This window comes from Eucalyptus grandis, chromosome 2 (assembly GCF_016545825.1).
Source record: "Eucalyptus grandis isolate ANBG69807.140 chromosome 2, ASM1654582v1, whole genome shotgun sequence".
NCBI classification, from domain to species: Eukaryota; Viridiplantae; Streptophyta; class Magnoliopsida; order Myrtales; family Myrtaceae; genus Eucalyptus; species Eucalyptus grandis.
Window position 1 is genome coordinate 25,522,755 of NC_052613.1, and position 72,089 is coordinate 25,594,843.

At 38.8% G+C, this 72,089-nt stretch overlaps 4 protein-coding genes across 5 annotated transcripts; 1 reads left to right on the forward strand and 3 right to left on the reverse strand.

Moving 5' to 3' along the window:
- The first annotated feature begins 4,425 nt into the window (after positions 1–4,425).
- LOC104427013 (type II inositol polyphosphate 5-phosphatase 15) lies at positions 4,426–14,575 on the forward strand. The gene is made up of 11 exons (XM_010040171.3): positions 4,426–5,390; positions 7,673–7,925; positions 8,651–9,443; positions 9,895–10,019; positions 10,395–10,479; positions 11,304–11,469; positions 11,572–11,612; positions 11,713–11,965; positions 12,160–12,283; positions 12,749–13,109; positions 13,643–14,575. Exons 1-11 carry the CDS (start codon positions 4,580–4,582, stop codon positions 13,997–13,999), a joined length of 3,369 nt encoding a protein of 1,122 aa, XP_010038473.2. The 5' UTR covers positions 4,426–4,579; the 3' UTR covers positions 14,000–14,575.
- Positions 14,576–15,684: 1,109 nt separating this feature from the next.
- On the reverse strand, positions 15,685–17,977 carry LOC104427003 (pentatricopeptide repeat-containing protein At3g02650, mitochondrial). Its single transcript, XM_010040163.3, is given in 2 exon segments — positions 15,685–16,743; positions 16,746–17,977. Coding segments are annotated over 2 exon segments (1,707 nt in total). The 5' UTR covers positions 17,905–17,977; the 3' UTR covers positions 15,685–16,195.
- A 12,250-nt stretch (positions 17,978–30,227) lies between these two features.
- Positions 30,228–37,018, reverse strand: LOC104426986 (splicing factor U2AF-associated protein 2). Of its 2 annotated transcripts, XM_010040152.3 has the most exons (13): positions 36,697–37,017; positions 36,418–36,552; positions 36,116–36,318; positions 35,217–35,429; positions 34,365–34,457; positions 34,238–34,276; positions 33,814–33,903; positions 33,550–33,652; positions 33,320–33,400; positions 32,554–32,630; positions 31,606–31,686; positions 30,728–30,819; positions 30,228–30,386 (listed from the first exon to the last, which is right to left on the reverse strand). In XM_010040152.3, exons 1-13 carry the CDS (start codon positions 36,773–36,775, stop codon positions 30,263–30,265), a joined length of 1,410 nt encoding a protein of 469 aa, XP_010038454.2. In that variant the 5' UTR covers positions 36,776–37,017; the 3' UTR covers positions 30,228–30,262. The 2 variants fall into 2 exon arrangements, with proteins under 2 accessions (XP_010038454.2, XP_010038460.2); XM_010040158.3 differs by lacking the exon at positions 36,418–36,552 and having other exon boundaries at positions 36,697–37,018.
- Positions 37,019–63,047: 26,029 nt separating this feature from the next.
- LOC104426975 (fatty alcohol:caffeoyl-CoA acyltransferase) lies at positions 63,048–65,890 on the reverse strand. The gene is made up of 2 exons (XM_010040142.3): positions 65,367–65,890; positions 63,048–64,369 (listed from the first exon to the last, which is right to left on the reverse strand). The coding sequence occupies exons 1-2, from the start codon at positions 65,820–65,822 to the stop codon at positions 63,434–63,436; spliced, it is 1,392 nt and encodes a 463-aa protein (XP_010038444.1). The 5' UTR covers positions 65,823–65,890; the 3' UTR covers positions 63,048–63,433.
- Between the last annotated feature and the right edge of the window lie 6,199 nt (positions 65,891–72,089).

Here is a 72,089-nt window from a genome sequence, read left to right on the forward strand (position 1 = left end):
ATCGGCCCTCAATCAATTTCTACAAGATGATAAATTTCCTCTGCCACATCAAAACTTTTGATTCTCTAACCTTACTCAAGCCAGATTTTACTCCAAGTTTGATCTTAAAGCTGGATTTTGGCAACTGAAGACAAGTACAAAAGTGGATTTTGTATCCTAAATTAGCAGCATTTCCAATGGACGATGCTAGCTTTTGGTCCTAAGACAACTCCTTCGCTACTTCAAAAGGCTATGTGCAGAATTTTTCAACTTATCATGGCCAAAGCCCAAATTTACATCGATAATATCTTCCTCTATAGTCCAAATGAGGATTCTCATTATAAATTACTAGCCCGATTTGCAGAGCTCATATGAAAGTATGGGATTATGTTATCTCATAGAAAGATAATCATTGCACGAAGAGAAATTGAATTTCTTGGGATGCACTTCAAAGATGGGATGTATTATTCTAGCCCTCATATTGTTAAGAAATTGTAGAAGTTTCCTGATGATCATCTCACTCTCAAACAGGTTCAACAATTCTCTAGGATAGTTAATTGTCTTAGGGACTCTGTCCCAAAAATCACAAAGTTTGTAAGTCCAATACAATAATACTCAAGAAAAATGCTCCTCTAAGGAGGCCACAGCAAACCAAGTCTATAAGCAAATTTAAAGAAATTCCACAACATCTTCCCCCATTGTAAATTCCTTCCATGGGAAAAAGAATCTTGCAAACAAATGCCAATGAGGAATATTCTACAGCATCTTCCCCCATTACAAATTCCTTCCACGAGAAAAAGAATCTTACAAACAAATGCCAATGAGAAATATTGAGCTGTTATTCTCTTGGAAGAAATTGATGGAAAGAGAAGAGTCTGTGGACACAAAAGTGGGAGATTCACACAAGTAGAATTGCATTACCGCTCTACATTTACAGAATTCCTAGTAGTAAGATATGGCATCAAGAAGTTTGAGTTCTATCTTATCGAACATCATTTTCTCATGGAAATGGATATGTCATCTTTTTTTCTCATATGCTGAAATTCAAGCAGATGGGCAAAATAGTTTCAAAGTATTCATTTGAAACCAAACATATTCAGGAAAAAAGAATATACTTGTTGAATTTTTGTCCTAACCAAAATAATTTGTCACTATCACATCCATCAATATGTATGTGGTAAGAAATCCAAAAGGAGATTTCAAGATTTGAGAAATGAAGTCCAAATGGCCTTCGTACTCATACACACTAGAAGTCCCTAACACTGTCTTTGACAATCTTGAAAGTCTTATGTGGCAATACTATTTCCACATTTCCAGTGGTTATGGAGTCTAATTCTTTGCTCAAATGGACTACATCCAAACGACCCATTTATTCATCCTTTGTCTTTCTCCCTAGAGGGGGAACTCTTAGAAAAATTCAAATGATTTTATTGGGATTTGTTTAACGTCTATTTCATTGTTGCCAAGTTTCCAACTGTCATGATGCCCTTCATCATTAGCTTAATCATCCAAGGAGAAGGCAAACATAAATATTTTTGGGGAAATGCTCAATTGGTTTAAACCATTGGGAGAATGGAGATATAATTTCCAAGCACAACTCAGAACATGTAGGCCTGACATCGATCTCCTTATAGTTATTCACCATGGCTATTTGTCAAATCCAATTGAGATATGTGTAAAACCCTAGCAGATGTTGGAGTATCCACATATAAAGTCAACCTATTCCAAATGAGATTTCTACAACATTTCCTTGTAAAATCTCAGCCTACCCTCAACAGTGCCAAGAATTGCAAAGGATACTGTGCCAGCATAATTAAGTCATTCCACCAAAAACATGGCCAACATAATTTGATAATTTTCTTAGGATCGTTATGATGACTACCGCGCAACCCAGAAGACGATCAATATTTGCTTGGGAAGATACTATGGAATTGACATGTTGGTTAACATGGACAATTTTTTGTTATAAATGTCTTCACAATATCAAGCTTCATCATCACAAGACCCATGAGGAGGACCACTGTCACAATATTCTTTTGACTATAGTGAATTACGACTTGCACTTAGTTTAGGCCTCGATAAGGAATGTCCATCACTCCAGCTCGAGTATCTACCCCAGCCTTGCATTCCGTCAAGCTCCACTGATGTTCTGACAAGTCCTTATTAGCCTTCGAAAAGACAAAAGTCGTATAAATGAAAAGTGGAAGTTGCCTTAGAAATTGAGAAGGTGGAGAAGCTCTTGAAGAATGCAAGCAATAATATGAAGAAAAACCTAAGACTAGTACTTTTATTGAGTTTGCTAACATCCCATTAAATTCTCACCGGCCTATGGAGTTCATAGAATATGACTAACTCGAAACCCTAGAAGTTGAAAGGCTCATCAGGGAATATAAAAGGTAGAAGGATGGAAGTGGTTCAGACAACTCTAAATAACCAATTCATAAATACGATACATGAAAGAGTCAAACACTCCATGTGAAGATGTTGCAAAATGCAAAATATTTAGCTTGAGTTACTATTGCAAAACATTTTTCGTGTACTGTTCATAACACTGTTTATCACTCTAGCGTGCTATAGTAGTGTTGTAGCAAAAGGCAAAATTGCGTGGTAAGAGTTTGTCGAGCATAAAAGTCATGTAAAAATTAGTTTGTCAATGCAAAAAGTCAGTATGTACAAATACTTGGGCCATTGTCGGCCATAAAGAGTGTACAAATTATTGGTGATCTCCAAAATTATCACCAATAATAAGATATTTGATATTTGTCTTCTATATTTGTTTTATGCCGGTATAAGATAGTCTTTGTAAATGCTACCAAGCATAAGTACCTCCCAAAAAATAATATTATATGGTTTGCTATGAATCCTTAAAACTCTCTCATTTCTTTTTACTTGGTAAGACTCTTTAAAAATTATAGATGTTTTGATTAATTCTAGCTCTGCATTTGCCATAACGTGGAATCCATGCATTCTATCATAAATTTTTTTATGTTATGAGTCAAAAAAGGAAAATGAATTTGATGACTAACATGCAATCCCTACTATGAGGTCAGAAGGGCCAATGCGTGTACACTACCTAGAGGTGTTAAATGGGTTGTGCAACCCATTTATAGACCCATTTATGGTTAAATGGGTCATTAATAGGTCAAGTTTTCTTTCATAAAGCACCCATAATGAGTTTTAATGAGTTAAGACTAAGATATATGGGTTTTAAATGGGTTAAAGAGTTGACCCATTTATCAACCCATTAAAAATAAACCTATTTATTTTCATTCAAAACCCCACAATCTCTCTCCTCTCTTTGACTTTACAATTTTTTTTTATAAAAACCGAAATTATAATTATAATTATTTTTATTTTTTATTTTTTCTTTCTTCTTATTTTTTTCTTTCTTCTTCCTCCTGGTCGCCGGCACGGCGATGGCGTGACCGGCCGGGCGAGCCTCGAGCTCGGCGGCGAGCGGCGTCGGGCGGCTCGAGCTCGCCGGATCTCGCAAGGCGAGGCTCGAGCCTCGCCGATCTGGCGAGACTCGAACTCGCCGGCGTCGGGCGAGGGCGAGCTCGAGCTCGCCCGACGCCCCGAGCCTCGAGCTCGCCGAGATCTCGGCGAGCGCGGGCCTCGCCGACGTCCGGCGAGGCTCGAGCCTCGCCGGATCCGGCGAGGGGCGAGCTCGAGCTCGCCCGACGCCGGCGAGCCTCGAGCTCGCCGGATCTGGAGCCTCGCCGATCCGGCGAGACTCGAGCTCGCCGCGTCGGGCGAGCTCGAGCTCGCCGGATCTAGCGAGACTCGAGCTCGCCGGCGTCGGGCGAGCTCGAGCTCGCCGGATCTCGGCGAGACTCGAGCTCGCCGGCGTCGGCGAGCGGGCGAGCTCGAGGCTCGCCCGTGGCCGGCCGGCAGCGTCGTCGTGGCCGGGTGGCCAAGAAGAAGAAGAAAAAGAAAAAGAAATATTATATTATATTCTTAAAAATAAAAAAAGTAATTAAAAAATAATTTATAAAAAAAAAAAAAAATAATTTAAAAAAACAAAAAATAATTAAAATTCGATTTTTTTAAAATAAAAATTATAAAAATTATCTATTAAATTTATGTTGTATAAAACCATTTTAGCAATATCATTTTAAAAATATATATATAAACTTTTTAGATTTCGTTAAATGAGTTGGGTGCAGGTCGGGTACGGGTCGGGTCGGGTATGGATCAAAATTTTGCGTTGTAATAAATGGGTCGTAAACGGGTTAAATGGGTCGATTTGGGTCGGACCATTTATGGCCCCGACCCAAACCCGACCCGACCCACCCGTTTAACAGGTCTAACGCTACCACACCCATCACAAATTCTCTTTTCGTTTTCTCTACCTCGCATGGCGAATTGTATCATTGTGTGATTACCTCAACAATAATAAATAAATAAAAGGTCAACTATAGAAGTGGAAGCCCACTTTTTATTTTATCTTGGTCGGGTGGGAGAGATCACGCAAGGACGGCGACGGCATAAGCACGTTGTCTCCGCCCCCTGAATTCGCGCGCTGTCCTGTCCGATCCGATCCTCGCCGTCGTCCTTCCCCGCGATTCTCTCTCAACCTCCGCCTCGCGAGGGCGGAGGAATGGGCGACAATTACGATTTCGACCTCCTCACCGGCCCCAGCTCCGCCAGCCCTCCCCCGCCTCGGCCCCTCTTCACTACCCGCTTCGAGTCCTCTTCCTCGTCGGATGAGGAGGATGCCGGCGCCGGCGGCGAGGAGGAGGATGCCGGCGACGACATCGCCTCCACCACGCGGCGCCTCGATTACATGCTCCAGTTCTTGGATCGCAAGCTCTCCACCTCGTCCGCGTCCGACGCGGCGCCTCCCGCGGGCGGCGAGCGAGATTCGAGGAGCTCGGCGGCGGCGGCGGCGGCGGCGGCGGCGCTGCCGGAGTTCGTGGCCCGGGGAGGGGGCGCGGGCGTCTTCAAGCTGCCGGCCCGGGCGGCGGTCCATCCCGGGCGGCCGCCGTGCGTGGAGGTGAGGCCGCACCCCCTGAGGGAGACCCAGATCGGGTGTTCCCTGGGGGCTCTCGTGGCCACACGTTCTCAGCTGTGGGCCGGCGGCGAGAGGAGTATCAGGGTTTGGGACTTGGCCGCGGACCTCTATGCAGCGGCAGCGACCGGGAGGGGCGACGGGGTCGATGCTGAACCCGACACTGTGCCCTACCGGGAATCGGTGGATTTGATGTCGCCCACCTTGTGCTTGGTGGCCGACGAGGCAAGCCAGCTGGTGTGGAGCGGTCACCGGGACGGGAGGGTCAAGTGCTGGAGCATGTCGTTTGGTTCTTCTTCTTCTTCTGTTGCTGCGTCTAGTGGTAAAACTCGCTTCAGGGAAACACTTTCGTGGCTGGCTCATCGAGGGCCCGTCCTCTCCCTCGTGATCTCTTCTCATGGTTAGCTCTTCCTGCTCAACCCGTATTGATATGATTCTAGATTCTGGTTGTGCATTAGAGACCATGTTGTTAAGGCATAACCATGCGGTTTTATGTAATGGAGATCCAGTTGCAATGCATATCTAGTACTAACTGCAATGTAACAGTATGTTAGCCTTCCATTGCACTATCCTAGGTTTTGCACTTGTGCAATGATGAGTGTTTGATGATCTAAAAGAAAATTTGACTTTCTATGGAGATGGATGGTACAACAGATAAGGGAAGACCTCAGAACCCGATGTTTTGAACTTTCGTACCAGATAAAGCAGAACAGCTGAAAGGAGCTGATACATGTAACTTTGCTTGGTGAGCATTGACCGTCGTTGTTCATTATATATTTTACAAAGACCAAATCCACAAATCCAAGGGTAGCCAACTAATGGAGAAAACTTAGACAAGAAATCACGTACATTGTCTCCCTTCCAATCTTTTGTGTCTTAGAGGGGAGTGAATTATTTTGGCTGAGAGGAATTCTATAGTTGAAGAGCTTCTTTCCTCTTTGAAATGGAAATAACTTCATCTACAAGCATCCATAAGCTGCATGTCTCCAAATTGATATTGATACAGGGTCCATTTTTTCTGCCCTGGAGTCTGAAAATTTGTTTAGTTTCCTTCTTTCATAGCTTTGCAGCCAATGATCTGAAAGATCGTTGTCAAGTTGCAATAATTGATATGTCAATTCTATTCTTTTTACTAGTTATATTGCGTTCACGATTGATGTGGATGTGTATGTTGTGTCTAGAAGTCTATTGGTGCTTTTGCTACCAAGTACTCTCATGGGCTCTCAGAAAGGTTTGTAAGTTGCTGTATGCAAGTTACAGCTGCAGACACCAAATTGAACCTGCTGATATTGCTACAATTAATTGAACTGTTAAGTCTGTAAAGGGTTTATGGTGCATGTTTACTCTTTGCTCGATTTCAGGATTGTAGATTGTGAATGGGTTTACCTGATGGATATGGACTGAATTTGTGTTCAATAAGGTAGTGGGGCTGCATTTGGTTGTGTTTGTGATGAACTCGGGGCTGAGTTGTGTCCAGTGCACTATTCTTTGACAGCTGTGAGAATATTTTAACTGTTCATCGAAGAATGTCATGATGATTTGCTTAATATACCGATTTTTTTTTTTTTTTTTTGACTGACAATGGTGATAGAGTGTGGGACCAGATAGATGCTTTAGTGGATTGTCAGGCATGTTCTTTTTTATATAATTGTGTGGGATTCGGCAATCTCTCTGATATGTCAAAGTTTCATTGAGGGTTGCTTTTTTTGCTTGGGGAGCTGCTAGGGAACGTATCTGTACTTTGAATAGTTTTTAAAAGAGGAAAAATACTGGCTAATAAGGTGTTTTTTTTGTGCAAGACTGAAGAATGGAGTGTGAATTACTTACTTTTAAATTGTAGCCATGAACAATAAGAGTTTTTGCAATGTTAGAAGTAAATGGGTGACCTCAGGCACAGTGCGGAGAGGGACTTTCAGTTGGTGTGTTGGAAATAAACAGATTACTAATGATTCCTCTCTCTTTTTTTTTTTTTTTTTTTTGGGCTCATTTGGAGAGAGAGGACCGAAAGGGCATTTCAAGGAGTCAAATCCTCTTGGAACTTTTTTAGAGAATTGGTTGGTTGTACACTCTTCACTTTTGGTATAGTTGGAAAGTTCAATTTGATGCACCTGGTTTGTTGGAAATGTTAAAATTAGTCTTCTGTGCATAAATTTGTATATGGGTTGCTTCAACCTGAAGCCATTTTTGTAAGGGTGGTACCCCCTCTGCACCTTAATGCAATCTTATTTATCATTACAAGAAATAATTGCGTGAGAGCCAGCAGAATTTTCTAAGTGGATAGAGACTATATGATAGAAGTACTTGACAACACTAATGCATTGGAATGTTCAACCTTTTGAGGCAAATTTTTCTAGGCCTGGTTGTACAAACTTAACTTTTACTCCCAGCTCTGAATCTATGTTCTGTTTAAATACTTCTTGCACCACTGGGATTCTGCTCTTTTGTGTTATGGTATTTTTGCCCCACTAAACTTATTTGTCCAACTGTTTGCTGAGAAAAATATTGTCTGGTAGGAATTATTGTTACTAGGTTAACTTAGAAGTGGCTATAATTTTTTTCTCAGATATATTAACATGGTTCCTTATTTTGTGAGAAAAATGAACTGTAGATATGTGATTTCATTATCAAGAGCATTATTTTCTTAGCTTTCATTGAACCTAAGTCAGTTTCTCTTCAAATCAGGGGATCTGTGGTCAGGTTCAGAGGGTGGTGTTATGAAAATTTGGCCATGGGAAGCTATCGAGAAATCTCTTTCTTTAACAGTGGAAGAAAGACATAAGGCTGCTTTCATTGTGGACAGATCATATATTGAACCTCAGAACTATGTTAACACAAATAATTTCGGTAACAGTTTAGCAGCTGATGTTAAGCACTTATTTTCAGATAATTATGCAGGCACAGTGTGGAGTTTTGGATATCAGTCATTTGCCCTTTGGTATGTGCGTTCTTTTGATACTGCTATTGGAGTTATATATAGCTTGATATGCTCTTCCAACTTGTACCAAGATTATTTTTTGTCCAATCAATTCTTCACGATTAGTTAGATTTTTTCATGAATTCTCCCAAATGGATGTCTGATTTTCCACTTTTATTTGACAATGAGCAAACATCACTATTCAAATTCAAGCATGGATTCTTTAATTTGCATATTACCATGGATATATTTGCAGTGTCTCAGATGTTTTAATATGAAAGGTAATGTTGATGAACTGTTCTCAGTCCTTATCTGGGGATAGGCAGGACAATTTGGGAGGATGGAGGCTTGTATATCGGTCGTTGTCAAGTCATTTTTTAACATCCCTAAATTAAATTTTAATGAGCTTTTGCAAATGAAGCTATTGAATTCATGCACTTGAGACGTGTTACTTTTAGCACATGTAATTTTATATGCTTTATTTCAACAGACCTGTTTTCCTTATTAGGAGAATACCTGCTTAGGAGATCTTTTGCATCCTCTCATCAACCTAGCTATGGGTCTCTCCGTGGTCATCCTTTAAATTTTTGTTCTTCTTTTTCCCACTTTTCCCCCTTCCATCTGATTGACTATCTGCAAAATGTTTACCATAGCAGCTCTTGGTCTCCCCTTTCTTAATCATAAAGCTTGCAGATTTTCAAATTTGAAATCTAAGTTTTGTTTTTTGGAATAATTCCTTTGTGTAGGGATGCTCGTACGAGGGAGTTATTGAAAGTTTATAGTGTAGATGCACAGGTAGAGAACCGAGGTGACATCTCAACACCGCAGGATTATTCAGTGGAATATTTTTCTAGTCCAAGAAAGGAAAAACCACAGAACTCCTTTGGTTTTTTTCAGCGGTCTCGCAATGTTATATTAGGAGCTGCTGATGCTGTTCGTCGAGTGGCAACAAAAGGGGCATTTGGAGATGAATCTAGGAAAATGGAAGCACTTGTTACAACAATAGATGGGAAGGTTTGGACTGGGTGTGCGAGTGGCTTACTGATACAATGGGATGGAAAGGGAAATCGTCTGCAAGATTTCCAGCACCACTCTTTCCCTGTGCAATGTCTTTGTACATTTGGACTTCGCATATGGGTTGGTTATGCAAGTGGTTTTATAAATGTACTAGACCTTGAGGGTAATCTGCTTGGAGAATGGGTGGCCCACAGCAGTGCTGTTCTAAAATTAGCTGTAGGGGCTGGATATGTCTTCAGCTTGGCTAAACATGGAGGTATACGTGGTTGGAGCATTACATCTCCTGGACGTATTGACAGCATACTACGTTCAGAATTGGCTGGCAAAGAGTTTCTGTACACTAGGATAGCAAACATAAAAATATTGGCTGGAACATGGAATGTTGGACAAGAAAGAGCTTCTAGAGAGTCTCTCATATCATGGCTGGGCTCTGCGGCCTCTGGTGCAAGTATCGTTGTTGTTGGGCTGCAAGAAGTTGAAATGGGCGCTGGTTTTCTTGCTGTGTCTGCAGCCAAAGAAACAGTAAGTCACTTCTTTTGTTAATCATTCACATGGGACTGTTCGCTGCTTCTTAGTGTCTGTTACTGGAAACTGGAAAAGAAAATGACTTTTTTCCCCTATCATTCTGAATAAACATGTCGTTTATGATATCCAATGTTCCCTGCCCAAGCAATTAATCCTCAAGGAGAGTGCATCTTTCTCTTTTAAATCAACCGTCTGACTTTATGGGCATTCAAAATCTTCTCCTATTCCACTCTTCTCAAATGTGAGTCAGAGAAATCACTAGGTGTTTCTTCTATCCTGCTCTCCCACTGTAATTTGCAACTCTCACTAAATTCAATGAAAATCTGATAAGACTCTGTGCAGTATATTTGACACCCTATGCAGCGGTGATAATGTTTCCAGAATGAAATAGAATCAGGAGAATTACATCATATATCCTGCATCAACTAATTTGTTATTTCATTTATAGGTGGGGCTTGAGGGTAGTTCAGTTGGACAATGGTGGCTGGATATGATTGGCAAAACATTGGATGAGGGGTCAACCTTTGAACGTATGGGCTCTAGGCAATTAGCTGGCTTGCTCATTGCTGTGTGGTCAGTTCTTTTCTCTTTTCCTCTGATCCCACTTGATATGGAATGTTCCCTGTCCCTTCATATTGGCAAAGACCCTTTATGATATGAAGAAATCAAAATGTATGTTTAACTGAGTTGCTATTGTGTATTAAAAACTCCTGCATTTAAGCTCATTTCTATAAACCGCCTCAAAATTAATCAGCGATATGTAGGCCCATATTATTTTTACCAGGGGCAAGACACAATATTAAGTGGTAGGGATGTCTGCATTTTCATCAAAACTTAGTATTCAAGGAAGTTGTCTAAGTTAACCATATACTACATATGTAAGCAATTGCATTTTCCTTTTGTCATATAATGGCAAGTCTCTTCTCCGACGTGTAAAGTGTCTGTCAGGGTCAGAAATACTCTAAAACCTCATGCTGGAGATGTTGATGCTGCAGCAGTTCCTTGTGGCTTTGGGCGTGCAATTGGAAACAAGGTATACACTTTTGGCTGGTTCTTGTTGCTTATTGCTTTGAGAATGTTTCATTGTAGTAATCTCATTATACAATGAACTTTCATGGAGGAGCTTTGCCTTTAGTTCTCACTTTGTCTTTTTTGTGACTATTTCTTGTATGTTTAATCTCTGACTGACTGATGACTTCACTTCTCTGTTATTCTTAAGAAGGGTAAATCTTATTCTTTGGATGGTGATTTTTATTTAGGACACGATAGGACAATAGATGCCGTTCGTTACGTTTGGATGGGATATGGTAGGATTAAGGTGTTTATAGACTAGGATACAGAATTCAGTTTGAGGGGTGAGATAAGCCCAGTAAGTAGATGCTGCATTCCATGTGAATAATCTGTGCCTAACAGTAAAGAGTATATGCTATGCCGTTACTCACTGGTCAAGCTCTGTAAATGGTGAACTTCGTGCTTTTTCTCCTTTTCTTGCCTGTCTTGCTCTCTTCATGGTAGTGAACTGGTGCAGCATCTTCGTCAAAAAAGCTTCGACCATTTTTGTCAATGGTCGACTTGTTGAAAAGGTTGAATTATTTCTTTGGTCACTTTTTGGTTAATAGATTTTTAGCTTGCATTTGTGCTCTGAGAAGATACGCCTGTCAGTTGACATGTTCACTTTTAAATGCTCTCTACCTTGCCATCCCCAACCCCCTCCCCCCCAAAAAAAAAATTAAAAAGGAAAACCCACCCAACCCCAAAATAAAAATAATAAAAATAAAAAATAAGAAACGAAGAAAACCTCTCCTCTTCTTCCTTAATTTTGGATTATTGTTGTTAACATGGTTGAAATACAAACAGGGAGCTGTTGGTTTGAGGATTAGAGTGTATGATCGAATCATGTGCTTTGTGAATTGTCACTTCGCTGCACATGCTGAAGCGGTTGCTCGTCGGAATGGTGATTTCGATCATGTCTATAGGAGTATGACCTTCACCAGAGCATCTACGTTTTCCAATGTGGTAGCTGGTATACCATCAAACCTGTTATTGTGTTGTAAACTTGCCTTCACGGTGTGTGTATGTGGGCTTGCTTACAGAAATGGCTTGCCATTGATCCTTTCTGTTGCAGTCGGTGCATCTTCTGCTGTCCAAATGCTCCGTGGAACAAATGTAGGTATAAAATCTCAACACTGGTATCATTTTTATATGATCTAGTTACGTAATGACCTATGATGTTCTGGTTGGTACTGATAAGTATTTATTCTCCCAGTCAGCTGAAGTAATGCCGGAGTTGTCTGAGGCAGACCTGGTCATATTTTTGGGCGATTTCAATTACCGGCTTGATGATATAACATTTGATGAAGCGAGAGATTTTGTTTCTCAGAGATCTTTTGATTGGCTTAGGGAGAAGGATCAGCTCCGAATAGAGATGGCAGCTGGTAATGTTTTCCAAGGAATGCGTGAAGCAGTTGTTAAATTTCCTCCTACGTACAAGTTTGAACGGCACCAGGCTGGATTAGCAGGTAGTTTCTCAATGTGAATTTTGTATCAGCTGTTGATTTACCATGTGGTGTGTCATTGCTGGTATATGTAGCCAATGAAAGAAATATCTTACTGTCCCCTAGTAAACCAGGATCCTCTTTGTGGTTGCTCTTGTAAAGTTCCTCTGGCTAATGATGTTGAAGTTCTTGAGCATTAAACTTTCTGTTTGCTCCAGGGTATGATTCTGGTGAAAAGAAGCGCATTCCTGCATGGTGTGACAGAATTTTGTACCGTGATAGCCGCTCAGCTCCAGATTCCGAATGCAGTTTAAAGTGTCCTGTAGTCTCTTCAATAGTACGGTAAGTTTTAGTATTATGGTGTGCAATGCTATTCTGTTAAAAGGCCTCCCAACATGACAACCTGTTGGAGGCATGTTGCATTTGCTTATCATGACCTTTTAGTGTGCGTGAGCATTCGGTTTAACATGGTACATGCAAGCATTGGTCTTCCATGTAAACCTCGGCTAATCTTGACAGGTCCCAACTATATTTCAATAGAATTTGGTTTCTCATAAATACATGACAGGATTTCTATAAGTAGCATTAACTCAAGCACCTGTAGCCATTGATTCCATCTCCCCCCCCCCCCCTTCTCTTTTTCTTCTCTCTTTCTCCCTCTTTTCTTTTTTTTCCTAAGCATACATCAAAACTCTCTAATCTCTTGGATGCATGTTCTTTCAAGAAGTCAGCGGAAGTTGATTCAGGCTTATTTTCATAGATCTGACTATGCATAACTGCTGTGGTTTTGCAATGTTACAATTGCAGATATGAGTCTTGCATGGATGTGACAGACAGTGATCACAAACCAGTTCGTTGTATGTTTAATGTGGACATAGCTCGAGTCGATGAGTCAGTGCGAAGGCAAGAATTTGGTGAAGTTGTTGCCCAAAATGAGAGAGTTAAGTCTATGCTCAAAGGGTTACTTATGATTCCAGAAACCATTGTCAGCACCAACAACATAATCCTTCAAAATCAGGACACGTCTATTTTGCGAATTACAAATAAATCTGGGAAGCATGATGCTTTATTTCAAATAATTTGCCAAGGTGTCTCTATGATCAAAGACGATGGACAGGCATTAAACCATCACCCAAGAGGTTCCTTCGGCTTTCCGCAATGGCTTAGGGTAAGACTCTGGCTTTGTATTTGTTTGATCTTATGGTTTTAAATGTTCATTGAGGAATTTGACTTTTATTCATTAATATGAAGACATCAGTAAAAGAACAAATCGAGCCTGGGAGCTGATCTTGAAACTGTTAATGGTAGTTGATCTTCTGAAGATGTGGTAGATTATCTAGTATATTGTTGGGACTCATAAGGTGGGTGGGCCCTCTAATTGATTTGGCTTTGATTGACTTAACTTGTAGACTAGGTTGGAAGATTTAGCTCTTTAAAAAATCTTTTATAATTGCTGGTTAGGTTCAGTGGCACTTTGAGGAGAAGGATAAGAAAAATTATTATTTAGATGAATGCAATGCTCTGCAGTGGTCGACTGTGACATCTTACATTTAGAAGTTGTTGACTAATGGGATGTCATGCAGATATTTTTTCCAAGAGTTTTATCATCTCTGTTGGTTGTTGGCAGCCTTTTGTTAAATCATTTAAGTTAATGGGAGGCGGAGTTGGCTAATTTAATTTTTGGTATTTTCATTAAACCAGGTTTGCCCTGTTTCTGGCATTATTGAACCTGAGCATACCACTGAGGTATCAGTTCATCATGAAAAGTTCCAGACCTTGGAGGAGTTTGTTGATGGTGTCCCTCAGAACAGTTGGTGTGAGGACAACAGAGACAAGGAAGTTGTATTAGAGGTGAGAGTGAGTAGCAGCTACATGACTGAGACACGGAATCACCGTATTCGCGTTCGGCACTGCTTTTCATCCAAAGGGAAACAAGTTGACCTTATATCTTTGGATCCCAAGCAAGCACAAATTAATCTCCTTCACCGATCTGATCTCCAACGACTTAGTGATTCCTATGACATGGTTGACCACTTTCGGAATTTACATAGTCCATGAAATGACAGGTGGTAGAGGAGCATAAGCTCATGCATGGTTGACTGGGTGAATTGCTACAAGCTGACGTCTTACGTCTTATAGCACTCTGGTTCACAAGCATTGCCACCTTCCACCAAAACTTAGTTTGTTTTCTTTCTCAATCTGTACAAAACTTGTTTTGTATTTAGAGGCCAGCATAAGCTATTAATGGAGGCAGTTACTGGGTTGGACATTGGATCTTGAGGTGTAGTTGCCACCGGCTTCACCATGGCTTCATAGGGTGGTGTCAAGCACAAACAAAACCACCAGTGCTTCTGGAAGATAAGCCAGTTTCTTGAGGTAAATTAAATTTCATATCAAGTGGCTGGAAACGAAGGTTCATTGTGCTTCTGAAACTTATCCATGAATAAGTTTCTCCATTTTGTTACATACGTACATCTCCTCTTGAGTTATTTAAAGCTTTAAGCGAGTGTGAATTTTTCAGACATGGAAACGAAGGTTCATTGTGCTCTATTCCTGAAGGTTGTCGTTCAGTCTATTAAGCCAACATATTATTTGTGCTTCATTTTTTCCTTTAACCCGTAAGAATTTTAACTCTGGAAGTTGGATCCAGTAGTGTATGCCTACCAATCACACTTGGGCTAGTTGTTTGAGTTATTTGTTGAAAGTCATTTTCTCAATTTACTGGTTTCTGAGCCAGAAGAATGCGTGAGCCTTACATCTTCTGTACGTTGTGACTACGATGGATATGCATCGATGCATTAGACTCAAAGATGCAAAGTTTCCTTTGGGTAGGACATTTGTATAAATAGCAAGAATGACCAAAATGCAGTTATCATGGATCTCTGCATAGGTTGGCGATGATCATACACGAAAGTAGATATTTGCAAACTAAACGGCACAAACCGGCGCCTGTTTGAAAGTTTACTCTTTGGTGTGTTCAACAAAACTTATGATGTTTCCAGCATCGAAATAGCTAATGCAGCGAAAATGTTTTGATGAGTCGCCGCTTCTGCTGAGAAAAGTCCCAACTACTAGCTTATGGAAATTGGAGATATCCCAATAATGTCTTATCTACGAAAATTTAACAAGGATTTTGATATGCTGTGTAACTTTTTACCCGAACTCTCGCCCAACAGTCACGTCATGGCGAGGAGCAGGAATGCCTCGCGCCCTATTCCAATTCACCGTGATTCGCCTGAGGACAAAATCAACGACTGGTCGAATGTCCTTATGTTGTGTATGGTTGTCTATTAATCGCAGCTTATAGAATTAAGGTCTTTCAAAATAACCTAAGAGACAATACCCGAGTCAGCAGCAAACGCAACAGAGGATACGGACATATATGTAGCAAACGCGAACAAGCTGAAAAGCTCAAAATGGTTGTGCCAGTGTTCTCCCTTTGGCAGAGATGGGTATGGACCAAGAACCTCTCCTCCATTCCAAACTACCAGAAAATCATTTCCCTAACTAAGAAAAGGTTCCCTTGATGAATGAGAGAATTCAGAAAGTATGGGTATGGAAGAGAAAAAGTTACCTCCCCTCGTCTCCAAAAGACGTTAAACAAACATGCAGCATATATACAAAGAGTTCATTATATATGAAGATCTACTTTTGTACAGGAAGTATCTGTACCAACTACATTCAAAAGAATCATCAACTATAATCCAGCTCCTCATCTCTAAATAGCAAGTGAAACTTGATGCTGCAGTAAAACAAAATTCGTTTCTTTTTAGCAACTGGCACAAAATCAGTAAACTAGTTTTACTTTTTAAGTAAACAGAAAGTAACGTGTACAAATCACTACACCTCAAATTGTCCTTTGAATTGTTATTGGTTGTTTTGCCGGATGACGTTGTAGAAAGGAAAAATTGTGACTAAAAGCAGACGCAATACATGCTCTCTCAAAACTTCTCATTCTTCTGGGTGAAGCGGAGACACAAAAGCTCGATACATGTCTCTCTTAAGTAGAATTGATCTGAGTTAAACTTGTCACCATCTCCTGACCTGTAACATCATGTATCTAAGCCAAAGAAAGAAAAGCGCCGATACTATGTTGCACGATGGTTTCAGCCAAAAGTCCCATCGGTTGTTGATAGACTCAGAAAAAAAAGACTGTTGAACAAAGGGTTCAGCCAAACATCCCATTTGTTGTTGATAACCTCGGAAGGATGTCCAAGGCATGTCGGGCTTGACCGGCCAGCTAGTACCAGTAGTTTAAGGAACAGCTGTTAGTTCTGCGGTGTCCATCGCTTCGCTTTCCAATCCTTTGACGGCTTTTATGAGCCCCCGCGTGATTCCATTAAGATATAGTCCTCTCTCTTTCATTTCTCCCAACAATTTCTCTGCCTTCTCCCAATCCAACGCCTTCAAGCAAAGCGACTGAATCATTTTATTATATTCATCAACATTAGGCTGCACTCCATGATTCTTCATCTCACTAAGTAATTCGAGGGCCTTGTCGAATTCTTCAAGTTTGCAATAGCCACGGATGAGTGTATGGTAAGTCACTGGTGTCAGCTTAGAGTGCTTCTTTTGGGCTTCCAACAGGACTTCCCTGGCCTGATCCATCTCACCACTGTTTGCATAACCACTAATGATGACAGTATAAGTATACACATCCGGTTTCAATCCCCGAGCCTCCATCAATTTTACCAACTCCCTAGCTAATCCCATCTCCTTGGCCTTGGAATAACTACTAATCACATAGTTAAAAACCGCATTTCCTGGAGCTGGTCCTTCAGCAATCATCTTATTGAGCAATTCTTTGCCCCATTGAGATCTCCACTCCTACAAAGACCGTGAACGACAGCAGAAAATGGCTTGATAGCATATTTTCGCGCCTCCCCTTTTAAGTCACCCAGCAACTCCAAGCCTAATTTCACAGTCTGATCCTCTCGACACAACGAAGTAATCAAAAAGTTTATACTGGATTGAGGGGGGGAGTTGCCGTCCTTTGCGGCTAAATAAACTGAGTAGGCACCTTCGGCTTTCTTCCCCCTGCAAAGCCAAGATATGATCTTCCCGACTTTATTGCCGTCGGGCAAGCGTCCTGCATTAATCATCCTTTCGCACACGGACCAAGCTAGGTCATTCATCGAGCGCCTACAGAGCGCTTCTACAGCAAAATAATAAGACATCTCGTCGGGGACGCATCCGAATTCATCAAACCTGTCAAGCACCTCGAGCGCAGCCTTCCCTTTACCCAACCTCGAAAGAGAAGCTATCAAAGGGTTGAGAACAGCGGCGTCCAACGCGCCATTCCCCTTTTCCCCGACCTCCTTGATCAAATCCCACAACGAATACACATCTCTCCGCCTCAAATCCCCACCGCTGCAAACGCACCGGACGAGAGCTCGGAGAACAGGGGCGGTCGCCTCGAAATCGGAATGCTTGGAAGAAGCCCACCTGAAGAAGCGAAGGACATTGTCGCCCACGAGGAGCGGGGTCTCCAGCACTCTGATGACGAACTGCGGATGCAGAGTCATGCGCATCCCATCGAGGGTCGACTCCAAGGAACCGTCGGCGGTGCTCTGCAAGAGAGACAGCACGCCCTCCAGCTGCTCAGGGACGATCTCGTCAACCTCCTCCTCCTCCTCCACGCCTCCATTGCCGCCGTCGCCGCCGTCGCCGGCGGCGGCGGCTTCTTCTCCTTCAGCTGCCAAGCCACCCGTCACCTGGCCGTCGGCATTCGCGTCGAAGCGCGGCGCCTCGTCGTCGAACCCGCTCGCCTCGCCGGAATCGAAGGATTGGTGGGAGACGGATCTGGTACTCCAGTTCAAGTTCAAGGGAGCTCCGGGGAGGAAGACGGGGGGGCACAGGCGAGCGGGTGTCGATGCTTCGGGCGGAGCCGCCGGAGACATTCCGAGCGGATGCGAGCTCCGCCGCAGCCGGCGGAGAGACAACCTCAGCCCTGATCTCCACATTCTCTCTCTCTCTCTCTCTCAAACTCTCTTTCTAAAACCCTAAAGTCTCCAAGCAAGTCATGGCAGAAGAGACGCGGCGGCGAAGTTCATCAAAAAAACTGCATTTTTGTTGGGAAATATTTTCGGATATACCCCTGAAATAGTGAAAATTTCTCAAAGTCCCCAAAGTAGTAGGCCTTGCTACAAAATACCTTTCGATTGCTAGAAGTGAGCATGGTTGGGATAGACGGCTTCTCCCTTAAAATTGGAAACCACTCACTAAGAATTGATTTAGAAAATTTGGAACCTAGAATCATTTATTGATTCCATTGATCCACTTTGGAATTGGACCACCGATATTGTCCAACTCGTAGTGGGTCCATGGAACCAGTTCCATCGAGCTTCAAAGAATTACACAACGGAATCATGTCACCAAAAACACTTCCAATTAGAGTCAATGAACCAATAATATTAGTATGTTACATCCAACACAAAAACTAGTAATTAGTTAGGAATTTAGGATCTTTCTTCTTCCTTTTTTTTATACATTAAAAATCAACTTGAATGGGCAAAACATGCAATCAATTATCCAACACAAAAACTATTTGGTCCAGCCTTTAGGTGGTTAGGATCTTTCTTCTTCTTTGCCCACCCATGCGAACTACAGCAACTTTATTTCAAGGGTAAATAACATAGATGGTCCTTGAATTTTGGCCAAACGTGCATTATGATTTCTAAACTTTAGTTTAATGTGTAATGTTGTCCCTAAAATTTTAATTTATTTAATATGATTTTTAGATTTTTTTTTTATAGATGTTCAATTCAATAACTAAAAATTGCATGAAAATATTTAATATTATCCATAAAATTTTATTAATGAAATGAAAACATTGAATCTCGAGTTTATCATAGGTGAAATTAATGCCAGCAAACAAATACATGGTCATTACGTGTCCTTTTCGTGCTTTTGTTTTATTCTAGTTAAATGTTGTTTGTTTTCACGAAAATAAGCTATATTTTCAATTATATAAATTTCAGAAATATGAAATAAAGCTACGTAAATTAATAAAAGAAAGAAGTTCTTATTAAATAAGTTCATATACTATTCAGTGATTCAACCATTTTCAAGGGAATTTCTTTAGTTATATACTTTGATTGAATAAACACTATTTTAGTTTACAAATGAACTTTTCGGTAGTAAGATGTGTTTTCAATTTGCTTTACTTTTCTGTTTATATTTTAATTCTATAATTAATATCACCATTAAATTTGATCTTAATTAAGTGAAATGTGGTCATATAAACTGCATTTAATTAATGTCATGAAATAAGCTTTACTTTAGCATGCGAATGCTATAACTACAATAATTGTTTTCAAAATAAGCTAGATCATAAGATATCTATTTGTCCATTCATTCATATGTTTTTTTTTTTTTTTTTTTTAGTTTGAAAAGGCAAAAACCATATACAAAAATTAACATTGTCACCCGCCCAATTGGTAGTCGTGTGATTTACGCTCAATCCCTCTACCGAAAGGGAGCGGGTTCAAATCCCACGTTCGCTTGTGCAACTAAATTGCGGTCCGTGGGAGGTGGGTCGCCCCGGGTTTACGTCATCGGCTGCTGGTTGTACGACGATTCCTGAGTCATAAAAAAAAAAAAAATTAACATTGTCAATTTATTATCCTTTTTTTTTTTTTTTTTTGACCCGAGAACCGCCACCGCCGTAAAACGATGACCCACTTCCCACTGGCCGTAGGTGAGTCGCGCAATGGGGGTGAGAAGTTTCGAACCCCTTCCCTTCCGGTTGAGGGGTGAGGCGCGAACCATCTCGTCCACCGCGGGGTGGGTTTTTATTCTTATTTTATCATCAAATAAAAGATGAAATAAATTTCTAAAAGGTAATCAAAAGAATTTGTTTTCCAATAGCTTATCAATTCCAAGTTAGGAGCCAGTCAACAAAGCAATTTCATTCTTGAAAGTTATGTTATACTTTTAACTTGAAGTGAAAGTGTGGTAGTCTTATATTATCTTTAAGCAAAGCATGGCTAGCATTATCGATCATAAGCTATGGACTAACAATTCAATAATGGCTTTAGAGTCAATCTTAATGATGATCTTATAAGAACCAAGTTATTTTGCAAAATTGAGTTACAATCACAAAGTCCATGTTTCTGCTCATGTCAACGAATATATTCTTATGAATGCAGCGAAACAACCAAGCTACCCTTCGTTTCTAATAAAACCCCGACTCTAACAAGTCTTGAGTTGCCTATAAAGGCGCCATCAGTAATTAGTTAAATCCACTTAATGTCGGGTTATTCACAAATGAAGCTTTGATGATTTCCTTTGTGTATGAATCAATTATTTGTATCAAATTTGAAGGGAAAACAAAGTTACTATGGAAAAGTTATTTGTTTCTCCATTGTCAATCACCCTTTTACCGGCAAGATTTGGTTTCGACCATTATAACAAATTCATTAAGAATAATTCTCCCAAATATTGTTGTGGGACAAAGCCATATAGTTCGAATAATTGGAAAATCCCTTAGAACATGTAAAGTTGTTTCCACATATGAGACTCAAATCTCAAGTAATATGGATTTCCTCCCAAGTTGTGAGACATCTTAATTCATTACTCAACAAATGGTTATGAGCGATGAGCCAAAGGAAAGTTCTAATACATTGAAGTCACTATCATTTCCAAATATGTACATATTTGGCTAGCCAGACGATCAAAATATGTAAAGTTCTCATACGCTTATGAGTGGCTAGCCAAACAATCAAGATATTTGGAAGTTCTAATATGTTTAGGTCTCTTTCACTTGCAACAAACTTCTATGGTGAGATAAGCTTTCCATGCATAACACAAAGATGTATGGTAAAAGAGGGTCATCTTGAGATATTCCCTTACTTGTAAAGAATTTCTTTATAGTCTCGCCGTTCCATAAAACTTGCAAGGATGATGATGTGATACGATTCATAATAATAGAACCGGGGACACTTGACAGGTGAAGAGCTTCCCTAACGAAGGATCATTTAAGTCGTTCATACACCTTGTCAAGGTCAATTTTGAGGATCATATACCCCCCAGTTCTCTTAATGTTTGCTCATCGAGTGAGTTGCCTCTCGTACGATAATAAAATTGTCCTGAATATGTCTAAGAGGAACAATACTAGTTTAATTAGGCAAGGCGAGTTGCGTATGCCATTGCGTATGCACTTCCTAAGGTCTATTCACAATCACTTGGTTGAGAATTTTTCAGCAAATTTATGCTGACTAATTGGTTGGGGTAAGTACATTATCGCCAAAAGTTGTGTACAGCGCTCATTTTGGTGGCAAAAGTTTCTGTCTAATTACTTAAGTACCAAATTAGAAAAAAAAAAAAACGATCACTTTGGTGCCACCGACGAGAGATTCCAGCCAAAATGATTATGTGGCTTTTATATTTAAAAAAAAAATGACATAGCTTTTAAAAGACGTCGTTTTCCGTCCTCCTTAAGAAAACGACATTGTTTTGTTGTCCTAAGTGGATGGCCTCACAAAAACGACGCTGCACAACTCATTTTGAGATTTTTTTTTTTTTTTTTTTTTGAGATTGAAATTAGGGTTCCGATCCTCATTGGCCACCAACCTAGCTTGCTCGACCACCGTCACTCAATTGCTGACCTAGCTCGCTCGGCCGCAGCTTGAGGCGCGTGAGGTTCCTACACTTGAGCAAGATCAGCACGAGCATGTCGTTGCTGATGCCCAACAACTTGCGCCGAGTCAAACTCATGCTTTCTGCATGAGCTTCGTGACCAAGTCGAACTCGTGCGAACAGCATCGGACCGCGTCCAGCAGCTCCGAGTGGGCGTGAAGGGCAAGTTTCTGGCAGCTCTGGCCTTCGATTGCGAGCTAGCGACGGCACACAAGGGAGCACCAACCCCAGTCATCGGAGCCTAGGTATTGGAAGACGCAGGCCAGGCACTCATCGAGGAGATCAGAGATGGAGAGGGAGACATTGGGGGCGGCACACTCGTCGACAGCCTCCCTGAGCACCTGCCAGATCACGGCCTTCGACTTGGCCGCCTAATGGCCGTCGTCGGGGTCGGGGTTGGGGTCGGAGCCACGACTGCTGAGCGCAAGGGCCGTCGAGGACGGCGACTGGTTGGAGATTTAGGTTTTGAATTGGTGGAGAGACACCAAACGGCATCGTTTTGTTGTTTAAATGGTGACCGTACTCTCCGGCGAGCCACATCAGCTTCAAAAATTAAGAAAAATGTGTTACGTTGGATTTCTGGTCAACTAGATCGGAGTTGGCACTAAAATAATCGTTTTTAAAACTTTTTGACACTTAAATGATTCGACAAAAACTTTTGGCACCAAAGTGAGCGTTGTACATAACTTTTGGCATTGATAGTGTACTTACCCCTAATTGATCTGAAGTTGCAAATAGATCCTGGTTGTTTAATATTTGGGATCAGTACTAACAGAATTAATCTCAGCCTAGTTATAATTCCTGGACCATTCCTCAACAATAAAATTAACAATTGAATTACCAACTGAATTCCATCAATGTTAAAAGAAAACTGCTCGGAAACCACCTGGTCCATACACATTTTAAGGTCCCATATCCAACGGTTGCGGACCTCTTCTTTGTCAACTTGCTTAGCCATATTTGGAGCTTGCGAAAAACTCGAAACTTAAAAACCGTTAGACTGCGGAATCGCGATTCGGTTGGGTCATCTTCAATGAATGATTAATCTTTAGAGCATTAATTTTATTTTTCTGATGATGGATGATTGCTGTAGCATGAAAAGACTTCATATTTTTGTCGTCGAATTACAGCCATTGATGTCTAGATTTTTAATATCAGTGGATTTCTTCATCAACTAAGACATCAACCAACTCTTTTTGTAATTTTGTTTCAAATTTCAACAAAAAAGGATTTGTACCATTCTCGAGTGTCTTTTGGATGCCTCCTAATCTGGCCAGTAAATTCTCTTTATTTTTGAAATGTTTCCAAAAGACATTCTGATTTCACTCCTTGAAATTGTTTTGAAATGGGACGGAACGACATGAATCGGCAACTCATTATTCCCATTAGGTCGATCAAACTCAGAGTTGACCAAGCTGCTTCAAAACGAAAATGCTGATTTACCTTAAGTGTCATCTCGCGGTATAGAGCAATCAAGAGAGGATTATAGCCAGATTTTACTCTTGAAGTACTCAAACTATCGCATTAACAAATAACAAACGCCAAGAAAGATTACACAATGCTCTGTCAAGTCACACGAATACCCAGTTATATCTAATGCCACTTAGGCCCACACCATGTAAATTTCATTTCCACCCAACGAAGATCAATTAGACGTCGTCTGTTAATCCACTCTCTAAACCTGTTCCAGTTCATAGCATTGACTGGTGCAATCCTTTCTTTTCGTACAGAAACGCAATGCTGTTAATATCACTAGTGACCATCCAAGATTCTGTCATTGTAGCAGCTCTATTCAAGATAATCCCTCAATTGTGATATTCCTCTTGAAAAGCCTTGTGGCTTTGCTCGAGTATGATTAGGAAAGCGAAGTTTCTTGATTATTTCAAAAGCTTGATCTCCACTTAGTCTCGGTTCAACAATTATAATCACTTGAATTCTATGCAACCGAATCAAGTCCTAAGCCGTTACTAAAAACTTTTCACCCTCCGAACTGGCAATTCCACATTAACAGCCACATTAAATAAAAAGTTTGAATGAGAGTAGGGTAACTAAACAGAGCCATATAGCATCATAGGATATACCATATCAATATCCTCATTAGGCATCAGATGAGTTGTCTCCTCAAGAGAAATTTGGAACCTCCGACACAGTTGATGATCTCCCCCGACCTACCAATATCAGCAGGTGGTTCTGGTGGTGCTTGTAGGACATTCTCCGAAACCAAAGACGCATTTTGACTTGAAGAAAGCTCTTTACTAAAGAGATGCACAAGGGGAAGGATCATGTTGTCCAGGTATGATTTTAAAGAATTAAATGTCAATGTGGATAAGTCATCTTGAGTGGAAGGAATTTGTTCGAAGACCCCATTACTATCTTTAGGAGGAAGGCATAGCAAAACTTTGGTTATTTGCTCGCGAGGCTGAGATAGTCCCAAACTCTCGTTTTCTGTGAAAAAGCCCTCATAATCAAATCAACAATTTTACCTTCTTTTTATTTTTGATTATGACGACGTTTTCAACCGATGAAATATGTATTTCTTGTTGAGGTAGACCGTTCAAATCCTAATATAAATCTGATCGACGTAACACTGAAGAGCAAGACCTCGAAGCAATTATGGGCGCGCATATTTTTATTTCTGTTCTTTTTCTGTTCTCGGAACAGAAATAAAAACAATGTTTCTGTTCCGGAGAACAATTTTAAATAAAAATACGTTTGGTAAACTTGTTTCGGAAATAAAAAAAATGAACAGAAATACGTTTGGTAAATTTTATTCTTTTTTTTTGTTTCTTTTATTTTTTAATATTTTTATTTTATTTTTCATTTTTCCTTTCTTTTTATTTTTTATTTTTCGGCCGGCGAGGCTCCGGTGAGGTCGCCGACCCTCGACGGGCCGGTCGCCGCCATGGCTGAGGCCGGTGACTGGAGAAAGAAAAAGAAGAAAAAAAAGAAGAAGAAAAGAAGAAGAGAGAGAAGAAGAAACGTTTCTTCAAAATTGTTTATGGAACAAGAAGTAAGTTTTTTTGTTTCTTTTTTATTCTTTTTGTATTTTGAGAACAAAAGAACAGAAACGTAACCAAACGCGTTTCTGTTCTTTTTTTTGTTCCCGAGAACAAAAAAACAAAAAGTATTCCAAAAACACTTTTGAGGAATAAAACATGCAGGCTCTATATGTCCACCTTTTTTTCGACTATCAGCCGATGCTTCTTTTGCTTGTTGTCTTCAGCCCCTTCAGGTTTTTCGCACAACCATCCACAGGCCAAACTTATATATGGGCTACTTTTGAACTATCAATTGTTTTGTTATATTCACTGCAGGAGAATTAGGCAAAAGTTACTGTTCCCAAAATAAAATTAGGCTTCTGCCATTCTACCCCCTTTAGACCTAGAGTCATCTGATCCGTGGTCATAATGATCACATTTGAAACAAATTGCATGTATACTCTCATAGTTCATACGTCCAAGTTTTCTTTCAAGAAAAATGAAACGCGTTAAAGGATGTATTAAGTCAACCGCAACACAAAGACAAACATACTTCCCTTTAATAGCTAGAACTATAGTAAAATCTGCTCTTAATGGTCTTCCAATCAACAAACCGAGTTGCATTATAAAAGCCTCATGAAAATACTTAATGGAGATATTGGGAAACCTAACTCATGCCCTGACCCTATTGTTACCTCTGGATCGGAATTAGGATGCCATCCCTAATAGCCAAATAATAATCAAATATCACCCAAGGTCCTTCCCTATGTGTAAATTTGTAATAAGGACACTAGAAGTGCAAAAATTTTCGTACTGCACTCATTTTAGTACAACATATTTTTGCCGGCTCACTAAATTGCTAAATTAGAGAAAAAAAAACGATCATTTAAATACTCTGACAAGAAATTCCAGTTAAAAAATTACATGACTTTATTTATTAAAAGTTTGGGATAAGAACATCACAAGTACCATAACCTTTCGTACAATGCTCATTTAAGCATCACATAACTTTTCTTTGGACTACTTAGCTAACGCAGCTTCTAAAAATGTTCACTTATGTGCTATAATTTTCAATCAATTACTTTAGTATTGAAATTTTATGAAAATGTTCAACTAAATGCTGGAATCCTACATGACATAACACTTATGGTAAACATTTTTAAAAAGTCATGGTATTCAATTGATCGGTTGAAACCATTGGGATTCGTTCAGTGGCCACTCTTCTAATATGGAAGGGGGAGGTGATGGATTCAAATCCCCACATTCTCAGAGGGGGATGGGATGGGGACGTGTAAGTTTCAAGAGTGAGTTTCGACTCTCATACCCTGCACAAGACAGGGCAAAAGTCTTAGAGTGAGTGTAGAGTAGGAATAGAATAGGACTGACCAAAAAAAAAATTTTTTTGATCGGTTGAAAAGTTATATGACACTTAAGTAATGGGAAGAAAAAGTTTTGGGACTTAAGTGAGCATCATACATAAATTATAACATTCAAGTAATTGAAAAAAAGTTATAACATTCAAGTGAGTGCCGTATGAAAGTTATGATACTTGTACTATCATTTTCCCTAAAACGTTTTATAAGAGGTGGTCTTTTTTTCTTTTTTTAAAAAAAATTTCCACATGGATAGATAAAACCACATCCCACAATCCAACTTGGGATTGTGTAAAAGGATGCTATTTGCTCCAAAGTTCTTTCGTCGTTCTCTCTTTGTTACCTTCTTCCTCTTATTCTCCTCCTTCCCCATTCTCTCAACCATCGCCCATGAAGTCACTACCCACCATGCCAAGCACCACCACCTCCTCCACTACCTTGATGAGTTCAACAACCGTGGTGAGAGCGTCACGATCTACTCATCCATCTCCTTTGAGAACCCTTGCCTTTACCTAGGAAGCACCAACACTTTCGAGAGCTTTCGTGTTGTGTTGGACACTCTGATACGTGTTTGACACTCTCGCACAATTTCTGACACTTGGTTAGCACGTGTTTGACACTCTCGCACAATTTCTGATACTTGGTTAGCACGTGTTAAAAATCCGATACTTGATCAACTTTCACGATACTCTCATTTTGGCTTTCCTCAATTGCTTCATTCCGATATGAGAATTTCCGACACGTGCTTCTGACATGCGAGATCAATTTTAAAATTTTTTCATAAATGAGAGTCAAAATGTATACATGTGAAAAAATAAAAAATAAAAACAATAAAAATAAAAAAAAAATGGGGAAAGAAGAACAACAAAGTCTTCTCTTCTCTTCTGACTCTCACTTCCAGTCATACACAATTCACCCCCAATTTTTTTTTTCTCCTCTTTTGACATATTTGATACATGAGTTCAAAATGTGAATTGTTTGTTTTCTTCCTCCAAGTATTATGGACTACTAGAATGTAGTTGAGTTTGTCAAAACGATGAGTGATATTAATAAATGGTGAATTAATGTTTTTAGTGTAAAATTCATTCTAGTCTTTTTTTATTATTATTTATTTGTTTGTGAATTTGAATTAGATTAATTTGATTGAAATAATTATAAAATAATAATTTATTATGTATATATAAAAATATATAAATATACAACGTATCCCAATGTATTGAAATTCTCTATTTCTTAATAAACGACCGGTCGACGTATTGTGTGTCAGTGTCGGTGCAAGTTAGGCCTCCACAACGCCTGCATTGCCCTCTAATCCTGAAGCAGGCTATCGTCTCCAACCCAAACAACTTCACTGCCAACTAGGTTGGCCCCTTCATATGCGACTGCTCCTATGTCTTATGCTCCCCCAACAAACCTAGCGTCCGCACCATCGTCAGCATTGACCTTAAGCATGGTGACATTTTCGGGTATCTCCAAAGGAGCTCAACTTGTTTGCTGACCTCGCCCTCTTCCACCTCAACTCAAACCGCTTCAAGTTTGGAACTTGAAGCAGCTCATCAAGCTAGACCTGCGCAACAACTAGTTCGTCCGGAAGTTCCCAAGGATTGTGCTGGAGTTCCCATTACTTAAAGAACTTAGGAGTTGGAAATTTGCATATGTCCACCCAATTATTTATTTGCATTGGGGACAAATTGAATATGATTTCGATTTGGGTTTGTATTTTCAATTAGGGATTTCCTTGTAAGTTGCAATTTATGATTTGTATTTTGGGGCAAAACATGTAGACGATATCATTTTGGGCTATGTATGCTAACTAGACGTGCCGATGAGCCACGTCAGATTTCCGATGATCCAAATCAAAGTTTGCACTTAAGGGTGTGTTTAGTAACATTTCTATTTCGGGAAACAATCTTTTTTCAATTTTCGAGAATAATTTGTAAGTAAAAGAACGTATTCAGTAATTACAAAAAATTTATATCCTTAAATAATAATAATAATAATAATAATAATAATAATAATAATAATAAAAAAAATGAACAGGAATGCGTTTAGTATGATCCATAAATTTCTTTGTAACGTAGAATTTCTTTTTATTTTTTAACAATTTTTTGAATTTTTTTCCTCTCTTCTTTTTCTTCCTCCTACCAATGACAACAAAAGGTAGTAGCGACTGGTGAGTGGTGAGCAAAAACAACAATCGATGGCGATGACTAGTTAGAAGAGGAAGAAGAAGTAAATAAAAAAAATGACTTATTCCAAAATTGTTTTCGGGAGTAAGAAATAACTTTTTTCTACTTTTTTTTTTCCATTTCAAATCTATTCCTTAATTACTTTTCTATTCCAAGAAATAGATAACTTGATGTTACCAAATGATTTTTTTTTTTTTTTTTTTGTTCAGAGAAACAAAAGAACAAAAAATTTGGAAAAATAAAACGCTGAAAAAGATCTAAGAGCGTGTTTGGTAATTCTTTTGTTTCCAAGAACAATTTCGACCGTAAATGATTATTTTTTATTCTATTCTCAGGAATAATTTCTAAGCATTATTAGCCGTTTAGTAACTGTCCAAAATTTCTAATTCTAGAATAGAATTGCATTCAAGATCACCGTGCTCAAAATTTCTACTCAAATTCATTTTCCATTAATTTTTAAACAATTTTATTAATTTTTTTTTCCTTTTTTCTTCTTTTCTTTTTTTCCTTTCTCTCTCATATTCTTCTTCTTCAAGTGGCCGGTGGCCGATTTAGTAATTGGTCAAACGAGGGCCGGCAACCTCATTGGAGCGTCACCGAACCTCACCGATAACTGGGCAAGGCTCGTCGGTGGCCGGGCGCCTAGCCGAGGCTAGGTGAGGCCCACCCGGCCACCAATGGGGCCGGGCGAGGCTCACTTGGCCACTGGCGAGGCTCGCCCAACCCCACCAAGGCTCAGCCTCGTCGGACCTTAGCCTTGCTTGGCGAGCCTTCGGCAAGCTCGTTGGATCGGTTGCCGGCGACTGGCGGCAGTGGGTAACAGATGGCAGACAGCAACCGCGGCAGGGGATGAAAAAGAAAAAAAATGGAAGAAGAAGAGAAAATATGAGCTTGATTCTAGAATTGTTCCCGATAACAAGAATTAACTTCTTCTTCTTCTTCTTCTTTTTATTCTGTTCCAAATCTACTTTCGAGAACAAAAAAAATATAAATTTGTTTCTAGGAACAAAAATGTTACCAAATACGATTTTATTTTAAAATTACTCTCAGGAACAAAAGAATAAAATCTGGCATTGTTTGGCCGGTTACTAAAGAGGCCATAAATAATCATTTTCTTATTAAAAGTGACGTTTAGGTGATCTAAAAAATAATATTCGCATTAAAATTAATGTCATATGAAACTTTTGACATCTAGTGTCCTTATCCTTATAAACTGATAGTTCTTTGATGGGGACAATTAGCAATTTATTAACGGGTTTAATGGGTTGATACCACGAAACCTGTTGATAGATTACCCGTAGTTTCACGGTGTGAGACTTCGAAATCTGAACTCTCCAACACCGCTTCGGATCAAGGTTGGGAACCACTGCATCACAAAAGGATTCCTGATAAGAGGATTTTCTAGTCGAACCTACGACCGGAACTCGACCATCGATACCTTGAGGAAAATAATCCCTTCCATCGTGATTATAGTGCAGAGAGGAAGAGCAAGGAGGGTGACGCCCCAACTCAAAAGGGTTTCCTTTACATTTTCCTTTCGTTCATATTTCGACTAAAAAGAGACAAGAATACCAAGGCAATATATTCAACACTTAATCACCCAATATGTGCCATTACCAGATGCATGCCCTATAAATCAGACATGGGAAGTGAAGTGCTACTTATAAGTATAGCGGAAACAATCTGTCAAACTAGTCTTAATTAGTCATACCATATTGAAGTTTTACTCATTACTACATAAAGTAATGAAATTGATAAAAAGCAAATATAAACAACATTTGGAGGGTTGAGCAGCTAATGTTATTAAATGAACTCTTGGTCCACAAGTAACCCAAAATTAGTTCAGCTTCCATCTGCATAATTCCCAGATTCGGAAGAGCATGAAGAATGGAACCAGATGAACTTGAGAATCTGACGAAAGAACATTCTAGACACGAGATGCAGAAATGCAGAAGGGCTCAAAAAGATGAAATTAAAAAGGCTATCCCTAACATCCATGTAGGTGTAGCTCCTTGCATCCTCGAGACACGCTCTCTTCTGTACAAGTCAAATATCTTGCCAGCAACTCAAGATTCCACACAGTGGGGAACCAACATCACACTGTATGCGATAGCACACTTGTACGCACGCATTTGACAGAGCTCACTCAGCTTCCAGCTCAGACCCAAACTGCTCCAACCTCGCTGCATCCTCCTCTAAATCCCGGACTAGAGCATGGTTGACAGAGCCATCATCCTCGCTGGCATGTATCTGTCTACCCCCAAACCTAAACCGTGAAGCAAAGTAAATTTAGTTTACGGAAGTGATGAAGAAAACCTTAGACCAACATAAGAAGAGAAAGGCAAGCGTTAGCAAAAACTAAAAAGGAGAAAAGCAAGCAGAAATTTCTTCAAACGTGAGTTTACCAAGCTTTCTTTGACAATTTACTAAATGCGAGACTAACAAGGATGTGAAAAAAGATTTGACAAAGAGGTAATTTCCAAGAACTACTGGATGCATCTACAACACCATCAGAAAAACCTAAGATGATTGTTTTGATCAGCTTTTTACACACAGCAACAAAATTTTAAATTCAATGCCACCAAATATCAGAGATCCAATGATTACCATCTTCCATTCATCAATTCGATGCACTTTTGAGCATCTTTCCTATCTTTAAATTTCACCAAAACAACACCCTGCGGATGATTCTCACATACCTGCAGGAAAAGTGAAACAGAAAAAGCATGAGATTTGATGTTATTATCAAAAGAACACCATATCAAATGAATAGAGGCGCAAATCTAACAAGACTGAATCGTCCATTGCTTGACTTTCTGAGCCTCACACAATAAATTTACCAGATTAATGACATCAGCTAAAAGCAAGACATTTGTAGAAAAAAGATCTTCCTGAAAGTATCAGTAAGGGGGCAACCAGCTGTGGCCAGCCTTGCAGCCTTTGTGGTCAGGCATAAATTGATCTGACTTGGAGGTCAAAGTTTTATGGCATGGCGCACCTGAGAGACAGACAGACAGACATACAGACAGGCGGGCAGGCAAGCAGACAGACTGAGACAGACAGCCATTAAAGAGTAAAGGGGCAGTTTGCTAAGTAAACATAAAGCATTAGTGAAGAGAAAAACTAGCATGTCTGTGCATCAAACTTGCAGCATTCTAGGAGGAAAGAAGGTCTAGAACCAATATTACTGGTATTGAGACAATAAACAAGAACTAAATACAAGTACCAATCAGAACTCACCATGAGACCACCAATAATAATTGATACTCATGAATTAATTACTCTGAACTCATTTTGCTACTAAAAGAACCATGAGTGGAGTGGTATACCAAAGTGATCCACAGATGAAAGGGAAAAAAAAAACATTTTTAGGCCATTGATCAATCAATACCTAAATCTAAAACCCTCACCATGAGCTCTCAGATCAAGATTCTCCAGTGAGAAGAATGGCAATGCATGAAATGGACAGTAAAGACTAAAACTACCTTTACGGAATCCACAGGACCAAGTTTCACACATTCCTCTCGAATATCTTCCTCCAGTTCTGGGCGCAAATTATCATCAGCCTGCAAAAATTACTAGGAAATTCAAAATACAGTGGAAGACAGAATGTGTATCCAAAAAGTTGTCCAAAATTCCAATTCGTGCTGTTTTAAGTGAATAAGCTGTTTATTTTCTTGGCTGGTTCTCACTTTTTGGGCCAAGTAATCAACATCAACTAAAAAAGGAGACCAGAATCTGTAAAAGACTAGAAAAATGCCAGGATCTTCCGTCAAATAACAAACTGATTCTCACTAAAGGAAAACATGATTTATTTCTGACATTTGATTTCGCATATTAGTTAAAGTGGATGTACTGATTTTCCCATATACTTCTGGGGCAAATGCAAATAGGCAATTCTTAAGAAAAAAAAAAATCGAAATTGGTTTTACATATTAGTTCAAATGCATGTTCCAAATCTCATCATACATAGTTTTGGAAGATGCAAATATTCAAGTTAAGAAGAGAATGAAGAATGAACCTCTGCTACAGTTAATGTTATGAACATAACAGGAGGAGGCAAATTTAAGGTACTGCACTATATCTGATGTCCCTCTTATCATGATTTAATTCAAAAAATTTCTCAAAGGGTCAACTGTGACCAAGAGGAATAAAATGTTCCATCCGAGACCCGAAAGAAAATGGGCTAAATAAGACAGGAAGAAAGCTTTCTTGCATGAAGGTGGAAAACACATCCTTCAGAATCCCAACATAAGATAATAATTTCTCATATATGAGACAAATGAAACAAGGAATCATACTTACTCATCTAGTAATGATAAAACACTTGCTAGTGCCAACTTTCAAGCAGATTTTAGAAAGTGTGCCTACCATGTATTTCCTTAATACTAGTTGACCAGTTGACCATGTTCAGATAAGTGTGTCAAACTTACCCTCATTTCAGCAGGTGTGAACATATATCGAAGAACAACGGTAGTTGGAACTAAAACCTTCGCATCATCCCTCCCACCTGTACACGTTATGTAATTTGTAATGTCCGCAATTATCATCAAATACGACAGCAAAACCTTCAAAAAGTATCCTGATTAAGGGCAACCCCATGGAAAACATCAAACAAATATGTAATATTCATTTGATAACTCATAGGCACAATGACTTACAAGGACCTCATTTTGACAATAACACCATGGAAGGCATTTTAATGACTAATATGTAAAGGACATATGTGCATAGGGTAACAGTAAACGGATGAGTTCCATAATCTATATTTCCTATCTAAAGGACTCGATCTACATTAATAAAATGAAAACATCCTCTCTTGAAACAGAGGGGAAATACTAATCTATTCCATGACACAGCAACTCCAGTTGCCAAGTACAGTGAATCTCTTCACTCCAATCATGGATTTGTTACTCAGAGCAAGCCAACAAGGAAGATATGTAGACTAACGAAAATAGGCTGTAGATGGTGGTCGTGGTAGATATGATATCAGAAACTTTGAAATGAGAATAACTCAATTTGTGATGGGACTCCTCTGCTACTTAAAAAGAAAACAACAAAAGAAAAGAAATTGCCCAAGGAAATTATCTTAAGCAGTGCAAGTTGAAGGCCTGAGGCAACATTTTAAGACTTCATGCATCCAAACACTCAGAATTTTACTGGACTCAAGAGAAATATAGACCATGAAAAGGACTATACCCCAGCCAAGCATCTTCTCTTCGACCTTCTTCAGTTTCTTTTTCTTCTTGCCGTCCACTTGTTTAGAAATAAATTTATCACCTGCATAAAATTACAACATGGCATCTCTTCATGAGATTAACTAGGGAAGAAGGAAGGGAAAGGGATTTTTTTTGTTGGGGGGGGGGAAGGGGGGGCATCTCAAAGGAGGAAAGAAATATCATATTATATCAACTGAAAACAATGGTTACCTTTCTGCTCAAACTTAGCTTGGCTAACCGACATCGGTACCTTGCCACCAGGGCGAAAAGGTGCTCCATCCAATATTTGGATAGCTAGGGCAACTGAGGGCTCCTACGTGGACATATTAACGAATCATTAAAAATAACAATAATAGAGAAGCTGTACATGATGAACAAATAATAAGCAACCAAGCATGCGACTTCCAGATGTCAAAATCATGTACATGCGCACATGTCTGCACCTACTCATTTATCATATATCTGCATAATCACCTTTAAATAAGTGACAAGTGCATCTCCCTTTTTTCTTCCAGTTTCTTTGTCAACATAGATCTTCACACGAGGCTTTTTTGTTTCAGGATCCTGGAAGAGAAAGTATTAGCGCTCATGAAATCAGAAGAATGACATGAAATCATTCTGACAAATCAATATGTCGCTTCTCTATTCCATAGCACAAAAAATATGCAGGACATAATCCACTCCCCCTAAGTGGCACAAATAGCCTTAGTCACAAAATGCAAAATGTGCAAAACATCTGAAATAAGAACAAGAAGTGGGGTTGAAAGAGCCACAGTTTTGGCTAATAAAAAAATTAAAAATAAATCAGCTAATTTAAAATTAAACAAGACAACATTTTATCCGCGCCATCATAAATTAATATGCTAGTGTAAAGAAAGAAGTAGGAAAACTAAACCACCTCCTTTAATATTCCACACTTGGAAAAAACCTCCACCACCTGCGCAGACATCCCGACATCAGTTTGTGCTGCTATATGAAAGCTCTTAAGCAAAAAACAAGAAAAGAAAATAGTAGCATTCACTTACTTCCTCCATAGTGACATCCTCAGGCAACCCGATTACATACACATGTGTGTTAACCTTCAAATCAAACCAACTATCGGGTGGTTTGTTTGGTTCCTGAAAACAATTGCCAGAAGAGGAAGAAGGTCAATTTTAAGATTTAACACTTTCATGCATAAAATTTCAGATATGATAAAAGACATTGCAGGCAGCAATTTGGCAGGTCTTAAATACAATCCCTTTCATTGATTGTGTAGCTTAAACCCAGATAAAGTAAGAGAATTAAGAGATGCAAGCATACATGACTATTATCAATATGTCTCAATTTTGTCACTTTTCCATCTCATTTAATTACAACCCAGTGAACCAAAGATGTGAGAACACAGTCAGCACAACATCCAGAGAATCAATATTATCGAAACGTAAGTAGTGCATCACATGGCAGTACTAAAAGATATGAATCTCCAAGTATCACAAAATACGCAAAGCAAATAAGAAAGTAGAACTAGCGTCTCCACTGAGATAATTTCTCTATATAATAAAGCCAACCTAAAGTAGTTTCAATCCTAAACTTGTACCAACAAAGTCAAGGAAAACCCTAGGCATACTAAAATGAATTAAACCATAGAACATTTAACTAGGGACAATTTGAAATTCAAAAGTCTGTCAAAGTAATAATTCTTTAAATCTCAAACCCTTTGCAATCTAAACTCAAACCTTTCTTTTCTCATAATACAGCCTAAACAGAATGAAACTTCAAATATTTACTCTTATTGATAACATATCTATTTTTCTACTTTCTTTTAGCAAGCAACACATGCTATTTTGCTAGTATGAAATAGGGAGCAAACAAAGTACAAAATGACCAAGGCGAACCTTCTTTGAAGCTTCCTTCTCAGGCTGTTTTCTCTTAGCATTAGGTTTTGCTTCCTCTGAATCACTGACAGTCTTTGCTTCAGCTATATCAGCTGGTTCATTAACTTCTTCCTTCGTAGGTTCATCCCAATTTCCACTAGGGAAGACTTCCTCTTCTTCCAGAAAAGTCATTTCTTCTAGCCCATAGTGGTCACTATTTGCTGAGATGTTATCCTATCATATTAGCAGGTCATTCAACGTTAGACAAAAAAGATCAGCAGGCAGCAAGGAAACGATCAACTGATCAGAAGTAACAACTTCCAATCCACACACATAAAAACATTACAACAGATATATAATTACGTATGTATCACATTCAAATGTAAGGACTAATCAGATCTTTTTGGGATCGGCAAGTACCAATCAGAAGGTAAAAGCATTTCCTGCCCTAAAAGAAAGTTCCATCCACAAAGATGTTAAGGTGGGCATAATACTAGCACCCACTCTCTTTAGAATCTTTAGTAGTAAGAGGTTTCCATCAATTTTCTACCATAATGACATTATGCTTGTCCTCCTATTCTTAATCCACTCCAGCATCATAATGACATCAACCTAAAACTACAGAAAGCTCCAAAGAGTAGTGTCTTTATAAACCTGTGTTCAACAACATTTTAGACAATGATTTGAGTCAACAATTAATCAACAGACATGAGAGGAGGATACAGTGACATAGCAAGAGATGCAACAGACACCGCAACATCACATCCCATAAGAGGCATAAACATTGGAATCATTGCTGAGATTTGACAGAGATAAACTAATTCTTGAAAGAGAACTTTGCAAGTTATTGATCATTGGCCTTGCACTCCAATAGAATCTTATACAATTTCAAACTTTAGCAAATGGCGACAAGGAGAGACCTGGGGAGCCCATGCTCGGAGACCACGGTCCCATTTGTACCTAGTTCCATCATCATCGACAAACTCTTCCTCACCCTCTGGTGGTGTCGAAGGCCGGATAAGGTCGTCTTCCGCAGATTGAGATCCATTATTCAACCCCACGGCCTCAGACTCTCTAACTTCCCTCTGCCATTTCTCAAACTCCTCTTCGCTGTTTAACACGGCTGCACAGTCCATCACAATGTCATGATATCATATACTCGGCAGCCAAGGGCCTAACGAAAAGCACAGATAACCAATTTCACCCACAAAAAAGCACACACCTGGGTTCTGGGAACCATCCCCATTATCCGAAAGGGGGAGCATCAGCTCGGGGACAGAAGATAGAGGCTGCCAATCAGCTCTTCCTTCAGCCCACACGAGTGTACTCTCAGACAGATACCCATTTTTCAAATGCTCTGCCCAAAGCATCCAATACCCACCACTCATCAAAGGGGAAGAAAGCTAAGGAAAAATAAATAAAATTTCTGCTCGCGAAGCTTGAAACTTGAATAAACGATCGATGCCATGGGAAACGAGGAAATCACAGAAGTCGAACGTACCGAGCAACTCGGCGGCGGCATAAGGGCCGACGTTCTGCTGATTGTCGCCGAGAATATACCACCCAGCTTCGGAAGCCATCCGAGCTTCCCAAGGCCGGACACAGATAGAGAGAGAGAGAGAGAGAGAAGAGAAGAAGGAAGCGGCGACGGGGCGTGGGCGCTCCCGCGGGGCTCGGATAGAGACGGAGGCGGCGGCCGGCGGCCGGCGGCGTCGGAGAAGGCGAGACCGAAAGAAGAAGCCGACTTATGGCGATGCGCTCGATGGGCCGGTGTTCGTGCCCGGGAGTTGCAATTGAACCGCTCTCTCTCTCTCTCTCCTCCCGAGTTTTCTAGAGTCCCTTTCCTATAAGTTGGGTCGCATTCGGGTTCGGTAAAAGGAGGTCATGGGCATTGAGGTCACGAGTTCGATTCACGACGGCGGGTCTCTAAAACGACCTCGAATGCCGGAAGAAGGTCCCACTAGTTATCTTCGCATTAAGTCGCGAGTTCGATTCACGGGATGAATCTCTAAAACGACTCATGTTCTTATACGAAGATGCAACTCATCTCGTATAAAGAGAATCCCTCTAGTTATCTTAAGATAGGTCACGAGTTTGATTCACGATAACGAATTCTTACAGCGATGTGATTCGTCTCTTAACGTATTCGTCGACCACTGTCATAAATATTTAGTAAATGGTGCGTGATTTTATGATAACACCCAATATGCAAATAGGATTGCTAGTATTAGTTGCCTCTTTTGTCATTTCACTAAAAAAATTTTACTTATAAAATAATTTTAGTAGAGGATCGGATTTGATGGATTGAAAGATGAGCTTGGGAAAAACGCCAAATGAATTTTTCGCATCTACTGCTTATGCGCAGGATCGGAACTTCGGTTCCGGCTTTTTCTTTTAGTATTTACTCAAATAATTTAATGTGATTATACATCTTTGTTGTTTACTATTATGAAAAAAAAAAGGATGAGGAAGGAATGAAAAGAATCTGGATAATGATTTAAGAAAGAAAATTAAGGGAGTTTGATAATTTCATGTTTGATTGAAGAAGAGAAAAAAGATGGAAAGAAACCTCAATCTTTGACACGAAATGAAGAAAAAGAGTGGGAGAAATTTCTTTGCATCCTGTATTGATCCAATTGTATTCTTTACATGTGTTTATATACAATGTTAAAAAAAAAAAAGAAATTAATAAAGAGTAATATACATAATCAATTCTAATTCTAGATTGATTCGATCATATTTCCAACAATCCTTCTCAAGTTGACAACTTATATATATATAAAATCTCCCGCTTATTTAGTAGGCATGTGTGTTGTTGTTGACATAGGGTTTTGGTAAAAATTTCCGTAGGCTATTCTATGGTCTTGATCCCTTTTGTCTTGATTATCCCTTGAATATTATTTTGAGTGAAGTAACAGTCAACCTTTATATGCTTCATTCTTTCATGAATTATGGGATTTGCCATAAGTTGGAATGCTTTATCATTGTCGCAAAATAGCATAGCCGGTCCTTTAACCAATATGACAAGGTCTAGAAGCAAACCTTGCATCCATACTATTTCACAAACAATTTTAGCATAATTCGATACTTAGCTTCAACTGATGACAACAATACAATTGATTGCTTCTTCGTTTTTCATGAGAGTGAGGATTAACATGAATTAGTGAAAAGATATTGGTAGCACGTGATTTGCTGGTGGGAAAACGTGTGCATGCTTTGTTAATGGACAAATTTGGCATTAAATATGTGGAAAGGAAGAACTATAATGAGAATGAAAATTTTTATCATTGGTAACAATATTACACTATGCTTGTTTATTCAAGGGAATACATGATAAATCAAAGTTTTTGGGAAAGCTTGTCCAAAAGTATAGCTCTTGTGAAATACTACCCAAGCTCATCAATTTGATGAGCACAAAATTTTTTATCATTCATCCTATCACGCCTCTGAATTTGGGCCGTCCATTCTATCTTTCATGATACTTCTCCGGTCTTCTTCAACAAACCCCAGCACCGCATGTCTTCTTCAACCTTTGATGTGCAATTTTCTGACCAGCCCTCTTTGTTTGGGATTCGTCTGAGCTGCAATAAGGATAGTCTCCCCCACCTTGACGTCTCTGATGAAGCAAGACGCTAGCTCTCTTCTTGGATGGCAAGCTGATAGATCCGGCCAAGTAACAGCATTGGTTCCATAACAAAGATTTGAGATTGAAAAGGTAGGTAAGTTTGGTTCAAAATTAAGAGAAAACAGGTCACTTGTCCTCTTTCCTTCGTAGCCTGATACTATCGTAGTGTCGAGTCCACTCTTTCGAATTTTTCTTCTACTGCCTCGAATGCATTCCTTAGTGTAGAGAGCTTGTCAAAGTAAGCTGCGACAAACATGTTTCCTTGTTTTAACTCTGTTAATGCCTAGGTAAAAGGAAATTTTTGGCTCAGTTGAGTTTTCCATATATCTATCTAATATTTTCCCATATAGTTCTCAAATCCTTTGCCGAGGGAAGTCCGATCACTACCTCTGGGGTATGCAATTTCTTATCGATGTTTGAACAAGTTGATCGCATTTCTTCCAATGTCACACTAGATGTTTGTCAGTTGAGATTGGGATAGTTCCATCAAGGATACTGTCTTTATCCTTCATCACTAAGGCTTGTTGGAACTCTTAGAACCATGTTGAGTAATTTTCATAATTAGAAAGTTGTTGGGTGATGAGCCATAACTCCAGTCCGTTGGCTGTGAAAGTGTATAGTGGATCGCTAGGCTCTATGCGACCATTGGTGCTAGGAATCGGAAGGTATAAACCTAGGTTGGAGAATTAGGTAGGGATTTGTTCTCAAACCCAATATACCCAATTTGGGTGCTTGACCCGGACATAACCATCCTAGCCCAAGAGTTGGACCTGCTCCAATAATGGCCGGTGGGCTTCCCTCGGGCTGGCTGTGTTCTTTATGGCCCCGATTCACTGGCTCTTAGGAATTATACCATGGGTTTGTTTGGGTCGGCCCATGCAACCGTAATTTGAGTGGAGCTTGGACAGGCAGCCACTGTATGGGCTATCCTCGGTTTAATTAGGCCTGAACGGGATGCCACTGAATGGGCTGAGTCTGCACAATGGACTCCTAACCTGGCATGGCTTCAGTGGAGTGCTCCGAAATTGACTCTAGATGTGATGTTGAATGTGGTGCTTGCTCTGGAGTCGGTTCTTCTGGAGTCTCGTTCTCCTTAGACCTCGTATGATTTTTCGGCATGGTATCGATTAGAAAGAATTTTTTTCCTTTGTTGAATTGCTCAAATACTGATTCGCACACTGGAGTGCTAACCTTATATTGCATATTAATATTTTTCTGCAATAGCAGGGATTATAATGACAAAAAAGGACGCAATCAAGATAGGATTTGCGGAAGCTAAACCGGGAACACGAGCTCTGAAAGTATGACACAAAATGAAGAAATAGGAGTTAAAGAAATTTCTTTGTTTTCTGTATTGATTCAGTTGTATTCTTTACATTTACTTATAACACAATGTATAAACAATAAAAGGAGATAATAAACAGGAATATATAGAATCAATCCTAATCTTCGATTGATTTAATCAATCAATTCAATCCTAAATTGATCCAATCATATCTCCAACAAATATATTTAACAATCTTTATAACCATTTTATCTTTGAATTTTTGGATAAGATAAATGGAAATTAACTTCAGTAACGAGGCCTTTGACTCGTTAAAGGTTCCAATATCAAAAACGATTAACTCGTGTTATAGAATGCACGTTAAAATACATACATATATACATACATACATGCCTATTTAATAATAAAGGCGTAGTATATTTGTTTGATTATAAAATGGAATGCCATCATGAACCCTTTACCATTGGATAACACCAAGGCGAAGCGAATACGAATTTCTTTTTCGAATAATTTTTTCTCCTCTCTAATCCGATCCCTAATCGCTGCATCGAAATTAAGAGTCGTTTATTGAAGAAAAAATACTTTCAAAAATTAATTTTTTTACTTTTCGGGGTTTAGATAATACAAAGGGTCCCGCTAAGGTAACAGTGCCGTTATTATGAGGGAATGACGGAGGATTTCCCACTGCTTTTTCTACCTTGCAACAGGCAATTGGCACTGAGGATGCACTCATTAGCAATTAAAATTCACCAATATTACTTCAACCCTTCTATGATTTAATGAAAGACAAAAAAATGTATAGTTCCTCACTGCGGATATAGATCCTCGAGAGAAAAGAAGCTAATCAAATGTTGGTGCATAATTGAATTTGCATTTGAACAGGCGTTTGTTGAAATGGTTTTATAGTCATAGCTTAAATTACATATTGACTGGAAAATTATTATCATAAAAATAGTTTTTTTTTTTTCATCCCAATCTGACTAAAAATTTTCCAGGCAACAATGGATCGGAACGGGACTAGCACAAGTACCTTCTTAGGGAATTACCATCAGTCTCTTGCCTTAGTAATGTTTGATTGGAGTTGTAAATATCATTCATTAGAATTACAAAGGTTCAAGGTTGACAAAGCCATAATCGCAATCTGAAGAACAGAAAAATAAATACCTAGTGAAATAATTATCGAAGTAGCACATTTTCAATTGAAAAATCATTAAGGTTGTGCTGTGTGAGGTAGGTCCTAACTCTGGAATTTTTGAACTTTGATAAAATTTCTAAAATTACAATAGGCAAGAAACAATTAGGAGATAATGCCCATCAGCCTCCCTTGGATCCATTGTTGCTGATACTGTTAACTAATTTTTTTTTTTTTTAAAGAACTTTGGAATGTCACATAATGCTCGAGTATATCCACATTTCACCTCCCTTACGAAGTCACGCCTCGACTGCTCCAAGCTCCCGACAACCCGTGCCATCGCTTTCTACTTAGGTCATTTGCTTGTGACATCCTACGATGCGTCGTCGACCCATTCATTTTATGTTTTGATTATACGCAAGTGGAAGCAAAATAAAAACATCTCCCAACCATCAACAAACAATAGGGATAGTATAAGGCGTGCGTGCACACACACATGTGCATCTACCGTCAAACATAATCTTTTCTTACATCAAAAGCTTAGTCATTTACATGTCCACGTAGCGGATTCCTTTATGCTTGTCCAAGAACTAGGGTTGGGGTTAACCTAGCACTTTTATTCTACGAGAGCGACCCCTCAAAGTAGTATTCCCATGTCTAATACGCATCCATCTCAAGGTACCTTGGCTAGGCTTGGATAGCCATGGTTAAGGCCTGAAAAAGTTAAACAACGAGGAGTGAGATAAACTTAGGTGCTGTTTGGTAACCATCTCAACAGTGACTGATTTTGATTTTTTGTTCCCGGGAGCAGTTTGGGAACATAATCGCGTTTGGTAAAATTTTTGTTCCTGGGAACAAATTTGTTCTCGGGAATAGATTTGGAGTAGAATTAAGAATAGGAAAAAAATTGATTTTTGTTCCGAGAACAAATCTAAAAGTCAAGTCTTCTTCCATTTTCTCTTCTTCTTCTTCTATTTTTTTTCATCTTCATCTACAACCATCCCGCGATTGCCGCCCGCCCCCCGTCTACCACCATTGTCCATCGCCACCACCATCCACCGTTCACCATCCACCGCCGCCGCCCACCATCCTTTGCCATTGCCATCGCCGTCCGCCAGTTGCTGGAACCAATTTGGCGAGCTCGCCAAAGGCAAGCCCAGCCACCGGCAAGGCTCGACCTCGCCAAATCTTGCGAGGCTGAGCCTCGCGATGCCCAGCCTCACCGGTGGCCAGGCGGGGTTAGGCGAGCCTCACCAGGACTGGGCAAGCCTCACAACGCCCAGCCCCACTGGTGGCCAGGCATGCCTCACCTGCAGCTAGGTGAGGCTCGATCGACGAGGGCCGGTGACGCTCCGATGAGGCTATCGGCCCTCATCGGCGGTCACCGGACCGAAACCAGCCACAAGAAGAAGAAGAAGAAGAAGAAGAAGAAGAAGAAGAAGAAGAAGAAGAATAGGAGAAAAAGGAAAAAGAAAAAGAAAAGAAGAAAAGGAAAAAAAAATTAAAAAATTATTTAAAAATTAAAATAAATTGATTTGGAACATAATCAATGAGCATGATACCAAACACAATTCTATTCTAGATTCAAAAATTTTGGACAGTTACAAAACGGCTTAAAATGCTTAGAAATTGTTCTCGGGAACATAATAAAAAGAAATCATTTCTAATCAAAATTTGTTCCCGGGAACAGAATTGTTACTAAACGCGCCCTTAGCGAATGAACTCCTTAGACCTTGCGTAAGGAAGCCATTCACCTAGGAAACACCCTAAACGTGCAAGTTATCTATTGATGACAAATCAATAGCATAGCAACCCCTACTTTACCACTACTATAAACAAGAATGATCATCTTACCTTCTTAAACCATCGTAACAAAGCATGTAAGCAATTATTATAACACTTTCCATATTTGTGAGTCAAACACAAGAACGTGCAGCATATTATAATCATGCACCCATGCCATGCAATAATCCATAACAGCTCATATATCAAATCTCAAGTCACATGTGCATCGACTATAGCATCACTTCTCAAAATATGCATTTGTGCACTTATGCACTTTCTACACATGGCATCTCGAGAATCGTATGACATCCCATACTACCATGCAATCCTTGAGACCATGCTTTTAGATTATTATGGCTGCTTAGAGCCTAAAATCGACTCGAATGTACATAGTCATCTAGTGTAACAGGATATTGTCTCGCCCCATCGAGCAAAGGCATTGTCCCATGTAAACACATTAAGACAGCATTCTTGGAAAGAGCTTCGTTTCAAAATCTATTCATGAATGGCATCCCATTGACTTGGGGGCATCAGAACTTAATCAGGTATCGTCATGTGTAAAACGCATTAGGACGGATTCACACCCCGTGTAAAACGCAATAAAGTCTTTAGATGATCACACATGCATAACGTCACCTAACTAATTTCATATCATTATCATTAATCAAGTATGAATGCCTCTATGGCGTGCCGGGTGGAGTGTTTCTCATGACCTATCAAAGTATATCAATAAAATATGCTGAGAACAAAATGAGAATCCATGGCTTGACCTGTTACTTTGAGCACCGACTTAAGTCCAATTCGGATCGAAGGTGATAGCCTTAATATCGCATCGAGACTAAGAAAGGATTGATTCGATGTGACATGATCACCAACCTAGTACAAAACTTGGCTTGGAAACGAGATATGTCTTAGTATTGCACCAAGACCAAAAAATGATGGACCCGTCATGACATGATCACTGATCTAGTATTGAACTTGGTCCGAGAACGATATGTCTCAATATTGCCGATCCCAAGAGAGAAACTTGACCTAACGTGCTTCCTTGCATGTCCAAAAACCATCATATATCTCGTTTTGGAAACTCGGGGTGTTTCCACGCAACGACCATGGACAATAAACATAATAAATGTATAGTGACTACTTCCAATGAACACATATAGTACATTGCCATTAATATTAAACCACATTACATAGGACAAGCACATCCAATAACACCACAAGATTTCCATTTTCTTTCTTTCTCATTAATCAAGTGTGATGCCCATGCAATATGCAACAACCTTAGCCCCATGCCATCATGCCATACTCGTATCTCATATCATGTCATATAAACACACCAACTAATTTATAAACCCATGGCATATAGATCACTCATCAAAGTAAGATAAGTTGTGGCAATTGAACATAAGTCATTAAAAACACCTATAACATGATATCATAATTTATCCAATAACTCATCTCTCATTAATATAACATATCTTATTACCATCACTTATTTCATTAACATTTTCAATCACAACATCATGTCATATAACACACATTACCTCATAATAGTTTATCACTTTAATATAGCACATCATATTAACATACACCACACTTCACTTATCGTATTATCATATAACTATTTATCACATATTGATAACTTATCGGCAAAACTTGATAACCTATCGCGATAACCTATCGATACAACATGATAACCTATCATCCAAACTTTATAACCTAACACGATAACTTATCGATAAAACATGATAATTTATCATCCAAACTTGATAACCTATCGCAATAACTTATCAATAAAACTCAACCTATCAGGATAACTTATTGGTAAAACATGATAACTTATCGATAAATGCGATAATCTATCTTGATAATCTACTGATACCCTACGATAACTTATTGTTTAAAACCCACTTGTCACATCATCAAAGCATCATTTAACCTTAATCTAGCTCTAAACTAACCTCTAAGTGCAATAACGACCCTAATCAAGGGATATAAAGCCACTCACACTCAAGTCAAGCTTTAAAAGGTGTTGGGGGAGGAGCAGCAAGGCTGGACAACGGTTGTGGGATGTTGGTCATGCCTCCACAACACACGTGGTAGGGCTGGACGGCGTCCTGGGTGGCGGCACGGTGGTGGCTTAGCGATGATTTGCCTTCCTTAAGCTAGCGGTGCCCAAATCGCCAACAAAGGGAGAGAGAAGACTGCTGTGAGGGGTTGGACAACAGCTTCCTCAGCTCCAAAGCTCCGACAAGAACGACAATGCGAAGGGCAATTTAAGGGTGGCGGTTGCGATTGTCGATTATTAGTGAGTTTACAGAGGAAAATGAGAGAGAAATGGGTATGAAATGAGGAGAGGATGAGGGAAATTTGTCCAAAGGGTAGGGAGAGAGAGAAAGTGAGAGAAATTGAGAGAGAGAGAGAGAGAGAGAGAGAGAGAGAGAGAGAGAGAGAATTTTCATGAGAACCAAAGGGAAGGAGAGAAAAGAGAGAAAGAGGAAGAAATCTTATCATTAATGGCACTGTACTTGAAATCTCCCCAAGCCCTCTCAACCTAGTGTTTTTTTTTTTTACTTATAGGAAAAGAATTCATAATGAGAGAAATCCAAGTCATTAATGAGATAGATATGCACGTAGGTTAATAGGTCTAGGGTAGGCTTTAGATTAGACTAGGTAGTCCTTTCCCCAACATTTTTCAAGCTCATTGCCACCCCCTTGCATGCTATTTCCCATCTTGTCCCTCTATCCTTAGTTGAATAAGATGGCAATTCGGTCATTTTACCAAGATTGCATTCACGCACATTCACATACTTGAATGCAATTAATGCTAAAATCTTGGGATTGGAGGGTTCATAGCCCTCCCTTAGGTTGCCCATTCCTTAAGTGCGTGGCCCTTGGGCCGCCCATCATGGGCATGGGCCCATTTGAGCCTTACTCCGTGGGCTTTGGCCCCTGGGGCCATCCAACATGGGCTTGGGCCCACCTAAGTCCTCGTTCGTGGCCCACTCCTAACTTTCCGAACTTTAGCATCCCATCAATGAGAACTCAAGTCTTTAACCCAAAATAAGCTTCTCGACATTTCCACAATCAATTTTCACTTATCCAAAAATTCTAGATTTATAGACAAGTGGGGAATTCGATGAAGTAATGTCCAATTATGGTCTTTTAATCCTCTAAAGTCCGATACCCTTCACTGAATTAGAATTTGTGGTTGAAATTCATCGATTGAGGCTTTAGCATAATTGAAACCAATGGGCATCCTTTACGGGTTTCCTGAATTTGACCCATGGTTGATTCAATGTCAATCCACGTATGAGTTTTTTTAATTCATGAATGATTCTTGGTTGTCATGTAATTGTGAGGGGTCAATTACTCGTTCTGAAGTACGCGATTATTTGGAGTTGGTTTAAGGTTGTTTGTAATTAATATAGTAATCATGCGGAATCACCTGCAATCCGATTATATACTATTATCAAATCGATTTATAACCAATCTTGGATCAGTCTCTCATAAATCATTATGGTCGAATTGTCAATCTATGGTTGAGTTCTCTAGTTGTGCGTATCGAAATCTTAATGTGCCTTTTTCCAATACGTTAAACGCTCTTGAATGGTTCACAAATCAATTCAAAGTCTAATTATTCTAATTGTGCATTGATAGAAATAAACCCATTATCGTATTCTGAATATGATCAAATTTTGAGGATGTCACAGAAGACCTACCTAGCACTTTTTCTTTCATGTAGATTTCTAGAGAATTATGGTTCTTGAAATATTAAGAGAATGTTTAGCAAATTCCTATCATTTCCAGCAATTAAAAAAACCAGTTGCATTTTTGAAAAGAATCCTACTAATATAATGGTATCGTTATTTACTGCATATAACGGTGCTACAATAACCATAGAATTCCATTTATGAGGATTTGACAACCAGAAATAATTGGAAAGTAGAGAGATTTTTAAGCCCATGTAACTATAGAGATATTGAAAACCATATTCATGGGGTGAAATTATTTTATTATGGAATAACAAGATCCAGAAATTTTGAACTTAGAATTTTTTTTGTAGTTATGTTTAATGGCATTAAAAATGTTTTCCCTTACAATACTTTCAGCCAAATAACCCCTTAGAAAAAACAAATGCATGGATTACATAATAGACAAAACTACCCTCACTTTTCATATGAAAAAATTGCATAAAATTTTACTAAAGGGACAAAATAATTACAATTAAATTTTCATACCAATGAATTCACTCAAATTATCGATTTGGAACATTAACTTTTGGGTGAAAGGAACTTGGTTTGCTCTAATTTTTGTTTCCCTATCTTCTTAGTAAAATACACAAATTGTTGATTAAAAAATTATTAAGTGTAAAAATGTTTTGTAGTGGTACTACTGTCAATAGCAATCATACATTTAATTTCTCTTGAAATAAATATGTTTAGATCGTCTTCTTCTCTTTTTGCGCTTAATTTAAATAGGTCCAACACCGATAATCTTAACAATTTTCTTTTCTATATCCATATTGCTATTTTGGCTGATTTTTTTTTTTTTTTTTTTTACAATTTTGAGTAATTTCTCTAAGAATGACCGCTGCATTCCAACAGGTGGGATTATGTAGGTTTTTTTTTTTTTTTTTTTTTTTTTTTTTTTTGTGGCACTTCATACATTATTAAAGAAACGGTATATTTAAATGCCACTGCATTCCATCAGCTATTTGGGCTAGCAAACCCACCGAGTGAGATTTATGATTTTCCCAAGGAACCGGGTAAACAAGTCGTTCGGTTCCTTGGGAAAACTTGTGGCGTACGCAGGACGGTTCCTCTAACGGTGCCGTCCTTCTATCATTTCCCTAACAAAAACTAATCGATCTAAAAAAAAATTCCATAAACGGAAAGCAATAAATTTATATTTAAAAAAATGACTTCCCCTTCTCATAAAAAGAAATTACTTTCCTTAAAATCTCCGAACAAATGAAAGGTTTTATGAAAAATATTTTTCTTTGTTATAAAATTTTCATTAAAATAAATGCACCTTAAATTCAAACATAAATGGTAATTTTCTGAATTTTTTTCCCAAACCTGTATTCTTTACAAACTTTTTCTCTTAGGAATCTTTTCTCACTTTGAAATCGTGGTCTATCATTGTATCCACATTTAGGCAACCCTCTAATCGATGTTACTTATGAAAGAAGGTAATATTGCAAAAACTATTCATACCTTCTTTCCTCTCACCTAACGGCAATAATAAAAAAAAACCCATATTTGGAAGGGTTAATACCCTAAAAAACCCCAAACTGGTACACCTGTGAAAAATTTATCCCGACTGATAATAAAAAACCTTAAACTAATACATTTATGACAAATTTACCCAAAACTAATTTATTCGACCTCAAAAAACCCAAAATTGGTAAATTTGTGACAAATATACCCTCCGCTAAATTGGATTAACACCACAAAAAATCACAAAAATTGTAAATTATGACAAACAGAGTGTAAAATCCCAAATTAGTATACTAGTCAATTGTCATGTGTCATTTAACTTAATAATTTGACGGTAAACCTTAATGAAAGTTAATAAATGGTAAATTTGTCACAAGTGTACCAATTTGGAGTAAATTTGTCAAAGGTATACCAGTTTGAGAGTTTTTTATGGTCAAAAAATAGTTTGGAGTAAATTTGTCACATGTGTAATGATTTAGGGTTTTTAGGATATTAACCCTATTTGGAATTGCAAATATGGGAGTTAGAGACTCAAGTTACAGTTGAGCTGCTCGAGTTCCCCTTGCTAATTGCTCAAATCCGACTCAAATCTCATCTTAGTAAGTACTTAATATGGGAAATTACCGAAATAGTCCTAAACTAATTATATGGATTCTAATTAAGTTATAAATCTATTAATTTCATCAATTTAGTCCTAAAATTTTTAACAACTAACTGATGTAATATTTTCAGACAATTTTGGCCAAAAACCACTGATGTTAATACTAACCATCCTACAGTAGATAACTTTTTGCAAAACTTTTAAATAAAATTTCTGATTTTTTTTTCTTTTTCCCTTTTCTTTTCTTTCTTTTTTTCTTTACTTTTCTCCACCATTCACGACGAGAGCGGTGCACCGTTGTCTAGGCCCAAATTCTATGAGGGGCTAAGAGCCCTTACCCACTGCTAGCAACCCTCGTCAACAAAGTCAAAACAAAACATAAAATAAAATAAAAAGGGAAATAATTTAGGAAAATGATATAAAATTGTTAAAAATTGTCCATATCAGCAGCAACCATGCAACATAGATGGTTGGTATCTACTTCAGTAATTGTCAATCAAAATTAGCCGATATGACTATATTGATAAATCATCAAAAAGTTTAAGATGAAATTGGTCAAATTAAAAGGTTAAAGATTTGATTAGCATTCATACAATAGGTTTAATTTTTTTTGGTAACCTTTAGGCATGGGGTGAGAGTTTGAGCTAGTCTCACCTTCCCTTCCCTCTCTTGTTGATTTTTTTATTTTTTTTATTTTCTTGTTTCTTCTTTTCTCCCAATCTAGATTTGGGAGTTTAATAAATATACTTTTGGGAATTCAATACATGTGTACAAGTGCTCCACCTCTAGCTTTATGGCAATCATGGGAACATCAATGTCTCGTTGAACCACAAAAAATTGCTCTCCCAAATATTGGATACATGTTTGTTTAACCCATTTGGTTGTTTCCATGTGGCAATGGTGTAGAGAAAATCGAACCTACATGTGCACAGCCAACTAACAACTCTATAGTTAATGAAGAAGAAATTTCGAGTGTGTGCTCATCACTGACTAAAATATGAAATTTAGTAATCAACCATTGATTATTTTGCTTAACAAATCCATTGTTGTGAAATGAGCGTGTTTTTAACCTTAATGGTGCTATGTTGATCTTCTTTGTTTTCTAGATATGGTTTTTTATTAGAATATTCTAAGCTTTGGTATGCTTCGATTTGCTTCGCTACAAAGTCAATGTATTTTTTATGTAAAAAAAAATATAGTAGCTAAAAATTAACACAATAGAGGAATGGTACATATACACATTTCAATTAAAAAAAACATTTGTAAGTATGAACATATTGATACGTTATTCTCAAAGAGCTCAAGTTTGAGTTAATCATGTCATGCCGTTTCAAGTCCTATCAAATTGAGCTCAAACTTGTTAGGAATTTATTTGAGCCGAATATTAAGCCTTGAATACTCAACTCTAGTCTATTTCAAGCTTATTGACAACTCATTACCAACAGTTTTGGAGAATATGCATGAGCTAGATGAAATCCATTCGGATTGAGATTAATACATTGAATCAATCAAGGATTAGATTGGATCAATCGAATTTTAGATTTGATTCATACATATATTTTCCTTTCTTTTCTGTACATCTTGTACTGTATCTACATAGCATTGTACATTAGGGATCAATGGAATAGAAAATATGGAAATTTCCCTAAAGTTGTCTTCCCCTTCTTGATTTCTCCTTGTGTTCCTTAAGCTTCTTGCCTTCTTTGATGATATCAAAGTTGAACAAGATCCTAATTTAGCTCTTGCCTATATCAAATGATTGCCTAATGAGGGACTCTAACCTATAAAACAAATTTAATCCTCCCACATAGGAATCAATTTTCGAAAGGAAAAGAAGCAAGCGAAGAAAGGAATTTTCTATACCACCACCATGACTTAGAACCTACCATCAACCTTTAACGAGCATCCCTCAAAAGAAATTACGCCACAAATCTTAGAAATTCAGGATTCGATCTTAGACCCACCTGTTGTGGTTATTGGGACTCAAGAGTAGCTTATTCAAGCCCAATGTGTGCATTGGTAGCCCTTCTAAACTCAGTCAAATATGGGGCAACCCATTCTGGGCCAGCCCATCATGGGCCATCCTTACTAATGGCTGCCATTTCAGATGCAACCTAATTCGTGGTACTTTGGGCCAAGCCCAAATGCATATTTACTAGAAATCAGGGCCACCAAAGCAACGCCCAACCCGATGGTAGTCCACCAACCGTAAATGGGGCAAGCATAGCCATCGGGTCGGATCCAATCAATGCGAGGCAAGCGACAAGGTCGAATGACTTGGGTATGGGAACAAATCCCTACCTGGGATTTTTCAATGTGGGGCAATGAACCGATTCAAACAATTTAGGTATAGGAAAAAATCCCTACGTGGCTTTTCCACTCGAGTTTCTTCCATATTCCATCGCGACCGCCAATGGTCACCTGGAGCCTAGTGACCCACTTTTCATCTCCATCACTGATGGACCCGAATTACGACTTAGTGCTTATCAACTTGCCGGATCTAAGAACTACTCGACTTAGGCACAAGAGTTCCGGCGAGCTCTAGTTACAAAGGATAAGAATGGATGGAGCCATCTCCATTCCAACAAACACAAGAATGGTGCAATAGTGGAGGAAATATAACCAATTGATGAGAACGTGGATCGAAAACTGTGTAGCTCCAGAAGTCGCAACCCAATTGCCCTCGACAAAGGACTCGAAGACTCTGTGAGAGACCATAAAGGAGATGTATGAAAAATTGGACCGAGCGAAGATCTCCTCACTCACCTAGGCACACCTAGGAACTCTCAAAGCTGAAGCAAGGTAACATGCCCATTGCAGCATGCTTCAACAAGCTGTCCGCACTTTGGAATGAACTAGAGGTAGCAAAAGAGAAGCTCGAAGGGCCTGAAGCAACTTACAGTAGTATAAGGCAATAAGGGACGGAGAAAAAGGTAATAGGGTTTCTCTTGACTATGAATAATTCATACCTCAAATTTTGATTGCATATTCTAGCCATGGATCTAGAACTATTGCTTGGCCGAATCTACCAGCTTGTGGTCTAGGAAGAGAGGCAATGACTCTCCTTGTTGGAGTTTGCTAAGGGAGGTGAGAGTATCTCACTCGCGGCGAGTGGCAAGGTTCTAGCAATAGAACCCTAGAACATGATAGAAGGGCAGTGGAATTATGGTTCAATTAAAACAGAGAAGAAGGCCCCAAGGGACACGGAGCGGATGGCCCACAGCCCATTAGCACTTATATCTTGCAATTGGACAGCTCACGGTCCATCAGCACCTCAACTAAATTGGATGGTGGACATGAATGGATGATTAAGGCATCTAATGGCTAGATTTTTGCCACATCATCCAAAAATTACAAGCAAAATTCCAGAGGAAAAGTCAAATTATTTTGCGAGAATTGCAAACGCTTGCATCACACAATTAACAATTGTTATTAATTGCATGATAAACCTGTAGAAAAAGGAAAAAAAAAAAAAAAAAAGAATTTCAGCAACCTATCAAATCACCAGCCCAACTAGTTTGAATGCTAATACAAATAATCAGCCCATTACATGGGGACAATATCAGCAACTTATGCAGGCATTATAGAAATTGGACACTTCCAATAGAGGAGAGAGTTAGGTATATCCCACCGTTTGATAAACTCTATTTCAAGAAATGCGTGAACAATCGATTCGGGAGTAAGTGATCACATTGTCTATAACAAAGGTTTCTTTTCCATTATACACAAGGGGTCAAACATTTCTATTTCTATGTGACTTCCAAATGGAAATGTCATATATATCACAATGACAAGCACAGTCAGTCTTAGTTCTCAGATCACTCTAAAAAATGTTCTTTATGTCCCAAAATTTCAGTTTAACCTCATTGTGTCTAGAGTTTGTAAAAAAAATTCCTATAAGGTCCTATTCGATTATGGTACTTGTTTCTTTCAAGCTCTTTTGATAGACAAACTGATGGGCTTGGGTAAACTCTTTAAAGGATTATTTTTTTGGACTAGCTTTCCAAATGGTTTTTACTTCTCCTACATTCCCTTGAATAAAAAATCATTGTGTAACGTGACTATCAATGATAAAAGTTTCTTTTTACATTCAAGGATGGGTCACAATGCTTTTTTTTTTCATACCCTTAATGTCAAATATGTCCCCTTGCGAAGCAATCATGAACACATTTTCCTTTTAGCAAAATTCATACCAATAGTGTTTTTTCACCAATTCATGTTGATGTCTAGGAAACTTATCATACAACACATCATGATTGCTTTCGTTTCTTTCTCACAATTATGGACAATTATTCGCGTGTCACATGGGTTTTTCTAATGCAATCCAAAAGTCAAGCTATCTCCCATTTAAAACTATTTCTTGCCCTATCAAAGAATTACTTTGGAAATTGTATTCAACACATTCGTAGTGATAATGAGAGATTATTTTTCAACAATGATTATGCTTCCTTATTTTTTCATCTCATGGCATACTACATGAGAGCTCCTGCACCTAATACCCCACAACAAAATGGGGCGGTAGAATGTAAGCACCACCATCTTTTGGAAGTGGCGTGCACACTAAAATTCCAAGCTTCAATTCCATAAACCTTTTAGGGAGACTGTATGATCACGGTAGCTTACCTGATCAATCATATGCCCACTCGAATTCTTGGAGAATGAAATCCGTTTGAACTACTTTATGGGAAGAAACCGAAGCTGGATCACTTGGAGGTCTTTGGTTGTTTATGCTATACCACCATAGTGGGCCCTCAGGACAAAATGGGTCATCATGCCCGACGTTGTGTATTTGTGGGCTACCCAAGTTTGCAAAAAGGATATTGTCTCCTTGAAATTTCTACAGTTGAATTCTTCGTAAGTAGAGATGTTGTCTTTCATGAAGAAGTGTTCCCATTCCATGAAAGGGAGTCATCATAAGAAGATTTAGACGTCATGACTAATTCTCGTCATTTCTTTTATGAGGAAGAATTATCTCAAAATCCTAAATATGTACTTGCTGCACCTCCGAAGAATCCAAATTCCGTTGGACACTAGCTCTAATTTTTTATGAGATTATCACTCTAGAAACAACTGAGGAACAATCATTTAACAACATTATGCCTATTGAAGAAGCTTCCTGTCATGCCCCGAACCCCGAGCGCAAACATCTCACCATGCTCATGCAAATGTGCGACGTTCCCAAGACACGTCGCCAACCCATTCATTTTATTACGCATGCGGAGGCGAAACAAATCCCCTGATAACAATTAACTTGGGATAGAAAAGTAGGCAATCAATCACAACCAAACACTTACATAAACCAACGGAGTTCACAAACAGAGGCCTACAACCAAAAGTCTACAAAAGGACAGCTTATAAAAGGGACCATCCTACGACGTGTAAGCCGAACACGATCTCCAATCCTTGAACTTCACCTCTGTAACTCCACAAGGCCAACCATAACGATCTGGCCACTCCGTTCGCTAGGGACCTGAAAATGTAAGCCCACAATGGGGTGAGACATTGTCTCAGCAAGTTCACCCCCATAAACCCCTATTAGAAAGAAAATACACCAAGGATGACATAACCACACCATCACAAACAATGAGACTTACGTTTGTCTCAATTCCTTCCTGCATGTTAGCACAGTTCATATTACTCAAGCATATACAGTAATAGAATTCAAACAACCGAAACGCCAATATTTTCATATAACCAACAACCATAGGAGTTATGATTATAAGACTACATTGTTATAACATGTCCCATACCATGCCACACAATTCCGCCTCATAATCCGATACATCAAATCATTCAGCATGCGTTTCAATTGTTATTCACTACCACACAAGGGCATAGCCTACTCGCAGTTTGGAAATCTACTAACATTTAGTCAGGCATCATCTCCCCTCCTTAGAGCACGGTTTCGTCACTACGTCAACAGCATTTCCAAAGAAACATAGGCCCAAAATCAATTGCGACCTAAGCCTGTTGTAAGGGGGGCATCCCGTATAGGGTAAGTCCGGCTTAACAACTCAGGACAATTTCCTCTTAATTAACACAAAATAAATTCATGCTCGGCTCAGGACACTTTGCATTTCACTCAATGCTTCCATTTAAAATAGTGATCCCGGCCTCTTTTCTTCATATTAAAAATGTCTAAGAAATTACTCACGTGTGTGGGGACACATTAATTTTGAACCAGAAAATCAATGTCTCACTTTTTCAAATCCCACCATTTAATATAATCCTTAAAATCAAATTTTGGTATCAAAACCCGACACCTGGGATTTTCTAAATAAAGTACATATTTTTCACAATCAACACTCAATTTGCAATATCCACTCATCAAATTCATAATCTGAATATATAGCAGTGATCAGCGCGAAATTCTGACAATTTAAGATCCCAAAATAATTTTCGGAAATAATAAGTAATTAAATTTATTCCGAAAATTAATTAAATAATAATATCTTAATAATTTTATATAATATATTATATTATTAAATAATTTCGAAATATTTATTTATTCAAAAATAATCAATAAGGTCTAATCAAGATTATAATAATCTAAACATCTACTTAACCTTAATAAAACATGCATTAAACTAATCACACCCCTTAATCGAATCCACACTTAATCAAACTAAACTAACAATCTAATCTCACTTAACTTAAACTAAACCTCCCTAAGCATCATTAACTCTCTAATCAAGGTTTAGGGGGCTAAACTTACCGGAATTGCTTTTCAATGAGTCTCCGACAAAGCTAATGGCGAGGCGGTCAACAAACCTCCACGGGCGACACCAAAAGAGGATCAGAAGGCACCCAAAATGGGCCTTGAAGATCCGGACCTAGCTGGAACTTCCAACTAATGACCTTGGCCGGAGGAGGGTGGCTCGGCGGCTGGTTAGGCGTGAAATCGGCAAAGATGGGTGACGACAGCTCAAGTGGTGACTGGTGGTGGCTTCAGTGACTAGGCGGGACCTCCGGCAGCCCTGGCGACGACGAGCAGCGGCTGGACGGTCAAACAAAGGTGCTAGGATGTGTGGATGAAGGAGAAGCGGCACTGGCAACGAGCTGGCTTCGGCGGGCTCGCGATGGCTCTCCGGTAGGCTGGACGACTACCACGATAGCGATGGAGGTTTTGACAGTGGCTAGCGACCAAGGACAATGACATACGATGGTGCTAGAGGGTCGGGGCCACACGAGCTATGGTAGAGCATCGAGCTGGAGCCGCGCACACGGACGAGCAGCGACGGCGACGGACTCCGACGAGCGAGCAAGCGAGCGGCCGGTCGAGCAAACGGAGGGGTGGCCGAACGAGCTCTTAGTTCACATGGCTTCTCTCTCTCCTCCCCAACTCCCAAGACAACTCCTTGTTTCAAGGAAGAAGAAAGGCTTGATGTGAGGGGTGCTTTTTGGGGGCAATTGTGCACCCTACACTTGTCCAAATCCCCTTCACTTTGGCCCCACCACGACCTCACATGATGTCACTTTCCACTCACTTAAATCTTCCACAACAACCTTCCAATGGGTCCAATTTGCTTCATGTGCCATGGCATACGAATTTTGAAAGTTTGTACCTCAAATCTTTCAATTTCATTCAATCCTCTTCCAATTAAGCCAAATTGAAGTCCATAAATTAATCCAATGTCATCCCACTTCAATTGACATATTTACTTGACCATGGAACCATATTAGATCCCAAAAGTACAACCAAAAGCGGGCCTACTAATTTTCCCAAACCAAATTAACCATACTTTGATTTTCCGCCGAAAAACTCGATTTGTAAGAAAATCTTCTGAAGATGAGTCAACGTTCCTAAAATGATTTGTGACACAACAGGACTTCCAATTTCTGAATTTGATTTCAATTTCATGATTAATTTCACTTTGGCACGATACCAGCGTATCCTAATCTATTGGGTAGCTTTTAGAAAATTTTCATGCATTTAACATGTGGTTGATCATTTTCAAGCCACAATGTACATCTTCGACATATTGGCAACTCTCGGTTGTCGTGGAAATCTCAAGGTTTCAAATACGGACACAATGTACCAAAACGATAGAAAAGTCGGTCCAATGCCAATCGACAAGGATTGTGCAATCTGGTGGAATCACCCACACTTGATTACATGCCTTTATTGAGTCAACCTATCTCCGGTCACTAATTGATTTTTAACTGTGCCGTACTGACCCTTGCAGATTAGCTCGGTCGAAATGTCACTTTCTGATCAAATTCTCAAGTCTAATGCATTATAATCCCTTAACAGCTTCACCTAATAGACTAGTCTTCTCGTGAGTGGCCAATTCAAAGAAAAGAACTATACACGTGTAGATGAAATGCCCGTCTCATTTTACTGAAAATAGAATTGGAAAATCGGGATGTCACACGTCAAATCCTTCGCCAAGTCCCACTTCTAAGGAATCATCATCATCTCCACCAAGGATCCTCCACATCGCTCTAGTGAAATCATCCATCCACCAACATGGGCTAAGGATTACATTTGTGCGGCACTCAATGCACCAGTTATTCATTAGCCAATCTCATCCTATGTTTCTTTCCATCAACTTTTGATGGAATATAGATGCTACATCAGCCATATATTAGAAGAGCAAGAACCATCTAGCTGCAATGAGGCATCCACCGATCCACAATGGCAAAAAGCTATGAAGCTAAATTGCAAGCCTTAATCGAAAATCAGACATGGGAGCTTGTGAATGGGTGTATAAAATTAAGTATAGAGTAGACGGGTCTATTGAACAATACAAGGCTCAATTAGTGGCTAAGGATTTTACACAACAAAAAGGTTTTGATTACCATGAAACCTTTTCTCCAATAGCCAAAAATGTGACAGTACATTCCTTCTTATTAGTTGCTGCTCTCCATGATTGGCTACTACACCAAATGGACGTGCACAATGTTTTTCTTCATGGTGACCTAGATGAAGAAATTTATATGGATAATCCTCAGGGTTTACGAAGATGAGGAGAATAAGGTATGTCATCTTCGTAAATCCCTATATAATCTCAAATAAGTTTCCAGGTAGTGGTACGCCAAGTTTGCTCATGCTCTCACGATAGCGGGATTCAAGCAGTCCAAATATAATCATGCCCTATTCACATGAACAAAAGGTATGTTGTCTATTTATTTGATGATATACTTAAATGATATTCTTATTATGGGGAATGAAAAAATTGCCATAGAGAGCCTTAAGGAATATTTAAATCTCACATTCCACAAAAAGGACTTGGGATCGCCCAAAAATTTCCTTTGGATTGAGATTGCTCAATCCGACCAAGGAATCTCTCTTAGCCAACAAAAATTTGTATTAGAAATTATATCAAAAGCAAAGCTATCAAGGTGCAAATCGTCTATCATTCCGATCGAGTAAAACATCAAATTAACTATGGCAGATTATCATACAAGATCATCTCAAAATGAAGATCCTATACTTAGAGATCCATCAAGTTATCAAAAGCTCATTGGAAAACTCATATACTTGATGATGATCAAGCTCGATGTATGTTATGCAATACAGATCCCGAGTCAATTTATGCATAGTCCTAAACAATTTCATATAAATGCTACTTTAAAGGTCATAAAATATTTGAAAAAATGCCCAAGATTTGTGCTCCTTCTCTCCAAGAAATGTAACATGGAGATGACGGCATATTGTGATGCAAACTATGCAGCTTGTCCCACGAGGTGAAGATCCATCACTGGTTTCTACATTAAGCTGGGGGACTCTCTACTTTCATGGAAGACAAAAGAACAAGCAACTGTCTCACTATCTCCAGCCGAAGCGAAATACCGAGCCATGGTAAAGACCACTTGCAAGATAGTATGGATACAAGACTTACTTCAGGACCTTGGGATACAAGTGAAAGGACCAACAAAGTTATTTTGTGACAATGATGCGGCCCTCAAACTTGCAACGAATCCCATAGTACATGAAAGAACAAAACTATATAAGTGGATTGTCATTTCACTTGAGACAAGAATCAAGAAAGAGTAAACAAGACAAGATAAATTAGGAATACAGAACAGCCTGCAAATGTTTTCACCAAACCTTTATGTCAAAGACAACGTGTCTATCTATTGAGCAAACTAGGTGTCTTGGACATCTAAAAGCCACTAGCTTGAGGGGAGCTTGAGTGGGAGTGTTGGAAGATATGCTCAAGCTAGACGAAATCCATTTAGATTGAGATCGATACATTGACTCAATCAAGGATTAGATTAGATCAATCAAATATTAGATTTGATTCATAAAATATATTTTCCTTCCTTTTGCATACATCTTGTACTATATCTACATAGTATTGTACATTAGGGATCAATGGAATAGAAAACATAGAAATTTCCCTAAAGTTTGTCTTCTCCTTCCCGATTTGTCCTTCTCTTCCTTAAGCTTCTTGCCTTTTTTTTCAAACAGAAATATAAAGCCTCTGTAAGAGCTCAAGCATCAATTGTAGATTAGCCGATTGCGCAGCACGACAAAGTGAACTGCTAGCGTTGTCAGTAACATCCTGAATTCTCTATATTTGATAACATCATAGGGTATAAAGTTAATTTTTAATTGACTTAAAATTCTGGATGACGCGGGTTTAAATCTTAAGTGGGTCATTAATTTTGTTACATGCAGGAAATTCCAAGGACGACCTCCCGCGTCCATAGTCTGTGATGCTTTGAGGTTAAAAGAATGGATGCTGATGCATGAGATGATGATGTAGGGTGATAGTAATTGATTTGCTGTCATCTAAGTTATATAAGGGGACTGAATTGCTTCGAAATACGTATTTGATGATTTCCAATTTTTAAATTTACCGAGTTAAGATTTTCTTAATATTTGATATTTTTCACTAATAATTTTAGTGAGTTCAAAATAATATGGACTTATTAATATTTAGAGCGGACACTGGTCTCCTTGTTTGTGTACCAGAGTACAAAATATCTTGGTAGATTAGCAAAGCATCTATTATAGAGTAACCCATGTAAAACCATTTGTGACCTTCTAATTTGACCATGTCACTTTTATTTTTCACCACATGTTTTTAGCTACAAGTTATCACTGTTTTTAACTTTGGTTAATCGATCGTATATCTTTTTAACTCTTAAATAATTTTTAGATACATCCCCATTCTTTGATCGCATGAGCCACTGTAAGTATTTAAGTTTTAAAAGGGAAATTTCAACTTGCTCTTGCCAAAAAAGAGAGAGTTTCGTGTTACTTTCCATCCTCTTTCATTTCCCACTCATTTGAAGTAAAAGTGAAGATCCCATGTTTGTATTCCTAAAACTTCTAATTCGATAGTTCAATTGTTTACCATGTGAATTATTGAATTTCCTCTTCATTTTATTATTTTGCAATGATCTGCCTATCAAATTTTCGTCACTTGAGTATCTTATTGAGCAAAGCCCAAGCTTGCCAATACGTGACTTGACCAGCTTGCTCAACTTAATCAAGCTTTTTATAAGCTAGAGTTTGGCATTTTATCAACTCAACAAATTTAACTTAAAGTTTCGTTCATTTTAAGAAAAATAACTTTTAAGAAAACTTTTTTCAGAATTTTCAGCATTTGATTCGTGGAAAATAAACTAGTCAAGTAACACATTTTCCACTTATGGAAAAAATACCTTCAAAAATGAGGAAAATGCTTTCCACTCTTTAGAAAGCATAAAACATTTTCCATATCTTATTTTGCCTCACTTTCTTTCGCCAAACTCATTTTCCGTTTATTTTTATGTTCTCATTTTTCCTTTTAATTTTCAAATCAAGTTTTTAATTATTTTTTATCTTTTCCTTTTTCTTTTCCTTTAATTTTCTTTTCTTTTTCTTTGGCTGGTCCCTAGCTTGTGGCAAGGCAGAGCTAGCAAGGCCCGAGCTCGCTCGAACCCACCTAAGGCAAGCTTAAGCTTGCTTGGATCTAGTGAGCCGCGAACTTGGTAACCCACATCTTGGTCAATTGCTAGGTTGCCGGTCACCGTGGAGGCACACAACCAACAGGGGGAGGAGGAGGAAGGAAAAGAAAAGGAAAAATTAAAAAAAAATTAATAAATCGATTTTCTCTTAATTTTTTCCTAGAATATCAAATCAAATTGAAAATATTTTTTAGTTTATATTGAGGTTTCAACCGTATACCGAAAGATATTATCATTTTTATTGAAAAATAGCTTCTCAGAAAACATTTTTTACAAACGTGACATTTTCCATAAAGTGAACGGAGCTTTAATTCTCTTATAAGTGAAGAATGAATAGTGGCTAAACAATAAGGTTATCTTTCATCGTTTAGATTTCTAATCAAGATAAAACTGAATATTATAGAATATGAAATCCAAGTATTTTGTTATATTTGATTTACCGTTTGGTGAATCGTAGTAATAAAGTCAAATATATTCATATCATATTATGTACATTTTTTTTTTTTTTTTTTTGTATAAACGGCATATCAAGATAAATAAACCTAAAAATTCACAAACACAAATGGTAGAAATCTCTAGAGAAACTGTTGCCTAATTTACTTTTATTTTCTTATTTTATTTTATTTTATTTTTCCTCTCTTTGTTTATTATTTTATTTTTTATTTATTTTCCCCCTTCTATCATTCTCTAATGAGATTTTTTTACATAGCATATTGTACTAATATACCTAGAATACAAAAGTACCAAAAATATGTAAAAATATATATCTATATTTATATATTGAATTTATATTATAAGATAGAATTAAAGTTAAATATATAAATAAAACAAAGATTTAATTAAAAAAACTATTTTTTTTATATTTTGAATTTCTTATATTAGAGTTCAAATATTATTTATATTGAAATACAATTTCAATTTTGTTATTTTAATAATTTTTTTAAGAAAATAAATTTTCTATTGTAAATGTTAGAAATCTTATTTACTTTTATCTCTCTTATTTCATGAGATATTTTTATCCCATTTAAATCTCTCTTACATCCAACTTTATCATGTTTAGAGTAGACATCAACTATAAAATAGGATAAATTTTATCTTATCTCAAATTTTATCTTCACCATTTTTACGTAGTTTAGAGTGAAGAATGAATCGACAAACGAGAAAAAGAGTAAAGAAAATGCAAATGTCAATCGGGCCCAGAAAAGCCCGTGCCTTCTTTTACGGAAAACAAAGGTGAAGTCGTAGATATGAATGCAGCCAGCTCACCCTTCTCTCTTTGTCGGCACACTTATTCGGTTTTTGTGTCGTTATCGTCCAGCTATCGGACGACGCAGGGCACCGCCTCCGCCGCCGCCTCAGTAGGCCCATCCTTTCGGAGCAATAAATTTTGGCGTCTAGTCCCCCCACGATAAGAACCCACGGGGCATTTACATTTTTTTTTTTCCAGGTTTTATAAGCGAGATGTGCATGAATCGCAAGGAGTACTGGCCATAAAGAATCCAATGTCGGTAGGAAAATTCAGAGTTATAATCAATAATTTGATCGTAAGTCTGTTCCCTATTTCAATGTATCTTGTGTCCACAAACAGAGCTGGCCATAAAGGCTCTCAGGCCTTTGGTCGGGCTGTCTTGTTTACTGTTTCGATGCACCTTGCACTCATCCAAACTCGTCTTGGATCTAACTTAATCTACGTGCCTCGATCTTAACTCTGACTTGGCAAAAAATGAGCACAAAACAACAACTGTCTGAGCCAAACGATACTTAATGTCAATATGCTTTGTTCACTTATGATAGATAGGATTCAAAGCTACATTATAGTGCAGCTTGGCTGCCACAATGTCTGGTAACACTTTTCCGCTACAATCCAGAGTTTGAGAATTAATTGCCGCCGCCCCACCCCCCCCCCAAAAAAAAAAAAAAAAAAAAAAGCCATGTTGTCTCCTTTGCTATAAAGGAATAAAACATTGTCCTGCAACAATGCATTTCAACTTACTGTACCACCTACTTGAACATGTGCCCCTAACATTTTGCGCTCATTCAAGTCACCAATGTGATTAGATTCATATGGCTCATTAACTCTTTACAACAGCCATCTCTTAACTACTTGATTCCAATCAATGAGGTCCCTTCAAATATCCGAGGATCTACTTCACTCTACCCATGTACTTCATGCACCGGCTAATAACACTCAGTCCCCTGTCCTAACGTGCGTCAAACTCACACCAAACCTATCTCAATCTTCGGGACTCAATCCGAACTCCGTCCAGCAAGAAATTCACCCCAAAGCAAGAGAGATGCGTCTACTTTCGCGTCGTCCATGTATAGTTGAACAGGAAAGTAAGCGGGATTTCCAAATTATGTAACCTTACAATGAAAATCGAAGATGAACAAAACCCATGGATCCAAGAGTCGAGACATATGACCATATAATAATCAAATAAAGGCAACAATCTTCGGGTTCTCACCTACACTGATGAGCGAGAGACGATTTTGGCCGCCCGACGTTCATATACGATACTTGCATGAGTACATCCACAGATAAAATCCACACATGCTCATCTCTATCTGCATATGTTCATATACGTACCAAACCCAACGTGCATCTATATATCTATATAGAGATATAGATATAGATATAGATATATGGATCTGAATAATGCAAATTAAGGTCCTGGATTGTCTCAGGCCAAGAACTTGTGGAACAGAGACTGAAACTTGGCCATCTCCGGGCCGGGCAGGGCAACCAAGACATTAACGCCATCGCCGCCATTTGGGCTAGTCGTGATCATGTCCGGGAAGAGCAAGATGATGTCCTTGCGGTGGTACACCAGTGGACAGCTGTACCTCGGCCTCCCCCACGGGTACTCCACATCGGTGAACCCGAGCCTCCACCACGACGACACCAGCACCTCTCCGTGCGGGAACCCCACGTTTACCTCCCCCCAGTCGATGACCGACCTCGCATACTTGTCTGTCATCCTCCCCGCCCCCTCTGTCACCATCTCTACCAGCCTCCCTAGCGGCCATTCCTCCAGCTCCCCGCACGTCACCGTTGCGTATGCCGTCAGCACTGCATTCCCCGCATAACCCCGTGGCAGCGGGGGCTCCAGCCTTGGCCTTATGTCCACCGCGTACAGCAGCGTTGATGATCGGCTCTTGCTACTACCATCGTCAGTGCCATCACACGACGACAGGGCCTTGCACCGCCATATGTGGGCAGTCACGACATTGAAGCCGGTGACACGGGCCTTGGGATAGGGTGAGCCTGGGCCGCCGGCGTCCTTGGCGGCCTTCTCCTTGAGATGGGCAATGTCCTTGGGAGAGAGCTTGAAGATCTTGAAGTCAAGGTCCTCAGGGGTATCTTTGAACACGAGGGGGCGCGAGGAGTCTTGGCCCGGAGCGACGTCAAGCTTGAGCAGCTCCGGGTGGGGGAACGAGATCTGCGGCGGCGAGCGGGCAGCCAGGAGCCGCCTGTCGTTGCAGGGATCCACCGCCAGAGGCTTGTCGGCAGCGAGCGCGGCCAGGTTTTGCAAGAACATCTTGAAGCTCAACCCGTCGAAGGTCCCGTGATTGGTCGATATCCCCATCACGAATCCCCCGCACGTGAACGACGTCACCTGTCCAACCAATCATCGACATCACAAAGCGAGAAACGCTACCTCGTCTCATCACAAGGAGAGTACCGAAAAACCATCCATCTATCTACAAATCATGCGACGTGTAGCGATCGACGAACTCCACATGAAGTTGCGCATGGTTTAACCATTGCATAATGCTATTGTAAACTGAAGACGACGAGGTGAGTGAATCACGAGGCATCTTGCAATTACTACGTTATCTAACAACACAATGTGGAGGCCAATGCTATTGAGAAACTTTTCGAACCCATGGCCCGGAGCGATTAAAATTCACAGACTGAATCATAAAGAAATGGGTACGGCGGCTCCTCTTCTTCTTCCGACAGGGACCGATCATGAAGAAATTGGTCAGGCCACCGGGCCGAGGTGGTGCAGAGGTGGAGATGATTTGGGAGGCTCGCAACCCCAGTTTTCTCTCAAGAGACGGAAGGAGATCAAGAGCTCCTGCATTTATTAGCTGGTGGTGGGTGTAACAGTGCAAAGAGAAATATAACGTGGCCGTGCGTGACCGACCAACGATGATTGCCGTAGGCAACGGATCCGATCAGGAACTTCATCGTAGAAGAGTAGCTAATCTCAGTCTTGTTCATGGAGATTAGATGGTTTCGTACCACACATTCCACAAAACATCTTATGTAATGACGTTAATTTCACACATACTCGCCGACTCAAGGCCAGATATATTCACCTAGATCGCTATTTTGTTATTTTATTCCATCTCTAGGATTTCTGGAATGTGATTTTAGACGGATTTAGACGATATTTCAGGAGATGTTATTTTGCATTTTAGAAGCTATATCTCCTCTAAATAATGTGCAGTTTCCAGCTCACTAATCAAATAATTCGGGCTTTGCAAGCTGCAAGCTCATTATCATATGGCTTTAAATTCGGAAATGTATATATGTGTATAGTGTAATATTCTCACGGAAATGTCCGTTGTATCACTGCTCACTTTAATTGCACATACATTACATACCTGGACTATGCACAAGGGCTGATTGTCAGGTTGCAGAATGTCCATAGACTTGGTGACCAACCGCTCGAAGGCCGGGTTTGGATAAACCAAGTCCCCAACGTCGTCCAGGCTGCACTCGCTGGACGCCACCACGAACCCCACTCCTTCCGAGTTGCACTCAATCTCCAGCCGCCCACTCGCAGCGTTGAACTTGAGCCGCCCACTCAGGAACTCATAATGCACCAGGATCTTGGCGAGTGCGACCTTCAGCGTCTCGGTCACCTTGTCAGGGGGGAACTCCACGTGCGCAGGGAAGAAGTGGATGGTCTGGACGTCGAAGTTGAGGACCTTGTCGATGTTGGACAAGAAGAAGGGCTTGTTGGGGACGGGTTTGGACGGGAACACCAGGGAGGTGTCGTGAACGGTGACCCTGAGGTCCTGGATGAGGCGTGGAGGTTCTTGGTATAGAGTCCCCATCCTGTTTTTCTCTCTCTTTTTGCCTATCGATCTTTCTCAAGCGCATCACTCACACATGAGCAACCTTGCCTCCTACATTTATATATATGCAGAAAGTTGCTTAACCAATCCCATTAAAAATCTCTAGGAGTAGAAAATGCGTGCGTGACCATGGTGGTCCCCCAGGAAAGAAGCGAGTAGAAGGAAAATTGTGTAACCGGACTCAGTATTGACTCGACAAACGGTGCGCAAGACGTATGCCAACGGCTCCATTTTTTACTATGATCAGCTTTGTTACGCATGACATCTCATTATGAAGGTGGGGTACCGCGACGTGAGGGGCAAGCCAAGGTCAATTCTACATGTGAAAAGTGAACGAAATTGCAATGGGGACCGTTCAGGCTCTTTCTCCCTCCTTTGGTGCTTGTGAGATTTGCCAAGATGGTGTTGCATCATTGACTGGTGGTCTCCTACGCACAATAAATACGGACTCAAGAGCCAGCTGGTTGGATTGGATGCAGGGAGAACGTGGCTGGGGTTATTAAAGAGAGGTGGTTGAGTAGGTTTGGAGATAAGAGAGGGGTTGGGCAGGGCATTTTCGGTTGTGTGTGGTTGCCGGGAAATTTACCATTTTCTCATCTTTTTTTTTTTTTTTTTTTTTCTATCCTTTTACTATAGTTTCTCTTTGGTTTTCGCCAATGGCTAGCCTTAGGCAATGATGACAGAGGACTAGGCGAGGATCACCTTGCCCGGCTCTAGCAAGTGCCGCCCTCGCCAGCCACAAGTGAAGGGACAGCCTTGCCTGGGCAAGGGTTGCCCTCGCAAGCCACAAGCTGGCTAGCCTTACTTGGGTGACGGTTGTGCTCATCCAATCTAGTGAGGGCTTGCAAGCCCTCGTCTAGTGGCCGGGTTGCCGAACCCTCACCAACCGCCATAAAGGGAAAAAATAATTAAATAGTAAAAAATTACAAAAATTGTCTAGTCAGGACCAATGATACCACATAAGACGACCAACATTTATGTTAGCGATTTTCGGCTAAAATTGATTAGATGGACTACCTTGGCAAATTGTTGATAGGTTTAGTACTAAATTATCCAAATTAAAAAGTTTATGACTAAGTTGATGTAGGTGCAATATGTTTAATTTTTTTTTTTTTGATAATTTCCCCTCTAGTTGCCTATATATAGTTGTGTATTTATGGGGTTCAATTGCTAGTTAATGATTTTCCAAAATCATCTATTTTCGAAAGGCTTGGGTTGAGCTTTCCCATATCTCTCGATTATCATACTCGTCGAAGCCGCCTAGTGTTCATAACGCCCCTTTTGAGAGTCAACTCGTCTCTCGAGTACCAAATTAGTTGAGCTCATCCTTTTAGTCTCGAGTACTGGTTACCAGTCGCAATTGGACAACCTTGGATCCCTGTCAATCTCATATCCTACCTCGTAAAAGAAGGTGTGCCTAGCTATCAATATAGGTTCAAGATCCTCTTAATATGCGGGGTTAACTTACGTATTCCTTTTACCCCCTTAATAATTGACATCGACACTTCAACAAGCGAAAACTCTCTCTCTCTCCCTCTCTTGATTGCCACCATAAAAATCGCAGCTCCCGTCGACAAGTTCGCATGGAGGTTTTTGACCTCTTTAGTTTCGAATGGAACCTCCAAGCGCGCACTGACATGCGGACACGGATTCAAACTAGCATAGGCATTGATGACAAGGATGGAGTCACGTTGGCACGGACTGATAACGATGGCGGGCCGGTAGCATAGCCGGGAGAAAGGAGGAGAGAGGGAGAGAGGGGGGGGTGGGTGGGGGAGAGAGAGAGAAGGAGTAAGAAAAATAGGAGGAAACTACATCCCAAACGTTTGACATGCATGTTTTCCTCTAAAAATGCTGTAAGTTCAAATTTGGAGATCCCTACCCTAAAACTTTTGGTTTGCCTTCTGCTTTATATGTGATATGGCATAAGATCGTCCAAAAAGGTCGTTGGATTAATTTAATGTCGAAGTTGGACGATCGAATGTTTTTGCAAGTCCACAAATTATTCAAACAACCTTGCTAGACTAATGATATTAGTTCCTTGGACCCATTAAAAATCTGGCCATACATACAAGACACGTGCCCATACATACATAGACCTATAATACGCACATATACGTATGTGTACACATGTACACATTGTGGAGTATATAGTTAAAAGGTGCGAGTTTTATGGTTTTACTGTAAGACAAATGCATTGAAGAACAGAATTCAAGTATCAATTGGAATCATATGTGGAAAACAAGACTTAAAATAAATCTGACCTCTAACCATTTTATAATTTTTCGTGACTGAAATTTGCAGAGATTCGACGGCAATTCAACAGTAATTATGGGCACACTTTATTAACTCAATCCCATCGCATACTGATGGTGTATTTTCAAAAGAGAGGGTTTGGTTTAGACCTCATCATGCCTTTACATAAATAAACGATCCTCTTTTATAAACTACCTTCCATCAAGTTGGTTTCCAAATGGGCGAATGTCATCGAAAAGGTACAATGTAGAACATTGTATGCCGGAATAACCTTCACTCAAAGGAGAAAATGTGGGTTAATGTCAAACGGTATTTTTCTTTTTTATTTTAAAAACCACATCCCAAAAAATGTGCAATCACATTATAGATAACATTCTCCCGTTTGATCTCAACAATTTCATCAAACAGCTGATCCAACCAAATCCACAAGCACTCTATACTTAAAGAAAAGAAACAAAATGCATGGATCATGACGACAAGTCCTCTAAGAATTAGTAATATTTTCCATGTATCACAATGCATCTTATTTCTTTAATGTTAGCCTATACGTGACAACACATTTTAATTGAATAAATCTTATTTATTCCAGATCCAATGATTATTGTTATTCTTAGAAACAACAAAATGTGTACATAAAAAATTGAGAATAACATAACAACTAAATAAAAGTTTCATATAACAAAAGTCGTCCATACAACAACAAATCACATGATGCGACCAATTCTCATTTTAGCCACATGATCTTTATATTTTATTGGTGGCATGCCTTTAGTTAAAGGATTAGCTATTATCAATCCAGTACTAATGTGTTCTATGACCACTACTTGATGTCAACGTGATTATTTTGACTATCACTTTTGAAATTTTTAGCCATAAAAACTGCACTAGAATCGTCACAATATATTATTAATGGCCAAAAAATAGAATCAACAACTCTAACTTGAGAAATGAAACTCTTTAACCATATATCGTGTGAAGTAGCTTCAAAACAAGAAACGAACCCAACCTCCATAGTTGAAGTAGAAGTCAAAGTCTGCTTCATACTCCTCCTTGACATAGCTCCGAGAGCTAACATAAAATATATCCAAATGTTGACTTTCAAAAATCAACCCAATCAGCAAAGTTCATTTATAAATAAGCATATGACCTTTGATACATTGAAGGTATCTTATCACTTTCTTTGCAGCTCTCTACTAGTTCATATTTGAATTACTTTAATATCTTCCCAACATTCCTACAACAAAAGTAATGTTAGGTCAAGTGCAATCTTGAGTGTACATGAAGCTTCCGATAATAGAAGCATATAGAATGTTCTTCATTTGTTCCCATTTCTAGATTGTTCTTTGGGCACTAGTTCAAATTGAACATGTCTCCCTTCATAATAGGTGCTATACTTGGTTAATAATCTTTCATCTGTAATCACTCTAAGACTTTATTGATATAAATTTCTTGAGATAATCCTAAATTCATTGAGGTTTATTTTATGGATCTTAATGCAAATGATATAAGATGTCTCACTCAGATCATTTGTGTCAAAATTCTTAGAGAGAAATTGATTCACCTCAAGTAGCAATCCCTTATCAATGATTGCAAGTAGAATATCATCCACACACAAAACAAGGAAATAAATTTTGCTCCCACTGACCTTTAACATATACATTGATCCATGAAATTCTCTACAAAAATGAATGAAGAGATGACATCGTGAAACTTTAACTACCATTAGTAGGATGTTTGTTTCAAGTCATATATAGATTTCTTAAGCTTGCATGGTAAATACTCACTTTCACTAGAGGATAATTTTTTCTCTTTTTTCATATAAACCTTCTCCTCTAATTCTCTATTAAGGAATGTCGTTTTCATATTCATTTGATGTAATTCCATCTCAAAATGGGTAATCAATGCCAAAATAATACAAAAAGAATCCTTATTGATTACAGGAGAAAAGGTTTATGTGCAATAATTTCCTTCCATTTGAGTCAATCCTTTAGCAACAAGTCTAGCTTTATATCTTTTAGTATTACCCAATGAGTCATTCTTAGTTTCGAAACCATTAGGCAACTCAACCAAATCTCAAACTTCATTAAATGCCATAGAACTCATCTCATCCTTCATGGTATTGTATCAAAAATTAGATTAATCACTACCCATGTCTTGTGAAAACATTTCAAAATCATTCTCAACTCCATTATTATAGTCAAATTCTTGTGAATACACAATACAATCACTAAAAATTGCTTATTTCTTTATTTTGATAGATATTCTTAATGTTGCATATTCTCTTGAGGAGCATGTTGTTCACCTAGTTGTTCAACAATTTTTGGTAATTACTGAATAATTAGATCTACCAGATCAATATCAGTAGATTTTGGAAATTCAATAATTCAATAGCCGGCTAAAATGAAGGAGCATTTTGAACAACAACCAACCTAATACTTGAGGTAAAATGTTGAGTATCTCAATAATCTTTCTTGATAACAAGGTCCTTAAATCGATCACTCCCACTTATCAAGTCATTTTCAAGAAACGTAGTATTTCTTGATTCCATAACTCTAGTAGTGTGAGATGGACAAGACACTATATATCACATGGACTTTTCTGCATATCCAATGAAATGTCCACTTATAATCCTTGGGTCTAACTTCTTTTCCTATGGATTGTAAACTCTTACATTAGTCGCATACATGTCACAAACTCGATTTTCAACCTTTGAATAACTTTAAAAGGCCTCTTTAGGATAGCCTGAGTCAAAAATCAGTTCAATATGTACATTGCCATCTTAAAAGTTTAATCCACAAGGACTTACAAAATTTGGAACTACTAAGCATGCTTCTCATCGTGTCCAATAAAGTTCGATATATTCATTTTGCTACACCATCTTGGTCAGGAGAAATAGCTATAGTGGATTGAGCCACTATCCTATACTCTTAAAGAAACTTTGCAAAAGATCGGGTGTTTATTCATCTTTAGTGTATCTATCATAGAATTCTCCATATATGTCTAATCCCACAATCTTAATTTGCTTACCGCATTATTTCTTTTCTTCTATTTTAAATAGCTTAAAGGCATCTAACACTTTATGCTTATTATAAAACAAGTAAAGATATATTTCGACCATACGAGTCTATATTTGGACTACAAAAGTCTAAATGTATGATTCTTAATATCTATGTACTTCTATTGGCACATTTCTTTGTCTTGTTAGTCGGCTTTTCCTTTATGCAATCCATGCAAGTATTATAATCAATAAAATCTAAAATATTGAGTACTCCATCATTTACTAATCACTTAATTCCATCTATGAAGATATATCACAATCTTCAGTACCATAACATAAAGGAATTTTCATTCATAGCGCATCATTTATACCAACGTGATCATAAACATGCATTGTATTATAAAAGGCATTATTTTGTAAATTAATTAATTTGCAAAAGACCATTAGACAAAATACTACTCCCAACAATTTTAGGTTCAAACAATAATTTGAAGGTTGAATGTGAAAAGTTAAATGAATAACCTAATGTACAATTCTTGAAACTGAAATTAAGTTTCTAAAGAAACTAGAAACATAACAGGTTCTTTCCAAATTCAAAATAGAACCGCTTGTGAAAACTAATCTGCATGTCCCACTAGTTTCCACATGCGAACACATCTTGTTTCCTAAAGATGTTTTGTTCACTTCCTACGATATTTTGCGGTTTTAAAAACCATGCAAGGAATTTGAAATGTATATTGTAGAAATAGAATCAATCCACCAAATTTCTAATTTATGTAGATTCATAATTGTTTTATGAAGAAACGATCATATTATATTCATTTTCTTAATTTATATGGGTAATTAAGAAAAATAATATGATATTTCATCCTAATCAGTCAAATCAAAATAATAATAAAAATCTTGTAGGAAAAATTTTATGATATTGACACAATTATTTACAATTAATGCCATTTTCTATTTGTGATCCAAAGGCTTTTAATACATATAAT

Bases quoted from the DNA above. Each gene is read 5' to 3' on its own strand.
- LOC104426986 (XM_010040152.3), bottom strand. From the start codon at position 36,775: ATGGCTTCCGAAGCTGGGTGGTATATTCTCGGCGACAATCAGCAGAAC. The intron at 33,904-34,237 runs GTGGTTTAGTTT...TTTCTCTTCCAG, and splicing joins AGTGTGGAATATTAAAGGAG to GATCCTGAAACAAAAAAGCC. The intron at 33,401-33,549 runs GTAACCATTGTT...AATTTTATGCAG, and splicing joins AGCTAAGTTTGAGCAGAAAG to GTGATAAATTTATTTCTAAA.
- LOC104427013 (XM_010040171.3), top strand. From the start codon at position 4,580: ATGGGCGACAATTACGATTTCGACCTCCTCACCGGCCCCAGCTCCGCC. The intron at 10,020-10,394 runs GTCAGTTCTTTT...AGTGTCTGTCAG, and splicing joins GGCTTGCTCATTGCTGTGTG to GGTCAGAAATACTCTAAAAC. The intron at 13,110-13,642 runs GTAAGACTCTGG...TCATTAAACCAG, and splicing joins GCTTTCCGCAATGGCTTAGG to GTTTGCCCTGTTTCTGGCAT.
- LOC104426975 (XM_010040142.3), bottom strand. From the start codon at position 65,822: ATGGGGACTCTATACCAAGAACCTCCACGCCTCATCCAGGACCTCAGG. The intron at 64,370-65,366 runs GTATGTAATGTA...TTGGTTGGACAG, and splicing joins AGCCCTTGTGCATAGTCCAG to GTGACGTCGTTCACGTGCGG.